We start from the raw sequence: 72,089 nt of genomic DNA, 5'->3' as shown, positions 1-72,089 counted from the left end.
CTGCCCTATAGCGATGGTAGGCTTTCCTTAACCCTACATTAGTATCCTGGGGTGTTTGAATAACCCCCCAAAAGACGTTTTTGATCACCGTCTTGAATTGGCAACACTTAGATCACTCTCGTTTCTAGTACCTTCCTGAATACGTGAGAGGAGAGACTACTGAAATGTTGACAGTCCCGTGGCAGGTCCTTTGAAAAAAAGACACATCTGTTTCCTTTGGGGTGTCTGGTCACCCCACGGTGCTAATAAACTGACGTTGTGGGAAACATGTGTGCAGCAAACTGTTTGTAAGTTGCATGTAATGCCAAGATTCTGTATCAGGTGACGGATTCGAGTGATAAGTACTGGTGATGCTGTTGCAACAAGATTATCATCTAATGTAGTTTAGAGTTACCTTATTATGTCAGTGGGTATGGAGTAAATATATTAATTTTTTTTTCCGCAATTTCATGTTTACTTATTTATCAGTTAAGTATGCACGTCTTATTTTTTTAACACATTTTTTTTTCTGTGTGTGTGGTTTAGGAAGCATGAAGAATGAATGAATATATATATATATATATATATATATATATATATATATATATATATATATATATATATATATATATATATATATATGTATATATGTATATATATATATATATATATATATATATATATATATATATATATATATATATATATATATATATATATATATATATATATATATATATATATATATATATATATATATATATATATATATATATATATATATATATATATATATATATATATATATATATATATATATATATATATATATATATATATATATATATATGTATATATATATATATATATATATATATATATATATATATATATATATATATATATATATATATATATATATATATATATATATATATATATACCAGTAAAACTACTTTTTTTGATAAGCAAATCTGACTTATTTCTGAAGGATTTTAGTAATGAAACTCTAAATGAAAAGTATTTAGGTCGTCATGTTCTTGACGATAATACTGAGGAAAGGGAAACGAGACTGTATGAAGTACTGTATACCTTTATCTAAGAAATGATCGTTACAGTTGTTGTAACCCGTAATACGGGCACACAGGGTAGACGACACACTGTTTGTATTAGTGACACTTGACTTAAAATTCTGGTACTTTAGGAGTATTTAAAGGAGTTCGTAAATGGGGTGATGAAACGGTGTCGCCTTTCTTATATGTATTTTATTCTACCTTAATACTACTTAATATTACAGAGGGTAAAAATATTGCTTAAACCAGCGACTGGCTTACTAGACTCAATGAGTCTTCAGGTTTTCTTTCACTATTGGTTACTGACGTTAACACTGGTATAATATTGAGTAAAAACTCACACAATAAAGTATCATAGAAATATAATCCTAAGTAAAACTAAGATAATAGAACACAATAGATATGTTAGATACGCTTTCCTCTATGGTACCACATTACTCCATACTCACAGTAGCAAGATGAATGTTCTACCCATGTTGTCTAGGGAAGGACAACTGAGTGTCCAGCAACGAACAGAGTGCTGGTTGATCTGAGGTCAAGCCTGAATAAATGCTTCTTATATAGGCAGACATACATACAGACATCGCGAGGGTAATACGTCAGGCGTGTGAGTCATACATCAAACTCACACCGAGCTCATACAATAATCTACCTAACCGACATGCTTAATTCACGCGGTGACGCAGCTTTGTTTTCATAACATTTTGTTCCGCGGTTGATCGTGTTTTGGCCGCGGTTGATTGTGTTTTGGCCGCGGTTGATTGTGTTTTGGCTTAGAGAGATAAGCGGGTGCGTTAATGGGCAATTGCAATTGTGTATAGGTTGGTAAATGAACAGTGTGTGTGGGGACAATCATGTCTTGGAGTCCGTGTTGTGTTTTAGCGGTCGATACCGCTGTTGTCATCGGAAAATAATGATGATGACACGAGTGGTGTCGCGGCTCGCGGGGCACCACATACCCCCCCCGTTAAAATCACGCCACGTCCTCGTGGCACGAAGCGTTCCGCCCGGCGGACGACCATGGAGGGCCAAGACGGGGATGGCGGGATCGTGGGGGAGGAGTCCAGCGAGAGACGGGACCTGAAGAGACAGAAGAAGGCTACCCCACCGGCGACGAAGACGACGCCGAGGAGGAGCAGCCACCCCCACCAAGGGAGGAAGGGGTCGAAGGCGGGGACCGGAGAGACGGATTCCTGGAGCGCGTGAAGTGCTGGAGGGAGGTCCAGCGGGGGGGCCAGAGACGATCCGGGCGACGGCGGCGGGGAGGGGAAAGGGCCAAGGGGAGTCTTGGCCAGGAGCGATGAGACCACGTCACGTCCGATGTGGAAGGGGGCGCGATGAACCGTCAGCGGGGCGTCACCGTCCATAGTAGCAGAGGCAGGGAGGCTGAAGGCGTCGGAGTGGGCACTACAGCCCATACCGAGGCTGAGGAGACCCGTCCCGTTGATGGTCTGCTTGTATAAGGAGACCGGGCTGTCCGGGCAGACCATGGTGACCACCTGGGGAGTATCGGTAGCGAAGACCCAGCCCGCAGGAGACGTGTTCGATGTGTTTAAAATGGACGCGTTGCCTTTTCATCTTGATGGCACGCCATATTTTCTGCACACCGACACGCTTTCCACTTACCTTGCGGTTTCTGAAGACCGCACTCACTATATGCTCTTGGACTCCTTGGACCGCTGTACTAAACACCACCTGCTCTATGTATGTCCCCCTGTCGCCCCTGTCTACTCGACTTCTGTCCAGCGCTGCGAGATCGCTCTCTTTCTCGATCGCCCAGACGCCCTCTCGCTGTGTTCTAAGTCTCTCCTCAGAGTCTTCCCCAGTCTTCATCCGTCTCCTGCGGGCTGGGTCTTCGCTACCGATACTCCCCAGGTGGTCACCATGGTCTGCCCTCCATCCTCTCCTCCACTTCTTGTTTTGATTCACCAACCAACACCACATCATCCGCATACATAATGTCCCATGGCAGTCATGCCTGCTGCAGTTTTAACCCTCGTTTTCACATTTCTGTACATCTCCATAATTTGTTTTATATAACTCTCTGGTACCATTTTCTTCCTCAAGCATCTCCATATTTCCTGCCTCGGAATTCGATCATAAGCTTTTTCCAGGTCAATGAATATTGCGTGTATCTCCCTCTGCTTCTCTCTCTATTTTTCCATCATCTGTCTTAGCACAACAATTGCGCTAGTCGTTCCCTTTTTAGGAATAAATCCGAACTGGCCCCTTGCTATCTCCACCACCTGTCTCAATCTTGCATCCATAATCCTCTCCCAGATCTTCATTGTGTGGGACAGAAGCTTTATTCCACGATAGTTTGCACAATCTTGCACATTCCCTTTCTCCTTGAAGATTGGAACCATTACACTTTCTCGCCACTCCTCCGGTATAACTTGCTGGTCTTCAATTTTCCTCATTAGTATCCACAAAATATCTACTCCTTCCCTTTCCAAAGCCAACCATGCCTTCACGGGGATGTTATCCGGGCCAACTGCCTTGTTCCTCTTCATTTTCTTCAGGGCCTTCTCCACTTCCACTCTCTCAATTGGCCTCGTTGGTCCCTCACATGGAACTCCATCTTCAAAATATTCACGGTGATTCTCCTCGTTTAGCAGTCCTGAAAAATACTCCTTCCACCTTTCACGCACCTCTTCCTCTTTACTCAGTACACGCCCTTCCGCATCTAGTATTTGCTTTATGTGTTGAATATCTGTTGTAGCCTTGTTTCGGCTTTTCGCCAGCCAGTATATTTTCTTCTGACCTTGGGATGTTTCCAATTCTTCGTATATGTTCTCGCAAGCTTCCGCTTTCGCCACTGCTACTTCTTTCATTGCCGCCTTCCTCGCTCGCTGGTATTCATCTTTATCCAGTTGATTCCTCGTCTGTTCCCAATTCCGCTTCGCCTCCTTCTTTTCCCTTCTTTTCCCTCAACTTTTCTTGTATGTCCTGTTTCCATCACCTTACACTGCGTGGTTTACCTGATGTTTGTCCCAGTACTTCCCGGGCTGCATTCCTCATTGTTTCCGCGTTTGTCTCAAACCACCTATTAACATCTTTTATATCACAGTCCATCCTTTCCAGCACTTTTGTCTGAAATTCTAACCGTTGCAGTCTCACCCTCACCAGTCTATGTTGTGGTGCAACGTGGTCACCGGGTATTACTCTGCAGTCTTTTACCTCCCTTATGTCTGACCGCCTATACATAATATAGTCTATCTGTGCTGCATTGTTTCCACTCTTATAGGTGATGGTATGCTCTTCCCTTTGGAGAAAATGTATTCGTGACCATGAGGTCAAACGATACAGCCAAATCTACCACTCTTTCACCATCTCTATTTCTCCTTCCATACCCATGCCCGCCATGTATTCTTTCAATGCCATTGTTGTCCTCTCCTACATGTCCATTAAGATCAGCACCCATCATCCTCTCTCCTCTGCTGGAAAACTTTCCATCACGCCCTCCAGCCTTCTCCAAAATACTTCCTTTTCTTCCTCTGTAACTCCTGTTTGTGGGGCATAAGCACTTACAATGTTTAATCCCCATGCCCTGTCCATTACCTTCATTACAATTATCCTGTCTCCTTCTCTGGTTACACTTATCACTTTTTCTTTCATATCAGGTGATAGTATAATTCCAACTCCATTTCTTCCCTCTTGATTTGATCCACTATAATACAATTTATATCCTTCAGCTAGCTCTTTCGCCTTGTTTCCCTTCCATCTCGTTTCCTGCACACACAGAACACTAATCCTTCTCATCCTCATCAACTCGACCACCTCTCTCCCTCGTCCCGTCATGGTGCCAACATTTAGTGTTCCCACTCTCATGTTTATTGGAGCTGGCTTCTTTAGCCGCGCACGCTCACCGCGCGGTAGCCCTCGCTTCATCACAGAGATCGGGCGAGGCCCCTGTGCGTCGCTTCCGGGGTACGCCCTAACCTTTGTCGAAACTCCTGCATTGAGACTCATCATGCTGGCTTTGGCAGGTGGTTTTACAGCCGGATGCCCTTCCTGATAACAACCTTCCCCATTTACCCGGGCTTGGGACCGGCACTGAGTTGAGCTGGCTTGCTCCCCCAGTGGCTGGGGAAGGAGATTTTATCACCCGGTTCTGACACAAATGATTTGTTCATAACATCCTCGCATTGCAGGATGAAGTCTCTCGCACTGTAATCCGGTTCATTGCCTGCGAAAGCTCTGACTGATGCCGTAGTCGGCAGAAGTTTAATAGTGTTAGTAGCCATTGTGAATTCTTGGTTAGTCAAGATATTACCTTTGTTATCATGCGGGAGACGAAGGAAGAGGAGGAGGAACTCTGTCATGAGTTGACCCGCTCCTTAGGACACGGGAATTGACATCCTCGGCGGGCGCTTCCGAATCCTGCAGTAACTTCTGGAACTCCTTGGCCAAAATTTCTATATCTTTATCAGGCTGACCTGCCATTTAAAAAAAGGCATTAGGAAAATATGGCTTCATGAGGAAAAATATGGGAAAAGAAAAAGTATCACCGCTAAGTGTGTGCTCACACGCCTCAGATGTTTCCAAAACCCATTAAAAAGAGGGAAAAGAACAATTAGTGAATACTTACCATGATAAAAACTTCCCACTGTGCAATAAAACACTTAAAAGAAAGGAGAAAAGAAAATGAATGATTATATATAAAATGCAAACAATGTTCACAAATCAGGAAAAATATTAAACATCCCTCTACACCTGAATAAAATTCAACAGCCTAAGGGAAACTAGATACGGCTCCACCCGGAGACACACAAAGCACGTAAAAAAAAATCACCTGAAATGTCATCAACAAGTGGTGTATTAACATAATTTGTGGTGTGTCAGCTACATGCATGTGAATACCATAAAAAAAGTGTGAAGATTGTACTCGTGGCACTCCTTTGTCCTCGGCTGGCTAGCCCTCGTCCTTGGCTGGCTGTCCCCGCGACCTTGGAGCGGCCAGAGAGACCGCCGGCAGTGCCCGGTAGCGGCTGGCAGCGGTAACTGACGGGTAAACGGCGGGAGTAACGGACTCGGGATGCGTTATCGCACGGAGAGTGGAGTTACCATCGCCTGAAACGAGAGAGAGAGGTCGCTGCATTGAAGGCTGATCGCATTGGCAATCACGGTAAGAACGTGCGCCGCCACGAGGAGCCGCAGCTAATGCCGAGAAGCTTCTCATGAAAGAGAGGTGGCAAGACCTGGCTGTCAACATCAACATCGACCTGAGAAGAATGAGGATTTCCAGGTGGAAGTGAGCGATGCCGAGTCTTGGCCCGCGGGAGGGTGGGCCCGAACTAGGATACAGTTCAACGGCGTTTGTTGAGGTCGGTGCGCGCAACACGAGAGACTAATCCCATCCAAGCTTGCTGGCCCCGGTCTGAGAGGTTGGCAAACGATTAGTCGCTCGGGTAGGTGCAGCGCGCTCCGGCCCCAAACAGCGTTCGGGAAGCTCGAGCGGGTTTGTGGAGCGAGTCCGCCGCCGGCTTGCTCAACCCTCGCTTCCTCACAGCACACTAGAGACCGTTCTCTTTGGGACCGTCCCGCACGAGGTCTCGATCCCCGCTGGCCGCGCGAGCAGAGCCAAAACGGGAAGACCGTTACGCTCGGCCCAGCCGCCGACCAGCCGTACCCCACAATCTCGCAATTCCGCGCCAGCGGGCCGCTCCCAACGGTCAGCATCGACTGTGGTCGCACTTCCAGGCAGCGGCGTTTACAAGCTCACGGCAGCTCTAGCGATTCTAGGAGCCGAGTTCTTAGCGGTTATTGGGTTGGGATGGGGTGCAAAGTCTTGTAGGGTTGCTATTTCTGGAGTACGTTGACTGTTTGCGTTGTGTGAGTATGTTTGTGGTCTTGTACATAAGTGTAAGTCTGTGTGCTTGTCTGGCGTATGTGCAGAGGTTCCATGTTTCTCAGTTGTTTGATCCGTGGTGTTGTGATTCCAGACGTTCGAGTGTAGTAGTTGTTTGTAATGAACCTAGCCGCCTTGGTGTTGATCTGTGCTCACGTATCAATGTTTCTGTGTGTGTGAGGATCGTGGAGCACGGATTGAGCTGAGCACCCCAAATTGCTCCTTTTCTCCCGAAGCTATTCATTCCTGCACATTACAGCCGAACCACATTTAACTAGACACTTGCGTAGTGTAGGTACGGTACCCGCAAAAAAGTATGCGGAAAATGAACGGGTTGTGGCATAGGGTGACCTTCCGTCGTTAGAGCTTGCCCAAGCAGGCTTAGATATCGTTATAGTATTGCTGGGCAACTATAGTCAGTCAGTCAATCAATGTCTAGCAGCCCTCCCAGTCCTGTTTCCCGCCAGTGCCGCGATTGAAGCTTGCCAGGAAAAGAAAGTTCTGCCTTTTCGTGGAGTGAGCAACATACAGGAGCTGAGCACCACAAATGGCTCCTTTTCTCCCGAAGCTATTCCGAGGGATATCTCATGACTGCGGTAGCGGTGGCTGATATTGTAGAATATTGGTGTAAAGGAATTGGTCAAACGCACACACTAAATTGGACTGTGTGGTGCCCCGCGAGCCGCGACACCACTCGTGTCATCATCATTATTTTCCGATGACAACAGCGGTATCGACCGCTAAAACACAACACGGACTCCAAGACATGATTGTCCCCACACACTGTTCATTTACCAACCTATACACAATTGCAATTGCCCATTAACGCACCCGCTTATCTCTCTAAGCCAAAACACAATCAACCGCGGCCAAAACACAATCAACCGCGGCCAAAACACGATCAACCGCGGAACAAAATGTTATGAAAACAAAGCTGCGTCACCGCGTGAATTAAGCATGTCGGTTAGGTAGATTATTGTATGAGCTCGGTGTGAGCTTGATGTATGACTCACACGCCTGACGTATTACCCTCGCGATGTCTGTATGTCTGTCTGCCTATATAAGAAGCATTTATTCAGGCTTGACCTCAGATCAACCAGCACTCTGTTCGTTGCTGGACACTCAGTTGTCCTTCCCTAGACAACATGGGTAGAACATTCATCTTTGCTACTGTGAGTATGGAGTAATGTGGTACCATAGAGGAAAGCGTATCTAACATATCTATTGTGTTCTATTATCTTAGTTTTACTTAGGATTATATTTCTATGATACTTTATTGTGTGAGTTTTTACTCAATATTATACCAGTGTTAACGTCAGTAACCAATAGTGAAAGAAAACCTGAAGACTCATTGAGTCTAGTAAGCCAGTCGCTGGTTTAAACAATATTTTACCCTCTGTAATATTAAGTAGTATTAAGGTAGAATAAAATACATATAAGAAAGGCGACACCGTTTCATCACCCCATTTACGAACTCCTTTAAATACTCCTAAAGTACCAGAATTTTAAGTCAAGTGTCACTAATACAAACAGTGTGTCGTCTACCCTGTGTGCCCGGATTACGGGTTACAACATTGGTGTCAGGTGTGGGGTGGTGAAACTTGTGGTGAAACTTGTGGTGAAACTTGTGGTAAAACTTGTGGTGAAACTTGCGATTTATATTGGTTTATATTGGTATTGTACTGGTGTATGTCCACATCCGAAAGCGAGGGAGAAGACAGTTATTCTTGGAATTACGGGAATAAGACTTTAGAGTTAAAAAATGCCAGACGAAGGCAAGAACCCTCCCCCCACCAAAGGAGATGGAAAATCGATCACCCTTGCCCATGATGATCTTGTCACGCTACTTAGCCGTCATACCTTGAATGATTTTAGTAGAGTGCAGGGACTCTTATATTTTGTGGTGGAGAAGAAAAAAATAGCAAAGCACCAAACCTCCCATGCCATAAGCTAGCAAAGAAATGGATAGAGGATATTGAAAGCCGGACACAGGCAAATTGGGACACTACCGGAAAGATTGAGTTAGCCAAACAATATGCCCTGGGAGCAGCGCGCGATCATCTCCTCGGTTGTATCACTAGATGTGGACAGGATTGGGAAAAAGTAAAGGAAGACTTCCTACGTGTGTTTCCCACAGTAAGGACCTTTTCGGTCCTCCAGAAAAATTGGGAGAGGCAAAACGGCGGAAACGAGAAAACATCCGCATCTTCCTCATCCGCCTGGAGACATTGAGAGACGAGTTGATAGCTCTCAAGCCTGACAATGCCAGTTTGCTAACTGAGATAACCGCTTTACGGCTCAGTGAGGCTTTCCCTCCGGCCCTCTTACTCATCCTAACGGAGGAAGAAAAGGGGGACCCACAGAAGGTATTAAAGAAAGGGTATGAGTATATTAAAGCTTATCCAGAGTCGAAGCTATCCGATGCCGATATCGCCAAAGAAATAAAAGTGCTGAACGTCTGTTCCACCCAGGCATCGGACCCAAACATGTCTCTGGCCCGTCCTCCACGCCCTCCAGGCCAGTCACGTTACCCGATAACCCAAAGGGAGGACGGCACGCCGCGCCACCTACACGCCCATATGGGAACGCGCCCACGCCACCCACATGTTATGCTTGTGGGTATGTAGGACACATGGCTCGCGATTGCACATATGGAAGGCAGTATAGGGGTGCCTACCACCCACCAACGGGCTCTCGGTACCCTCAGTACCAGCCCACTCGAAACAGGCGTCAGCCTGTCTCGCCTGCGCTGCCTGGCGCCCGGAGTACACGGCCGGTCCCTCACCCCATAGCTCCTGGGTCAACCCTGACCACGAGACGAACAAAAAAAAACGACCCCAGCGTAGCTGCGGCAGTCCACGGCCCTACCAACGCCCTCACGTTGAGATTGTGCGTAGGCGCTAATGCACAAAAGGAGAAGGTTTACGCAATGCTAGACACAGGAGCAGGAGCGTCCCTAATAGAAGAAGATTTATTTAGGAAGGTAGGCGGGAAGGTGATAGTTACAGAACCTCTCTTCATACAAGGGGTAGATCGGACTCCAATCCCTAATAAAGGAATAGCCGAAGTAGTAGTAGACTTTGGGCACGGAGAAATTATAGAAAAGTTTGTAGTAATATCACAAGGTATAGTGTTACCAACAGCAGTTTTCTTGGGCCTAGAATTTATGTGGAGACAAAATGTGGTAGCTGCACCACTGGCCACACCTGGGCAGTTTAGTGTAATGGTGGGCGCCTACCCAGTGGAAGTACATTCCCTGGCTGCGGACGATATGAGCCCGTACCCAGAAGATCATAAACCTACTTTAGACGAGATGGAGGAAGTACCAGTGAAAGCATACGCTATTAACGTGGCGTCCTTGCTCCCAGGCACGGCAGGGTATGTCACTCTGGAGGCAGAGATTGGCAGAGCCCAGCAAGCCTTATTTCTCCCAAGGTCCAATGATATCCCTTCTTCATTTTTATTTCCCGGGTTAGTAACCTTAACTCCTAACGTCAAACAAACCAAAGGTAAATTCATCATTCCCTATGCTAACCCAACTGAAGAAACTATTGAGATGCCAACAGGTGAAGTGATGGGACACATTTATTCTTGTCACTCAGAATACTATCAATCATCGACTAATGAATGTGTAGCGGCTGTCACAAAATCAGCTACAAAGCCGCCTGTCACCCAGTCAAGTAAGCAGATGGTACTCGATAAGCTGATAGACGAGCTATTTTTACCCTCACAACGGGAAAATTGCTGTCTGAAGGGCTTAACCCGCAAGTATCCTGATGTGTTTGCTCTAAAAAACGAGCCACTCACTATTACCCCCTATTATGTTCACACTTTAAGGCTAAAAAATGACAAGCCTATATATAAAAAGCCATACCCAATACCAGTAAAATATCATAAAGAAATAGAGATTCAGCTCAAGGACCTTGAGGCCCAGGGTATTATACGCCCTAGTGCGTCACCCTACAGCGCACCTCTAGTCCCTGTTGCTAAAAAGGATGGTGGAGTCAGACTTTGTCTCGACTTCCGCGCTCTGAACGATGAATTGATTGATGACAAACATCCCCTCCCTAACATTAACCTCATTTTGCAACAGTTAGGGGAAAGTAAAGTATTCACCTCCCTTGATTTGCGCCAGGGCTACCACCAAGTCCCATTGGCAGAGGAATCTAAACACTTGACAGCCTTCACGACACCTTATGGCCTCTATGAATTCACTACAGTCCCTTTGGATTAAAAACAGCACCTGCAGCCTATCAACGGATCATGAATCAAGTTCTCATAGGTCTGACAGGAAGAATTGTACATGTATACCTTGATGATTTGATAGTACAAGGGAAAGACATGGACCATCACCTAAAGAACCTCCATGCCGTCTTGGACAGACTGCAGAAGGCTCACCTGTCCTTAAGACTAGATAAGTGTTCCTTTTTCAAAGAGCAAGTAGATTATCTGGGTCACATTGTTAGTGCTTCTGGCTTGAAGCCTCAGCCCTCAAAGGTACAGGCGGTGCAACAACTCACTCCTCCGAAAACAGTCAAAGAACTTCAAGGTTTCCTGGGATTGGTTAACTTTTATAGGAAATTCATTAAAGACTTTGCCAAGATAGCATCCCCACTTAATAATTTACTCAAAGGGAGGAAAGTAACCAAGAATGATAAGACACATCTGGAGTGGAATGAAGAGGCATTGCATGCATTTAGCACACTAAAGAACAGTCTAACGACTGACATTGTTTTAGCCTTTCCGGATTTCCGGAAACCCTTCAATCTCACCACCGATGCGTCAGATAAGGCAATAGGTGGTGTGTTGCAACAAAAGGATGAAAATGGTAGTTTACGTCCCATAGCATATTTTAGTAGAACCCTGAATGGAGCAGAACGTAACTACTCAGCGGTAGAGAGAGAAGCTTTAGCAGTCATCTATGGCCTCAGTACTAATCGACCCCTTATCTTGGGTTATAGGATACACATCCTGTCGGACCATAGACCACTGACTTGGCTGTTAAAAAGCACAGTACCTAGCAGCAGGATTGCACGCTGGCAGACACTTCTAGGAGAATTTGACTTTAGTATTGATTATCTCCCAGGCTCCAGCAACATGGTAGCAGATTTTTTGTCAAGGATTAGGAATCAGGAGAGTGACGTGATAGAAGGCGATTTGGATGCTCGAATTATGTCTGTCACCCTTACGGGTGGACAGGACACGTCTGTCGCCTCTCCGGAGGGACATGACAAACAGGATAAGTTTCTCCATTGGAGTCTTGCTGGACTCATGGAGCACCAGGATCGCGATCCTGAACTGAGAGAATTGAAGCATGCTTTTGAACAAACCACCGGTGGTAACGTACATGAGAGATGAGAGAAAGGTTGCAGAGGAGCAATGTAACGTTAAATGCAGCTAAGAGGCACTTCAAAACTGCCTCTTAGTGAAGTGTGTAGAGAACGGCATTCTCTACCGCGATGTTTGCGATGAATACAACAAGCAGAAAAGACTGGTTATCGTTCCACCAAGCTACATTCCTAACGCGTTAGCTTTGGCGCATTCCATGCTACCTGCAGGGCATGGAGGCACTAAGGTTACGTTGGCACGCTGTCGCAAGTTTGCGTACTGGCCGGGAATGAAGGCGGACGTGGAGCAATATGTCAGATCTTGTCCTGTCTGTTGTCGGTTTAAGAAGAGGGATCCCGCCAGCTCCACTTATGAGGTATCCAGAGGTTGGCCAACCGTTTGACAGAGTCCATATGGATATTGTCGGACCTTTGTCTGTTTCAGACGAAGGCTATAGGTATGTACTGACAGTGATAGACGTCCTGTCACGCTTCTTGGTAGCAACCCCCCTTCGTACGAAGGCAGCCAAGGAAGTGGCAGCTGCGTTCTACAAGAACGTAGTCTGTGTACACAGCATCCCGTCGATTCTAGTCACGGATCAAGGAAAGGAGTTCGTCAACACTCTCTTACGAGAGTTGACTCAGTTGTTACAGATTGATCATCTAAGGACAACTCCTTATCACCCGTCTGCAAACGGTGTGATAGAAAGGCCTAATGGCACCTTAATAAATATCTTGAGAACTTTGTGCGAGGACAATCGCGGTATCTGGGACCAAATGCTTCCGGTTGCAACACACGCCTACAACACTGCCTACCATCGTGTTCTGAAAGATTCACCATTTTTCTTGCTTGTCTCTCGGGACCCACATGTTCCTTTTGAAGTGCTTGAGAATAAACTCCAACCTTGTTATGATGTTGACAGCTATAAAGCATTTACTTCTAGTGTCGCGCAGCGGACCTATAAACTATGTCAGAACAATATAGATATAGGATTGCAGGAGTCAGAAAGAATGTTTAGGAAATCCAAACCCAAACAGGTGGTAGTAGGAGATAGGTTCTACTTAAGGCATGTATGTACAAAGGGCGAACCAAAGAAGCTCCAGCCCTTGTTCAATGGACCTTTTAGGGTGCTAGAAAAAATAAGCCCTGTAGTCTTACGACTGCGTCATGTTAGAGGTGGTAAGATCAAGACAGTTCACACAAATAATGTTCAGGTCATTCACGAGGACTCTCTTGGCTTCCATGACTCTCCTAATGTCAGGCGTGCATACCCTCTCCCTGATCCTGGGTGTTGCCCTCTCCTTGTCTTCCCTTGATCCCTCCCGGGAGCAACCCATTCGTCCCGGCCTCGTCTTCTCCCCAGTCTTTAAGATGCTGTTGACAGGACGGTACTATGTTGTCCCCGTCGTCATCAAGACGGACGACATCCAACGTCCTCTCATCAACGTGGCAAATCTAACAGCGGAAGTTTCATGGTCGATTGAACATATGAATCAATCGTTCCCTACTGTTGGTCTACTCAGGCGCACTCTAGACTCTTTTCACATTGAGTTTGCGAAGTTATTCAAAGATCTTAACAGCTTTCTGTCGGCTATGAGTGGTAGAGATGGAAGCCCGTTTCGGACTCGCCAGAAGCGAGGGGCCGTGGATTTCCTTGGCTCGGTAGCAAACCTCCTTTTCGGTACGGCCACTCAGGCCCAAATAGATGTGATACACGGGAAGCTCTCCCAGCTCTACACTCTGTCCACAGAAGAGACGTCAACAACCTCCATCAGGAAGTCCTCAACGCCACAGTTCGGGACCTCCGTCATGTTCATTCTGCCATCTCCCGTCTAGAGTCCGCCTCGGCTTTGGCCTCAGCTATTATCCGTCAGTTCTCACTAAAAACCTTGCAAATTGAAGGGGAAATGCGTATTTTGGAGACTATCCTTCTCATTCCGTTGGCACTTAGTGACCTGAATCATGATACTCTGAATCTCAAGCTTGGCCTTCAGCAGCTGTCCCAAACGCAGGTTTCCCCTCTCCTCCTTCCAAATGATGTACTATTTCGTGTGCTCAGCAATGCGTCACTCCATTACCCAGGCTTACTTTTCCCTGCAGCACATGAATATGTAGCATTGTATAGAGATGTCTCTAGGGTTATTTCTAAAGGTACGCTTTCCTCAGGAACCCTTCACTTCTACTTACAAATCCCCATGAAAGGGGATCCCTCTGACGTGTTCGATGTGTTTAAAATGGACGCGTTGCCTTTTCATCTTGATGGCACGCCATATTTTCTGCACACCGACACGCTTTCCACTTACCTTGCGGTTTCTGAAGACCGCACTCACTATATGCTCTTGGACTCCTTGGACCGCTGTACTAAACACCACCTGCTCTATGTATGTCCCCCTGTCGCCCCTGTCTACTCGACTTCTGTCCAGCGCTGCGAGATCGCTCTCTTTCTCGATCGCCCAGACGCCCTCTCGCTGTGTTCTAAGTCTCTCCTCAGAGTCTTCCCCCCGGTCTTCATCCCGTCCGCTGGGGTTGTTTTCATAACCCGTTATGAAAATCCGGGCACACAGGGTAGACGACACACTGTTTGTATTAGTGACACTTGACTTAAAATTCTGGTACTTTAGGAGTATTTAAAGGAGTTCGTAAATGGGGTGATGAAACGGTGTCGCCTTTCTTATATGTATTTTATTCTACCTTAATACTACTTAATATTACAGAGGGTAAAAATATTGTTTAAACCAGCGACTGGCTTACTAGACTCAATGAGTCTTCAGGTTTTCTTTCACTATTGGTTACTGACGTTAACACTGGTATAATATTGAGTAAAAACTCACACAATAAAGTATCATAGAAATATAATCCTAAGTAAAACTAAGATAATAGAACACAATAGATATGTTAGATACGCTTTCCTCTATGGTACCACATTACTCCATACTCACAGTAGCAAAGATGAATGTTCTACCCATGTTGTCTAGGGAAGGACAACTGAGTGTCCAGCAACGAACAGAGTGCTGGTGATCTGAGGTCAAGCCTGAATAAATGCTTCTTATATAGGCAGACATACATACAGACATCGCGAGGGTAATACGTCAGGCGTGTGAGTCATACATCAAATCACGCCACGTCCTCGTGGCACGAAGCGTTGCGCCCGGCGGACGACCATGGAGGGCCAAGACGGGGATGGCGGGATCGTGGGGGAGGAGTCCAGCGAGAGACGGGACCTGAAGAGACAGAAGAAGGCCACCCCACCGGCGACGAAGACGACGCCGAGGAGGAGCAGCCACCCCCACCAAGGGAGGAAGGGGTCGAAGGCGGGGACCGGAGAGACGGATTCCTGGAGCGCGTGAAGTGCTGGAGGGAGGTCCAGCGGGGGGGCCAGAGACGATCCGGGCGACGGCGGCGGGGAGGGGAAAGGGCCAAGGGGAGTCTTGGCCAGGAGCGATGAGACAAAGTCACTTCCGATGTGGAAGGTGGCGCTATTAACCGTCAGCGGGGCGTCACCGTCCATAGGAGCAGAGGCAGGAGGCTGAAGGCGTCGGAGTGGGCACTACAGCCCATACCGAGGCTGAGGAGACCCGTCCGTTGATGGTCTGCTTGTATAAGGAGACCGGGCTGTCAGGCAGACCATGGTGACCACCTGGGGTATCGGTAGCGAAGACCCAGCCCGCAGGAGACGGGATGAAGACCGGGGAAGACTCTGAGGAGACTTAGAACACAGCGAGAGGGCGTCTGGGCGATCGAGAAAGAGAGCGATCTCGCAGCGCTGGACAGAAGTCGAGTAGACAGGGGCGACAGGGGACATACATAGAGCAGGTGGTGTTTAGTACAGCGGTCCAAGGAGTCCAAGAGCATATAGTGAGTGCGGTCTTCAGAAACCGCAAGGTAGTGGAAAGCGTGTCGGTGTGCAGAAAATATGGCGTGCCATCAAGATGAAAAGGCAACGCGTCCATTTTAAACACATCGAACACGTCAGAGGATCCTTTCATGGGGATTTGTAAGTAGAAGTGAAGGGTTCCTGAGGAAAGCGTACCTTTAGAAATAACCCTAGAGACATCTCTATACAATGCTAAATATTCATGTGCTGCAGGGAAAAGTAAGCCTGGGTAATGGCGTGACGCATTGCTGAGCACACGAAATAGTACATCATTTGGAAGGAGGAGAGGAAACCTGCGTTTGGGACAGCTGCTGAAGGCCAAGCTTGAGATTCAGAGTATCATGATTCAGGTCACTATGCCAACGGAATGAGAAGGATAGTCTCCAAAATACGCATTTCCCTTCAATTTGCAAGGTTTTAGTGAGAACTGACGGATAATAGCTGAGGCCAAAGCCGAGGCGGACTCTAGACGGGAGATGGCAGAATGAACATGACGGAGGTCCCGAACTGTGGCGTTGAGGACTTCCTGATGGAGGTTGTTGACGTCTCTCTTCTGTGGACAGAGTGTAGAGCTGGGAGAGCTTCCGTGTATCACATCTATTTGGGCCTGAGTGGCTGTACCGAAAAGGAGGTTTGCTACCGAGCCAAGGAAATCCACGGCCCCTCGCTTCTGGCGAGTCGAAACGGGCTTCCATCTCTACCACTCATAGCCGACAGAAAGCTGTTAAGATCTTTGAATAACTTCGCAAACACAATGTGAAAAGAGTCTAGAGTGCGCCTGAGTAGACCAACAGTAGGGAACGATTGATTCATATGTTCAATCGACCATGAAACTTCCGCTGTTAGATTTGCCACGTTGATGAGAGGACGTTAGATGTCGTCCGTCTTGATGACGACGGGGACACCATAGTACCGTCCTGTCAACAGCAGCTTAAAGACAGGGGAGAAGACGAGGCCGGGACGAATGGGTTGCTCCTGGAGGATCAAGGAAGACAAGGAGAGGGCAACACCCAGGATCAGGAGAGGGTATGCACGCCTGACATTAGGAGAGTCATGGAAGCCAAGAGAGTCCTCGTGAATGACCTGAACATTATTTGTGTGAACTGTCTTGATCTTACCACCTCTAACATGACGCAGTCGTAAGACTACAGGGCTTATTTTTCTAGCACCCTAAAGGTCCATTGAACAAGGGCTGGAGCTTTTGGTTCGCCCTTTGTACATACATGCCTTAAGTAGACCCGATCTCCTACTACCACCTGTTTGGGTTTGGATTTCCTAAACATTCTTTCTGACTCCTGCCATCCTATATCTATATTGGTCTGACATAGTTTATAGGTCCGCTGCGCGACACTAGAAGTAAATGCTTTATAGCTGTCAACATCATAACAAGGTTGGAGTTTATTCTCAAGCACTTCAAAAGGAACATTTGGGTCCTGAGAGAAAAGCAAGAAAATGGTGAATCTTTCAGAACACGATGGTAGGCAGTGTTGTAGGCGTGTGTTGCAACCGGAAGCATTTGGTCCCAGATACCGCGATTGTCCTCGCACAAAGTTCTCAAGATATTTATTAAGGTGCCATTAGGCCTTTCTATCACACCGTTTGCAGACGGGTGATAAGGAGTTGTCCTTAGATGATCAATCTGTAACAACTGAGTCAACTCTCGTAAGAGAGTGTTGACGAACTCCTTTCCTTGATCCGTGACTAGAATCGACGGGATGCTGTGTACACAGACTACGTTCTTGTAGAACGCAGCTGCCACTTCCTTGGCTGCCTTCGTACGAAGGGGGGTTGCTACCAAGAAGCGTGACAGGACGTCTATCACTGTCAGTACATACCTATAGCCTTCGTCTGAAACAGACAAAGGTCCGACAATATCCATATGGACTCTGTCAAACGGTTGGCCAACCTCTGGATACCTCATAAGTGGAGCTGGCGGGGATCCCTCTTCTTAAACCGACAACAGACAGGACAAGATCTGACATATTGCTCCACGTCCGCCTTCATTCCCGGCCAGTACGCAAACTTGCGACAGCGTGCCAACGTAACCTTAGTGCCTCCATGCCCTGCAGGTAGCATGGAATGCGCCAAAGCTAACGCGTTAGGAATGTAGCTTGGTGGAACGATAACCAGTCTTTTCTGCTTGTTGTATTCATCGCAAACATCGCGGTAGAGAATGCCGTTCTCTACACACACTTCACTAAGAGGCAGTTTTTGAAGTGCCTCTAGCTGCATTTAACGTTACATTGCTCCTCTCTGCAACCTTTCTCTCATCTCTCTCATGTACGTTACCACCGGTGGTTTGTTCAAAAGCATGCTTCAATTCTCTCAGTTCAGGATCGCGATCCTGGTGCTCCATGAGTCCAGCAAGACTCCAATGGAGAAACTTATCCTGTTTGTCATGTCCCTCCGGAGAGGCGACAGACGTGTCCTGTCCACCCGTAAGGGTGACAGACATAATTCGAGCATCCAAATCGCCTTCTATCACGTCACTCTCCTGATTCCTAATCCTTGACAAAAAATCTGCTACCATGTTGCTGGAGCCTGGGAGATAATCAATACTAAAGTCAAATTCTCCTAGAAGTGTCTGCCAGCGTGCAATCCTGCTGCTAGGTACTGTGCTTTTTAACAGCCAAGTCAGTGGTCTATGGTCCGACAGGATGTGTATCCTATAACCCAAGATAAGGGTTCGATTAGTACTGAGGCCATAGATGACTGCTAAACCTTCTCTCTCTACCGCTGAGTAGTTACGTTCTGCTCCATTCAGGGTTCTACTAAAATATGCTATGGGACGTAAACTACCATTTTCATCCTTTTGTTGCAACACACCACCTATTGCCTTATCTGACGCATCGGTGGTGAGATTGAAGGTTCGGAAATCCGGAAAGGCTAAAACAATGTCAGTCGTTAGACTGTTCTTTAGTGTGCTAAATGCATGCAATGCCTCTTCATTCCACTCAGATGTGTCTTATCATTCTTGGTTACTTTCCTCCCTTTGAGTAAATTATTAAGTGGGGATGCTATCTTGGCAAAGTCTTTAATGAATTTCCTATAAAGTTAACCAATCCCAGGAAACCTTGAAGTTCTTTTGACTGTTTTCGGAGGAGTGAGTTGTTGCACCGCCTGTACCTTTGAGGGCTGAGGCTTCAAGCCAGAAGCACTAACAATGTGACCCAGATAATCTACTTGCTCTTTGAAAAAGGAACACTTATCTAGTCTTAAGGACAGGTGAGCCTTCTGCAGTCTGTCCAAGACGGCATGGAGGTTCTTTAGGTGATGGTCCATGTCTTTCCCTTGTACTATCAAATCATCAAGGTATACATGTACAATTCTTCCTGTCAGACCTATGAGAACTTGATTCATGATCCGTTGATAGGCTGCAGGTGCTGTTTTTAATCCAAAGGGGACTGTAGTGAATTCATAGAGGCCATAAGGTGTCGTGAAGGCTGTCAAGTGTTTAGATTCCTCTGCCAATGGGACTTGGTGGTAGCCCTGGCGCAAATCAAGGGAGGTGAATACTTTACTTTCCCCTAACTGTTGCAAAATGAGGTTAATGTTAGGGAGGGGATGTTTGTCATCAATCAATTCATCGTTCAGAGCGCGGAAGTCGAGACAAAGTCTGACTCCACCATCCTTTTTAGCAACAGGGACTAGAGGTGCGCTGTAGGGTGACGCACTAGGGCGTATAATACCCTGGGCCTCAAGGTCCTTGAGCTGAATCTCTATTTCTTTATGATATTTTACTGGTATTGGGTATGGCTTTTTATATATAGGCTTGTCATTTTTTAGCCTTAAAGTGTGAACATAATAGGGGTAATAGTGAGTGGCTCGTTTTTAGAGCAAACACATCAGGATACTTGCAGGTTAAGCCCTTCAGACAGCAATTTTCCCGTTGTGAGGGTAAAATAGCTCGTCTATCAGCTTATCGAGTACCATCTGCTTACTTGACTGGGTGACAGGCGGCTTTGTAGCTGTTTTTGTGACAGCCGCTACACATTCATTAGTCGATGATTGATAGTATTCTGAGTGACAAGAATAAATGTGTCCCATCACTTCACCTGTTGGCATCTCAATAGTTTCTTCAGTTGGGTTAGCATAGGGACTGATGAATTTACCTTTGGTTTGTTTGACGTTAGGAGTTAAGGTTACTAACCGGGAAATAAAAATGAAGAAGGGATATCATTGGACCTTGGGAGAAATAAGGCTTGCTGGGCTCTGCCAATCTCTGCCTCCAGAGTGACATACCCTGCCGTGCCTGGGAGCAAGGACGCCACGTTAATAGCGTATGCTTTCACTGGTACTTCCTCCATCTCGTCTAAAGTAGGTTTATGATCTTCTGGGTACGGGCTCATATCGTCCGCAGCCAGGGAATGTACTTCCACTGGGTAGGCGCCCACCATTACACTAAACTGCCCAGGTGTGGCCAGTGGTGCAGCTACCACATTTTGTCTCCACATAAATTCTAGGCCCAAGAAAACTGCTGTTGGTAACACTATACCTTGTGATATTACTACAAACTTTTCTATAATTTCTCCGTGCCCAAAGTCTACTACTACTTCGGCTATTCCTTTATTAGGGATTGGAGTCCGATCTACCCCTTGTATGAAGAGAGGTTCTGTAACTATCACCTTCCCGCCTACCTTCCTAAATAAATCTTCTTCTATTAGGGACGCTCCTGCTCCTGTGTCTAGCATTGCGTAAACCTTCTCCTTTTGTGCATTAGCGCCTACGCACAATCTCAACGTGAGGGCGTTGGTAGGGCCGTGGACTGCCGCAGCTACGCTGGGGTCGTTTTTTTTTTGTTCTTCTCGTGGTCAGGGTTGACCCAGGAGCTACGGGGTGAGGGACCGGCCGTGTACTCCGGGCGCCAGGCAGCGCAAGGCGAGACAGGCTGACGCCTGTTTCGAGTGGGCTGGTACTGAGGGTACCGAGAGCCCGTTGGTGGGTGGTAGGCACCCCTATACTGCCTTCCATATGTGCAATCGCGAGCCATGTGTCCTACATACCCACAAGCATAACATGTGGGTGGCGTGGGCGCGTTCCCATATGGGCGTGTAGGTGGCGCGGCGTGCCGTCCTCCCCTTTGGGTTATCGGGTAACGTGACTGGCCTGGAGGGCGTGGAGGACGGGCTTGTGAGACATGTTTGGGTCCGGATGCCTGGGTGGAACAGACGTTCAGCACTTTTATTTCTTTGGCGATATCGGCATCGGATAGCTTCGACTCTGGATAAGCTTTAATATACTCATACCCTTTCTTTAATACCTTCTGTGGGTCCCCCTTTTCTTCCTCCGTTAGGATGAGTAAGAGGGCCGGAGGGAAAGCCTCTCTGAGCCGTAAAGCGGTTATCTCAGTTAGCAAACTGGCATTGTCAGGCTTGAGAGCGATCAACTCGTCTCTCAATGTCTCCAGGCGGATGAGGAAGATGCGGATGTTTTCTCCTGTCCGCCGTTTTGCCTCTCCCAATTCTTTCTGGAGGACCGAAAAGGTCCTTACTGTGGGAAACACACGTAGGAAGTCTTCCTTTACTTTTTCCCAATCCTGTCCACATCTAGTGATACAACCGAGGAGATGATCGCGCTGCTCCCAGGGCATATTGTTTGGCTAACTCAATCTTTCCGGTAGTGTCCCAATTTGCCTGTGTCCGGCTTTCAATATCCTCTATCCATTTCTTTGCTAGCTTATGGCATGGGAGGTTTGGTGCTTTGCTATTTTTTTCTTCTCCACCACAAAAATATAAGAGTCCCTGCACTCTACTAAAATCATTCAAGGTATGACGGCTAAGTAGCGTGACAAGATCATCATGGGCAAGGGTGATCGATTTTCCATCTCCTTTGGTGGGGAGGTTCTTGCCTTCGTCTGGCATTGTTTAACTCTAAAGTCTTATTCCCGTAATTCCAAGAATAACTGTCTTCTCCCTCGCTTTCGGATGTGGACATACACCAGTACAATACCAATATAAACCAATATAAATCGCAAGTTTCACCACAAGTTTTACCACAAGTTTCACCACAAGTTTCACCACAAGTTTCACCACCCCACCTGACACCAATGTTGTAACCCGTAATCCGGGCACACAGGGTAGACGACACACTGTTTGTATTAGTGACACTTGACTTAAAATTCTGGTACTTTAGGAGTATTTAAAGGAGTTCGTAAATGGGGTGATGAAACGGTGTCGCCTTTCTTATATGTATTTTATTCTACCTTAATACTACTTAATATTACAGAGGGTAAAAATATTGTTTAAACCAGCGACTGGCTTACTAGACTCAATGAGTCTTCAGGTTTTCTTTCACTATTGGTTACTGACGTTAACACTGGTATAATATTGAGTAAAACTCACACAATAAAGTATCATAGAAATATAATCCTAAGTAAAACTAAGATAATAGAACACAATAGATATGTTAGATACGCTTTCCTCTATGGTACCACATTACTCCATACTCACAGTAGCAAAGATGAATGTTCTACCCATGTTGTCTAGGGAAGGACAACTGAGTGTCCAGCAACGAACAGAGTGCTGGTTGATCTGAGGTCAAGCCTGAATAAATGCTTCTTATATAGGCAGACAGACATACAGACATCGCGAGGGTAATACGTCAGGCGTGTGAGTCATACATCAAACTCACACCGAGCTCATACAATAATCTACCTAACCGACATGCTTAATTCACGCGGTGACGCAGCTTTGTTTTCATAACATTTTGTTCCGCGGTTGATCGTGTTTTGGCCGCGGTTGATTGTGTTTTGGCCGCGGTTGATTGTGTTTTGGCTTAGAGAGATAAGCGGGTGCGTTAATGGGCAATTGCAATTGTGTATAGGTTGGTAAATGAACAGTGTGTGTGGGGACAATCATGTCTTGGAGTCCGTGTTGTGTTTTAGCGGTCGATACCGCTGTTGTCATCGGGAAATAATGATGATGACACGAGTGGTGTTGCGGCTCGCGGGGCACCACACAGTCCAATTTAGTGTGTGCGTTTGACCAATTCCTTTACACCAATATTCTACAATATCAGCCACCGCTACCGCAGTCATGAGATATCCCTCGGAATAGCTTCGGGAGAAAAGGAGCCATTTGTGGTGCTCAGCTCACTCCGTATGTTGCTCACTCCACGAAAAGGCAGAACTTTCTTTTCCTGGCAAGCTTCAATCGCGGCACTGGCGGGAAACAGGACTGGGAGGGCTGCTAGACATTGATTGACTGACTGACTATAGTTGCCCAGCAATACTATAACGATATCTAAGCCTGCTTGGGCAAGCTCTAACGACGGAAGGTCACTCCTATGCCATAACCCGTTCCTTTTCCGCATACTTTTTTTGCGGGTACCGTACCTACACTACGCAAGTGTCTAGTTAAATGTGGTTCGGCTGTAATGTGCAGGAATGAATAGCTTCGGGAGAAAAGGAGCAATTTGGGGTGCTCAGCTCAATCCGTGCTCCACGATCCTCACACACAGAAACATTGATACGTGAGCACAGATCAACACCAAGGCGGCTAGGTTCATTACAAACAACTACTACACTCGAACGTCTGGAATCACAACACCACGGATCAAACAACTGAGAAACATGGAACCTCTGCACATACGCCAGACAAGCACACAGACTTTTACTTATGTACAAGACCACAAACATACTCACACAACGCAAACAGTCAACGTACTCCAGAAATAGCAACCCTACAAGACTTTGCACCCCATCCCAACCCAATAACCGCTAAGAACTCGGCTCCTAGAATCGCTAGAGCTGCCGTGAGCTTGTAAACGCCGCTGCCTGGAAGTGCGACCACAGTCGATGCTGACCGTTGGGAGCGGCCCGCTGGCGCGGAATTGCGAGATTGTGGGGTACGGCTGGTCGGCGGCTGGGCCGAGCGTAACGGTCTTCCCGCTCTTGGCTCTCGCTCGCGCGGCCAGCGGGGGGATCGAGACCCTCGTGCGGGACGGTCCCAAAGAGAACGGTCTCTAGTGTGCTGTGAGGAAGCGAGGGTTGAGCAAGCTGGCGGCGGACTCGCTCCACAAACTCGCTCGAGCTTCCCGAACGCTGTTTGGGGCCGGAGCGCGCTGCACCTACCCGAGCGACTAATCGTTTGCCAACCTCTCAGACCGGGGCCAGCAAGCTTGGATGGGATTAGTCTCTCGTGTTGCGCGCACCGACCTCAACAAACGCCGTTGAACTGTATCCTAGTTCGGGCCCACCCTCCCGCGGGCCAAGACTCGGCATCGCTCACTTCCACCTGGAAATCCTCATTCTTCTCAGGTCGATGTTGATGTTGACAGCCAGGTCTTGCCCCCTCTCTTTCATGAGAAGCTTCTCGGCATTAGCTGCGGCTCCTCGTGGCGGCGCACGTTCTTACCGTGTTTGCCAATGCGATCAGCCTTCAATGCAGCGACCCCTCTCTCTCTCGCTCTCTAGGCGATGGTAACTCCACTCTCCGTGCGATAACGCATCCCGAGTCCGTTACTCCCGCCGTTTACCCGTCAGTTACCGCTGCCAGCCGCTACCGGGCACTGCCGGCGGTCTCTCTGGCCGCTCCAAGGTCGCGGGGACAGCCAGCCAAGGACGAGGGCTAGCCAGCCGAGGACAAAGGAGTGCCACGAGTACAATCTTCACACTTTTTTTTATGGTATTCACATGCATGTAGCTGACACACCACAAATTATGTTAATACACCACTTGTTGATGACATTTCAGGTGATTTTTTTTACGTGCTTTGTGTGTCTCCGGGTGGAGCCGTATCTAGTTTCCCTTAGGCTGTTGAATTTTATTCAGGTGTAGAGGGATGTTTAACCCGGTAGCTGCGGGGGTCATGTTTCTTAGGTTAGGTTAGGTTAAGTTAGGTTAAAGGCCCCTCTAAGTAAAATAATGAGAAAGAATCATCACTCACGCAAACCATTTCATAATATATATCAACGCATGTGTGATCAGTTTATGCATCATCTATTTTGGGAGGTTTGTATCATGGCAGAAATTTGGCCCATCGCTGCTACACGCGGTAAAGCCACAAATTTGGTCCGTCGCTGCTACTGGGTTAATATTTTTCCTGATTTGTGAACATTGTTTGCATTTTATATATAATCATTCATTTTCTTTTCTCCTTTCTTTTAAGTGTTTTATTGCACAGTGGGAAGTTTTTATCATGGTAAGTATTCACTAATTGTTCTTTTCCCTCTTTTTAATGGGTTTTCGAAACATCTGAGGCGTGTGAGCACACACTTAGCGGTGATACTTTTTCTTTTCCCATATTTTTCCTCATGAAGCCATATTTTCCTAATGCCTTTTTTTAAATGGCAGGTCAGCCTGATAAAGATATAGAAATTTTGGCCAAGGAGTTCCAGAAGTTACTGCAGGATTCGGAAGCGCCCGCCGAGGATGTCAATTCCCGTGTCCTAAGGAGCGGGTCAACTCATGACAGAGTTCCTCCTCCTCCTCTTCCTGCTTCTCTCCCGCATGATAACAAAGGTAATATCTTGACTAACCAAGAATTCACAATGGCTACTAACACTATTAAACTTCTGCCGACTACGGCATCAGTCAGAGCTTTCGCAGGCAATGAACCGGATTACAGTGCGAGAGACTTCATCCTGCAATGCGAGGATGTTATGAACAAATCATTTGTGTCAGAACCGGGTGATAAAATCTCCTTCCCCAGCCACTGGGGGAGCAAGCCAGCTCAACTCAGTGCCGGTCCCAAGCCCGGGTAAATGGGGAAGGTTGTTATCAGGAAGGGCATCCGGCTGTAAAACCACCTGCCAAAGCCAGCATGATGAGTCTCAATGCAGGAGTTTCGACAAAGGTTAGGGCGTACCCCGGAAGCGACGCACAGGGGCCTCGCCCGATCTCTGTGATGAAGCGAGGGCTACCGCGCGGTGAGCGTGCGCGGCTAAAGAAGCCAGCTCCAATAAACATGAGAGTGGGAACACTAAATGTTGGCACCATGACGGGACGAGGGAGAGAGGTGGTCGAGTTGATGAGGATGAGAAGGATTAGTGTTCTGTGTGTGCAGGAAACGAGATGGAAGGGAAACAAGGCGAAAGAGCTAGCTGAAGGATATAAATTGTATTATAGTGGATCAAATCAAGAGGGAAGAAATGGAGTTGGAATTATACTATCACCTGATATGAAAGAAAAAGTGATAAGTGTAACCAGAGAAGGAGACAGGATAATTGTAATGAAGGTAATGGACAGGGCATGGGGATTAAACATTGTAAGTGCTTATGCCCCACAAACAGGAGTTACAGAGGAAGAAAAGGAAGTATTTTGGAGAAGGCTGGAGGGCGTGATGGAAAGTTTTCCAGCAGAGGAGAGAGTGATGATGGGTGCTGATCTTAATGGACATGTAGGAGAGGACAACAATGGCATTGAAAGAATACATGGCGGGCATGGGTATGGAAGGAGAAATAGAGATGGTGAAAGAGTGGTAGATTTGGCTGTATCGTTTGACCTCATGGTCACGAATACATTTTTCTCCAAAAGGGAAGAGCATACCATCACCTATAAGAGTGGAAACAATGCAGCACAGATAGACTATATTATGTATAGGCGGTCAGACATAAGGGAGGTAAAAGACTGCAGAGTAATACCCGGTGACCACGTTGCACCACAACATAGACTGGTGAGGGTGAGACTGCAACGGTTAGAATTTCAGACAAAAGTGCTGGAAAGGATGGACTGTGATATAAAAGATGTTAATAGGTGGTTTGAGACAAACGCGGAAACAATGAGGAATGCAGCCGGAAGTACTGGGACAAACATCAGGTAAACCACGCAGTGTAAGGTGATGGAAACAGGACATACAAGAAAAGTTGAGGGAAAAGAAGGGAAAAGAAGGAGGCGAAGCGGAATTGGGAACAGACGAGGAATCAACTGGATAAAGATGAATACCAGCGAGCGAGGAAGGCGGCAATGAAAGAAGTAGCAGTGGCGAAAGCGGAAGCTTGCGAGAACATATACGAAGAATTGGAAACATCCCAAGGTCAGAAGAAAATATACTGGCTGGCGAAAAGCCGAAACAAGGCTACAACAGATATTCAACACATAAAGCAAATACTAGATGCGGAAGGGCGTGTACTGAGTAAAGAGGAAGAGGTGCGTGAAAGGTGGAAGGAGTATTTTTCAGGACTGCTAAACGAGGAGAATCACCGTGAATATTTTGAAGATGGAGTTCCATGTGAGGGACCAACGAGGCCAATTGAGAGAGTGGAAGTGGAGAAGGCCCTGAAGAAAATGAAGAGGAACAAGGCAGTTGGCCCGGATAACATCCCCGTGAAGGCATGGTTGGCTTTGGAAAGGGAAGGAGTAGATATTTTGTGGATACTAATGAGGAAAATTGAAGACCAGCAAGTTATACCGGAGGAGTGGCGAGAAAGTGTAATGGTTCCAATCTTCAAGGAGAAAGGGAATGTGCAAGATTGTGCAAACTATCGTGGAATAAAGCTTCTGTCCCACACAATGAAGATCTGGGAGAGGATTATGGATGCAAGATTGAGACAGGTGGTGGAGATAGCAAGGGGCCAGTTCGGATTTATTCCTAAAAAGGGAACGACTAGCGCAATTGTTGTGCTAAGACAGATGATGGAAAAATAGAGAGAGAAGCAGAGGGAGATACACGCAATATTCATTGACCTGGAAAAAGCTTATGATCGAATTCCGAGGCAGGAAATATGGAGATGCTTGAGGAAGAAAATGGTACCAGAGAGTTATATAAAACAAATTATGGAGATGTACAGAAATGTGAAAACGAGGGTTAAAACTGCAGCAGGCATGACTGCCATGGGACATTATGTATGCGGATGATGTGGTGTTGGTTGGTGAATCAAAACAAGAAGTGGAGGAGAGGATGGAGGAGTGGCGTATATCATTGGAGAGGCGGGGAATGCGAATAAGCAGAAGTAAGACGGAATATATGGTGATGACAGACCAGGATCAAGGCAGGAACAGGGATATGAGGAGCATAACATTAGATGGCCAGTCTCTGAATAGCGTGAGGGACTTCAGATATCTAGGTTCAACGGTTGCGGCAGATGGAAATGAAGAGGCGGAAGTTACAAGAAGGATACAGGCGGGATGGAATAATTGGCGTGATATGTCAGGAGTCCTCTGTGACAAGCGAATGCCAATTAAATTAAAAGGGAAAGTGTACAGAACAGTGGTGAGACCAGCTATGACATATGGCCTAGAAACTGTGCCAATGAAGAAGAGTAGTGAAAGAAAATTGGAAGTGACAGAAATGAAAATGCTGAGATGGATGAGTGGAGTGACAAGAAAGGACAGGATCAAGAATGAAGTCATAAGAGGTACAGTTAAGGTAACAAGTGTGGGTAAAAAGGTGCAGGAAGCGAGACTGAGATGGTTTGGTCATGTCATGAGGAGAAAGGAAGGGAGTTGTGAAAGACAGATAATGGACATGGAAGTGGGTGGCAGAAGGAAGAGGAACACCCAAGACGAGATGGAAGGACTGTATTGTGGCGGACGCCAGGAAGAAGAACTTGGACCTTGAAGTGGCGGAGGACAGGGTTAGATGGAGGAGACTCATCAAAAACAGCGACCCCGTATAGAAACGGGATAATAACGCTGCGGAAGAAGAAGAAGAAGATTAGGTCTAGATTAAAGCCGGGAACAGAAGCAACAGTCTCTTCGGAGGCGTGGGTTCGAATCCCACCGCTGCCACCACTTTTGTTAGCCTTTTTGTTAGCTGTTTTTTTGTGTTTTTGATTAAGGCGCGAACTGTTATCTCACGTCAGGTCCGGTGTACCGTTGCCTGCTTTCTCCAGTTGATAGAAGTCGTGAGACAACACAATAGCCTTTTAGTTAAGTGATGTGGGTTATGTGTTGGCCGAGCGGAGCCGTTGAGTTCACTTTAAGTTCACTTAATTTACTCTCTCTCTCTCTCTGGTTGATTAAATGGTTGTATTGCTTTTTAAATATATTCACAGAATAGTTACAGTATTTTGTGGACGAGTCGTAAGTCGTCCTCACACTCCGATAAGTCCTGTGCTCTCGTCCGCCGCCCGCCTGATCTGTCCGGCTTCTCCCGGGACAGGAGCGGCCAGCGGCACCATGCTTGCTGAATCAGCACCGTTCCCACGGCAGGAGCACCTCCTAAGCACAACGTAGCGTCTGTGGGTAACGTCCTCGCGCCGCTGGGCCATGGCGATACAACATCCATTCACACATTCACATGTATGTGATAATATACACATTACGCCGTTTACCCGTCAATCGAACAGTCGGTGAATACCTCGGCCAGCGCTCAGGAGACAAAGCGAAGCATTAAGGGCGAGCGACCTACCTCCGCCGATTACCCGCTGGCCTCGGCCAGCGCTCGCGAGGCCTGAGTCCGTTACTCCCGCCGTTTACCCGTCAGTGACTGCCTCGGCCAGCGCTCAAGAGGCAAAGCGAATCATTAAGGGCGAGCGACCTACCCCCGCCGATTACCCGCTGGTCTCGGCCAGAGCTCGCGAGGCCTGAGTCCGTTACTCTCGCCGTTTACCCGTCAGTTACTGCCTCGGCCAGCGCTCAAGAGGCAAAGCGAACCATTAAGGGCGATCGACCTACCCCCGCCGATTACCCGCTGGCCTCGGCCAGCGCTCGCGAGGCCTGATTCCGTTACTCCCGCCGTTTACCCGTCAGTGACTGCTTCGGCTAGCGCTCAAGAGGCAAAGGGAACCATTAACGGCGAGCGACCTACCCCCGTCGATTACCCGCTGTCCTAGGCCAGCGCTCGCGAGGCCTGAGTCCGTTACCCTCGCCGTTTACGCGTCAGTGACTGCCTCTGCAGGCGCTCAAGAGGCAAAGCGAACCATTAAGGGCGAGCGACCTACCCCCGCCGATTACTCGCTAGTCTCGGCCAGCGCTCGCGAGGCCTGAGTACGTTACTCGCACCGTTTACCCGTCAGTGACTGCATCGGCCAGTGCTCAAGAGGCAAAGCGAACCATTATGGGTGAGCGAACTACCCCCGCCGATTACCCGCTGGCCTCGACCAGCGCTCGCGAGGCCTGAGTCCGTTACTAAATCTTACTAAAACTTACTAAAACTTACTAAATCAGCTTCCTCGAGGCTGGGCGTTCTGTACCGTCTCCGCCAGTTCTTCTCCCCTGCACAGTTGCTGTCCATATACAGGGGCCTTGTCCGCCCTCGTATGGAGTATGCATCTCATGTGTGGGGGGGCTCCACTCACACAGCTCTTCTGGACAGAGTGGAGGCAAAGGCTCTTCGTCTCATCAGCTCTCCTCCTCATACTGATAGTCTTCTACCTCTTAAATTCCGCCGCAATGTTGCCTCTCTTTCTATCTTCTATCGATATTTCCACGCTGACTGCTCTTCTGAACTTGCTAACTGCATGCCTCCCCCCCTCCCGCGGCCCCGCTGCACTCGACTTTCTACTCATGCTCATCCCTATACTGTCCAAACCCCTTATGCAAGAGTTAACCAGCATCTTCACTCTTTCATCCCTCACGCTGGTAAACTCTGGAACAATCTTCCTTCATCTGTATTTCCTCCTTCCTACGACTTGAACTCTTTCAAGAGGAGGGTATCAGGACACCTCTCCTCCCGAAACTGACTTATCTTTCGGCCACCTCTTTGGATTCTTTTTAGGAGCAGCGAGTAGCGGGCTTTTTTTTATTAATGTTTACTTTTTTGTGCCCTTGAGCTGTCTCCTTTGCGGTAAAAAAAAAAAAAAAAAAAAAAAAACTCCCGCCGTTTACCCGTCAGTGACTGCCTCTGCCAGCGCTCAAGAGGCAAAGCGAACCATTATTAAGTGCGAGCGAGCTACCCCCGCTGATTACCCGCTTGCTTCGTCCAGCGCTCACGAGGCAAAACGATCCATCAGGTGCTGGCGTTTTACCCCCCCACCCCCCAGTTTACCCGCCACACGATTCATGACTGAAAGCCTCGTCCTGCGCTCAAGACGCAAAGTTTACCCGCCACACGATTCATGACTGAAAGCCTCGTCCTGCGCTCAAGACGCAAAGTTTACCCGCCACACACCAAACTGTATGTCGTATGAAGGGCCAGTGTCTCCTTGACTTGTCCCTTACTCCAGCCGTTTACCCGTCACTCGAGCAGTCGGTGACTGCCTCAGCCAGCGCTCAGTAGGCAAAGCGAACCATTACGGGCGACCGACCTACCCCATGCGATTACCCGCTGGCCGAGGCGCTCCCGAGGCCTGATCCCGTTACTCCCGCCGTTTACCCGTCAGTGACTGCTTCGGCCAGCGTCTAAGAGGCAAAGCGAACCATTAACGGCGAGCGACCTACCCCCGTCGATTACACGCTGGCCTCGGCCAGCGCTCGCGATGCCTGAATCCGTTACCCTCACCGTTTACGCGTCAGTGACTGCCTCGGCCACCGCTCAAGAGGCAAAGCGATCCATTAAGGGGGAGCGACCTACCCCCGCCGATTACTCGCTAGACTCGGCCAGCGCTCGCAAGGCCTGAGTACGTTACTCTCGCCGTTTACCCGTCAATGACTGCCTCGGCCAGCGTTGAAGAGGCAAAGCGAACCATTAAGGGCGAGCGAACTACCCTTGCCGATTACCCGCTGGCCTCGACCAGCGCTCGCAAGGCCTGAGTCCGTTACTCCCGCCGTTTACCGTCAGTGACTGCCTCGGCCAGCGCTCAAGAGGCAAAGCGAACCATTATTTAGTTCGAGCGAGCTACCCCCGCTGATAACCCGCTTGCGTTGTCCAGAGCTCTTGAGGCAATATGAGACATCAGGTGCTGGCGTTTTACCCCCCAATTTACCCGCCACACGATTCATGACTGAAAGCCTCGTCCTGCGCTGAAGACGCAAAGTTTACCCGCCACACACCTAATTGTATGTCGTTTGAAGGGCCAGTGTCTCCTTGACTTGTCCCTTACTCCAGCCGTTTACCCGTCACTCGAGCAGTCGGTGACTGCCTCAGCCAGCGCTCAGTAGGCAAAGCGAACCATTAAGGGCGACCGACCTACCCTAGGCGATTGCCCGCTGTCCTCGGCCAGCGCTCGCGAGGCATAAGTCCGTTGCTCCCGCCGTTTACCCGCCAGTGACTGCTTCTGCCAGCGCCTAAGAGGTAAAGGAATCATTAACGGCGAGCGACCTACTCCCGTCGATTACACGCTGGCCTCGGCCAGCGCTCGCGAGGCCTGAATCCGTTACCCTCGCCGTTTACGCGTCAGTGACTGCCTCGGCCACCGCTCAAGAGGCAAAGCGAACCATTAAGGGGGAGCGACCTACCCCCGCCGATTACTCGCTAGACTCGGCCTGCGCTCGCAAGGCCTGAGTACGTTACTCTCGCCGTTTACCCGTCAGTGACTGCCTCGGCCAGCGTTGAAGAGGCAAAGCGAACCATTAAGGGCGAGCGAACTACCCTCGCCGATTACCCGCTGTCCTCGTCCAGCGCTCGCAAGGCATAAGTCCGTTGCTCCCGCCGTTTACCCGCCAGTGACTGCTTCTGCCAGCGATCGAGAGAAAAAGCGAACCATTAAGGGCGAGCGACCTACCCCCGCCGATTACCCGCTGGCCTCGGCCAGCGTTCGCGATGCCTGAATTCGTAAGTTACTCCCGCCGTTTACCCGTCAGTGACTGCTTCTGCCAGCGCTCAAGAGGCAAAGCGAACCATTAAGGGCGAGCGACCTACCACCGCCGACTACCCGCTGACCTCGGCCAGCGCTCGCGAGGCCTGAGTCCGTTACTCCTGCCGTTTACCCGTCAGTTACTGCCTCGGCCAGCGCTCAAGAGGCAAAGCGAACCATTATTCAGAGAAAGCGACCTACCTCCGCCGATTACCCGCTTGCCTCGTCCAGCACTCACGAGGCAAAAAGAACCATTATTAAGTGAGAGCGAGTTACCCCCGTTGATTACCCGCTTGACTCGTCCAGCGCTCACGAGGCAAATCGAGCCATCAGTTGCTGGCGCGTTGCCCCCCCCCCCGTTTACCCGCCACACGATTCATGACTGAGGGCCTCGTCCAGCGCTGAAGACGCAAAGATTACCCACCATACACCAAATTGTATGTCGTATGAAGGGCCAGTGTCTCCTTGACTTGTCCGTTACTCCAGCCGTCTACCCGTCACTCGAGAAGTCGTTGATTGCCTCGGCCAGCGCTCAGGAGGCAAAGCGAACCATTAAGGGAGAGCGACCTACCATCGCCGATTACCCGCTGGTCTCGGCCAGCGCTCGCGAGGTCTGAGTCCGTTACTCCCGCCTTTTACCCGTCAGTTACTGCCTCGGCCAGCGCTCAAGAGGCAAAGCGAACCATTAAGGCCGAGCGACCTACTCTCGCCGTTTACCCGTCAGTTAATGCCTCGGCCAGCGCTCAAGAGGCAAAGCGAATCATTTTTAAGGGAGAGCGACATACCTCCGCCGATTACCCGTTAGTCTCGGCCAGCAGTCACGAGTGAAAACGAACCATTATTAAGTGCGAGCGAGCTACCCCCAATGATTACCCGCTTGCCTCGTCCAGCGCTCACGAGGCAAAACGAGCTATCAGGTGCTGGCGCGTTACCCCCCCGCCCCCACCCCCCCTCCCGTTTACCAGCCACACGATTCATGACTGAGGGCCTCGTCCAGCGCTGAAGACGCCACACACCAAATTGTATGTCGTATGAAGGGCCAGTGTCTCCTTGACTTGTCCGTTACTAAAGCCGTTTACCCGTCACTCGAGCAGTCGGTGACTGCATCAGACCAGCGCTCAGGAGTGAAAGCGAACCATTAAGGACGAGCGACCTACCCTCGCCGATTACCCGCTGGCCTCGGCCAGCACTCGCGAGGCCTGAGTCCGTTACTACCGCCGTTTATCCGTCAGTGACTACCTCGGCCAGCGCTCAAGAGGCAAAGCGAACCATTAAGGGCAAGCGACCTACCCCCGCCGATTACCTGTTCGCCTCGGCCAGCGCTCGCGAGGCCTGAGTCCGTTACTCCCGCCGTTTACCCGTCAGTGACTGCTTTTAGCCAGCGCTCAAGAGGCAAAGCGACACAATAAGGGCGAGCGACCTACCCCCGCCGATTACCCGCTGGCCTCGGCCAGCGCTCGCGAGGCCTGAGTACGTTACTCCCGCCGTTTACCCGTCACTTACTGCCTCGGTCATGGCTCAAGAGGCAAAACGAACCATTATTAAGTGCGAGCGAGCTGCCCCCGCTGATTAGCCGCTTGCCTCGTCCAGCGCTCACGAGGCAAAACGAGCCATCAGGTGCTGCCGCGCTACCCCCCCCCCAGGTTTACCCGCCACACGATTATGACTGAGGGCCTCGTCCAGCGCTCAAGACGCAAAGTTTACCCGCCACACACCAAATTGTATGTCGTATGAAGGGCCAGTGTCTCTTTGGTTTGTCCGTTACTCCAGCCGTTTACCCGTCAGTCGAGCAGTCGGTGACTGCCTCGGCCAGCCCTCAGGAGGCAAAGCGAACCATTAAGGGCGCGCGACCTACCACCGCTGATTAGCCGTTGGCCTCGGCCAGCGCTCGCGAGGCCTGAAACCGGTACTCCCGCCGTTTACCCGTCAGTGACTGCCTCGGCCAGCGCTCAAGAGGTAAAGCGAACCATTAAGTTCGAGCGACCTACCCCCGCCGATTATCCGTTGGCCTCGGCCAGCGCTCGCGAGGCCTGAATCCGGTACTCCCGCCGTTTACCCGTTAGTGACTGCCTCGGCCAGTGCTCAAGAGGCAAAGCGAACAGTAGTGTAAGAAGGAGACAGTGACAGGACTAAAATTTTGGACACAGTGAAAGGACTAAATAATTAGCGCCAGAAATCACGTTGAAAATTTTATACGTCGAAAATGCGCGGCCGGCCGGGCAGCCAGCCAGCCAGCCGCCGGGGGGGGGGGGACCTACCCACTACCTAACCGGGGAGTGGTAAAAAGCTTCCCAAAGTGACCATCCACCCCCCCCCTAAAAAAACCCACCCCCACCACCTTCCGGCGTGCCCACGCCACCGTGTCTCCCTCTATACCCACCCCGTGAGCGTTGGGCGGAGGCCTGTGGCAACCACCGTACCGGGGCGTCACCCTCCTGCCGGGGGATCGGTTAGGGGCGTCCTTTCGCACTGTACCGGGGCGTCACCCTCCTGCCGGGGGATCGGTTAGGGGCGTCATTTCGCACCGTACCGGGGCGTCACCCTCCTGCCGGGGGATCGGTTAGGGGCGTCCTTTCGCACCGTGTAGGGGCGTTATCCTCCTGCTGGGGATCGGTTAGCGCGAGCGGTGACTTGTTGGGCGAAGGCCTGTGGCTACCCTTCCCCCTCCCTCTCCCTCTACACCTCTCGGTATTGATTTTATTTCCAGTTTGCCAGCCTTTGTGCGCGTGTCCCCCTCTATACCCCACCCCTCGCGAGCGGTGACTTGATGGTCAGTCTGAGGCTACCATTCCTTCTCCCTCTCCCTCTACCCGCTATTGATTTTTCAGTTTGCCAGCATATGTGTGTGTGTGCGTGTGTGTGTGTGTGTGTGTGTGTGTGTGTGTGTGTGTATGTGTGTGTGTGTGTGTGTGTGTGTGTGTGTGTGTGTGTGTGTGTGTTGATTTTAATATTGACTGGAGTTATATCGATTGTCTTTTCAGTGAGGGGGTAGGAACGGGAAAAGTAGGTTTTATACATTTGTTTTATTGAAATATAGTGGAAAAACTGGTATGACAAGTTATTATATTACCTTAATCTAGTCTATTTTATTTGTTCTTTCTTAATCCAGGCTAATTTGTTCTTTCTTAATCCAGACTAAATACATGCTAAGCCTAAGGTAGAGTACCAAAACACACAATCGCCATAAAAAAAAGACATTACAAACTCACACCGTACAGGCTCAAAGAAATACAATGGAAACCCACCCACCCAACCCCCTTCTTTTCCCTCCCCCAAAACAAATCCTAATTGAAGGAGACATTACAAACTTATGTCGTACATGCCCAAAGACAGCCCATAAAAATATAATAACACAAGTACATATACAAATGAAGAAAAAAAAAACACAACACAAGTACATATATATAAAAAAATAATACACACAGAGCGAGTACATATATAAAAAAAAATGATTGTTAAGCACTAAATATAGGACTCTCATCAAGAACATTTATAATATTATTCACATCCATGCTATGAGAAAAATTCAAAGAATTGAGAGCTGAAGGAAGGACTGTACTTCAGCGGCCGCAGTTATTACACGCTGCGCTGGTGGGTCTTCAAAGACGAGTTTCTTGGTCACAGATATTTTTTTTCATTGGTTTTCCCCGACCGTACGCCGCTGCCGAGGAGAAGAGACCCGCCTCACGTTTGGCCACATGATGTTTTTTTCTCCCAGCTTTGTGGAGGCTCTTCTTCTATACAGTCTTGGGTCCCGGTGTTCTTGCTGCTTCGGCAAATTATTCTTTGTCATTCTTCGGCGCCGTTCTTGTCCCCGGTCGCGATCTTGCCGTCTCTGGTGCGTCTCCTGCTGCTGGAGCTGCCGCAACGCCTCCGCCATATGCTGCATTTTTTTTTCCAGTCGTGATTGACGCATTTCATGATATTTTTGCTGCAGACGACTTCGCCGCCGCTCTCGCGATTCAGCGCCCGACGGAGAGTCAAGACACACCATCACCGAAGCGTGTCTGTTGTTGTTGCCGTGGACTTATGAAAAGATAGAGAAACATTATTAGACAAAAAAAAAAAAATCTCTCTCTCTCTCTCTCTCTCTCTCTCTCTCTCTCTCTCTCTCTCTCTCTCTCTCTCTCTCTCTCTCTCTCTCTCTCTCTCTCTAAGAATAAAAAATACTTACTATGCGTTACGCTGGCCGGTGGGTCGTTCTTCAGATGAGACACTGGTAATGGAGGTATCACATCCTTCAGAAGTCGCAGAAGTCCCTCCCTCAGCACGCGCCGCCCCATTTTACCGACACCTCCCAACGCGCCGCGGTTGTTGTTGTTGTTGTTGCCCAATGACTCGCCCGTGATGTGTTCACCGGTAGACTTGGGAGTTTCTGGAACATCCCCCACCTCACCACCACCACCATCCGCTGAAATGACAAGAAATATATATATTTTTTTAAACACAACGAATAAGAAACACACACACACACACACACACACACACACACACACACACACACACACACACACACACACCAGCGCTTGTGCGCACAGAAAAAAAAAAACAATAGGCGGATATCTCACCTCCGTTTCTGGGATGTGATGTGTTATCCACGGCTTCAGCTTGGGATGTGTTATCCATGGCTTCAACTTCTAATGCGGCTTGACCCATTATCTGATCGTCAACATCGTCAGCATGAAGAGTTGCAGCGGCAGCGTGGGGCTGCTGCTGTTATTGTTGTTGTTGTTATTGTAAGTTCATGACGGCGAAGACTTCCTCCATGATGCTCCTCTCGTAACGTTAGGGGACTGACTAAGCTACCCGGGGGTTATTTGGGGCATATGCGCACACTACCACAAGCCTTTTCTTTTTCCGAGGCTACCCCAAGTTATAGGGGACACGCCCACACATGTATACACACACGCGCACACGTGCCCAAAACCACAAGCCATTCTTCTTCCGAACAATAGGAAAGCGTGATCAAACTCACACCCACCCGGTCACGTCGCACGAAAAAAAAAAAAAAACAGAATCCTGTTCTTAATAACTACATACAACTACACACACACGCCATAAATGAATAAGCTACATGCTACTTCTCTACGTTTTTTTACACACACACACACACACACACACACACACACACACACACACACACGCACACATTATTATCATGCAACATTTAATAAGTTAGCCACATATCTTAGAAATACAATGCTTGTAAGTCAGTCCTTGACTAGATTGACAAAATGTTTTTATACATGGGGGCATTTTAAACATTATATAAGCATATGTTAACACCTTTCTGTCATTCTTCAAAAAAATTCCTAAATCATAATTATCTTTCAAAAACTGACTAGTCCTCTCAGCCTATTTTATTACATAAGTATACGAATTGAATGCAATACACGCCACACACCAGAGTTTTGTCCGACTGTAATCTTGCGGCAAGTTTAAAAACAGGATAATCTTTATGCTTATTTAAGAAACTTCGAAAGTACTTAGAATATAATGATGGGGTCAGGGCGTATGTGTCGAAGAAATATATACACTTATCACTAACATAGAACACCACCCAGTGACCCATTTTCGAAGCTTGCGATGCACCTAACACATTAGCAATAAAGACAATGGGCTTGTCTGACTCACTCCTTAGATTTAATTTCGCTACATCGTCAGCGGGAAGACAGCCTAAGAAATATATATTATTGTGATAAAGTCTTCCTTGTAGAGCTTTCATAATTTGTTGATTATTCATTATGCTCTAGTGTCGCAAGACACGTGCCTCTCGAGTTGATTAACAACACTCCTTTGTATCCCCACAACAGATATTTACTAAATTTTCATCGAAGCCTTTTTTAAGCTGAAGACTTATGCGTAAGTTTCCACTGTGTTCAAGAGGCACTGTGCCTCGTATGTCTTCCGGTAACAAACTAAAAACAAACACTGTCCTTCCTTTCCTAAAGCTATCGTAATCAAGCAAAGTGTAATTTTCTACTCCTAAACTATCTAAAATATCATAATAAACTCGCGTACACTCGTGGGGAAAAGAAACCGTATTTTTATACATATTCATACCATTGACAGAGACTGTTAGTTCAGACAAATTAGCATTCTTGAAATACAAGCCATTTTTATTATATACACCCGAAAAGGCCCCCATGTCAGCCATAACGATATATAAACGCTCTGGAATGACATTTCCCCACGGTTGGTCACAGACAATACTTGTCTGCTGTTTGCCGAGAACCAGAGATTTATATAACGTCTTGTTAAATATTGTACGCGTTATTTTTTCTGTCTCTAATTCTTTATTTAAAAATCACTGTCACCCTGCCTGGTCAAACTCTTTCGCCTCTGCCTGTCAACATCTACCTTTCCTTCTTGCTGGAAGTATGCCTTCATACAGCCTGTACCTAAGAAGGGTGACCGCTCCAATCCCTCAAACTACCGTCCTATTGCTTTACTCTCTTGTCTATCTAAAGCTTTTGAATCAATCCTTAACCGGAAGATTCAAAAGCACCTTTCCACTTCTGACCTTCTATCTGATCGCCAGTATGGGTTCCGCAAGGGGCGTTCTACTGGTGATCTCCTAGCCTTCTTAACTGACTCTTGGTCATCCTCTCTTAGCCGTTTCGGTGAAACTTTTGCTATTGCGCTGGACATATCAAAAGCTTTTGATAGGGTTCGGCACAGATCTTTGCTTTCTAAACTACCCTCCTACGGTTTCTATCCTTCTCTCGGTACCTTTATCTCCAGTTTCCTTTCTGACCGTTCTATTTCTGCCGTGGTAGACGGTCACTGTTCTTCCCCTAAATCTATTAACAGTGGTGTCCCACAGGGTTCTGTCCTATCTCCCACTCTTTTTCTGTTGTTCATTGATGATGATCTTTCCAAAACGAACTGTCCTATCCATTCCTACGCCGATGATTCCACTCTGCATTATTCAACTTCTTTTAATAGAAGACCCACCCTTCAGGAACTTAACGACTCAAGGCTGGAGGCTACAGAACGCTTAGCCTCAGACCTTACTATTATTTCCGATTGGGGCAAGAAGAACTTGGTGTCCTTCAACGCCTCAAAAACACAGTTTCTCCACCTATCCACTCGACACAATCTTCCAAACAACTATCCCCTATTCTTTGACAACACCCAGCTATCACCTTCCTCAACACTAAACATCCTCGGTCTATCCTTAACTCAAAATCTCAACTGGAAACTTCATATCTCATCTCTTACTAAATCAGCTTCCTCGAGGCTGGGCGTTCTGTACCGTCTCCGCCAGTGCACAGTTGCTGTCCATATACAGGGGCCTTGTCCGCCCTCGTATGGAGTATGCATCTCATGTGTGGGGGGGCTCCACTCACACAGCTCTTCTGGACAGAGTGGAGGCAAAGGCTCTTCGTCTCATCAGCTCTCCTCCTCATACTGATAGTCTTCTACCTCTTAAACTCCGCCGCAATGTTGCCTCTCTTTCTATCTTCTATCGATATTTCCACGCTGACTGCTCTTCTGAACTTGCTAACTGCATGCCTCCCCCCCTCACGCGGCCCCTGCACTCGACTTTCTACTCATGCTCATCCCTATACTGTCCAAACCCCTTATGCAAGAGTTAACCAGCATCTTCACTCTTTCATCCCTCACGCTGGTAAACTCTGGAACAATCTTCCTTCATCTGTATTTCCTCCTGCCTACGACTTGAACTCTTTCAAGAGGAGGGTATCAGGACACCTCTCCTCCCGAAACTGACCTATCTTTCGGCCACCTCTTTGGATTCTTTTTAGGAGCAGCGAGTAGCGGGCTTTTTTTTTTATTAATGTTTACTTTTTGTGCCCTTGAGCTGTCTCCTTTGCTGTGAAAAAAAAAAAAAAAAAGCAATGCTGACGGATAGGGTTGAGTCTGGTGACCCAAAGTTTAGCAAAATCAATATGGGCACACAGCACTCCCATCGCCGTCAGTGTTCAAATGGGATGTCGTCGCATAAATACTGATCACAAGTAATGTCCGACATTAATGGGAAGGTGAGATGACGACCGTGATCTTTGATATCTTTTAAATGTCTCTTGTATTTGCTCCCAAGGCTAGTGAAGTATGCGGCGTCATAGGTTTCAGCTACGCCTGCTCCACCCAACCTGTTATCTTTGAGGAGGTTTATTATTTCTCCGAATGATTTGAGTTTTAACGTGGAGAAGGTGGTGAGCATTTTTAGGAATGACCAGTAATTAAAGTATGGGTTACTTTCAACCATTTAATCGCCTACATACACCTGAATTGATTTGAACATGGTATTAGCAGTGCCATTGCAGAATTCGACATTGACAGCCTCCTCGACTTTTGTTTGTCCATCAGCTTGAGTGACACTAATTTCAACTCAAGAATTAATTTAGCAAGATCGATAAATGCCCCCTTCACCCCCGGCACGCGGAACTCTAGGTACTTATCTTTTAACCGGGCGTGGCTGGAGAAATTTACAGGTAAAATGTCGACAAGAGTTTTAGACCCAATAGAGCTCTCAACCTGGCGTTGTCTGTTGATTCTAGGGAATTCGTCAACCACACTGAGCGCATAATCAGAAATCGAAACGGAGGGAGCGGCGGAGGCCATGCTGTTGTCGCTTTCGTCGCCCGCTATATACTAATGGAGACACTGGTCGCGGGAGCGGGCGACGTGTTAACTTGATAAGAGACCACTCGCTAACAAAAAATGGCAAGCCCACGCGCGCGCGCAGGTCAGAATGTTTCCACCCCCCTTTTTTTTCATGAGTGTCCACCTCACCTCCACATTACTAAATTATATCAAACACATCTCTGTTCTTTCTCTTGCAACCACTTTTCCTTTTATTATTTTTTTTATCTTCTTGTTTCGCGAAGTAACTTCTTTTTTTTCCTCCTTTAATAATTCTAGCACCTACGTCACTTAAGGCTTCAATACCTCTTTTCTTTAAAGCGCCTCTCACACTTCTTTGTCCACTGCTCACATCCTGGATAACATCTTGAGTAAACTTAATTAAGCGCTGAGGGCTTAACGGTTCTGAATAGAAAGGGCATTACACTCTTGGCTAGGTTTGCGAGCGTACTAAAAATACCGCCACCTCTTTGATGTAGTCTTGCAGGATGGGCGAAATGCACAGTTCGAATATTGCCAAAACCACCCCCCACCTGATGTGGAAAGCTACTCAAAAGACTTGAAAATTCACCCTCCGTAGGCGGAAGAAACACTGTTCGCGACGATGACTGCATGACCACTACTTTACCGTGACTCCACCTGGAGTCACTTGTTACCTAGTTTTGAAAACGAGCGCTTTTTTTCCCCGCGCGAATCGTTCTAAGGTCCTGGTGTACGTGTCTTTTGGCAGTCCATCATCAGATCTATGAGGGGACGGATGGCACTCATCGCTGTTCTGCTCATTTCTTTATAGGTAAGGACTGTGACGCCAGATGGAGTCACACTGTACGTTTTTGAAATGTAATTACCTCTGAACCTACATAGGGAAAAACATTGTTTAGAGGCCTGTATTTGTGATATACGGGACCTTAGTATCTATAACTCAGGCTAAATATGTTCAGTGTGATTTGATAGACTCCTGATATAGTTGTGCTGTCATTATACATGCATGTAAATGCTATTACTATTTTTCGTTTTGTTTTACTTTCAGGAGAAATTTGACATGGCGCATCACCGTGGACTGAGTCAAGAACGTGTACAGCAGCTGTTAGCTGAGGAGACTATAGATTTAATAGGTGATATTACATTCACTGAAGTATGTGAGCCAGCCACAGCTGACCCTCGTGCCGATGATAGCGCCCCACCACCTCAGTCTCCTTCAGCCCCCCGTGATGGCGCCTCACCACCTCAGTCACCCTCAGCCCGCCACTCCCTACCAGTGGATGTATGTGAGGATGGCCCTGACGTCGTCATTGACGTGGAAGCTTCTACAATGAAGGCACATGTGACCCCACAGAAATACCCCCTACAGTCTGTGGAGGAGAAAATAATCGAATGCAGAGAGAATACAACCCACGCAAGTTTGTCGCCAGATGCAAGCGTAATGACACCAACTGTTGTTGCAGGCCCTTCATCATCCCCTGTTGCTGGTCCCTCAGGCGTCACCACTTTACGTGGCACTGCCAAACGAAAATTACTACCTAAAATGTCAACACCGATTCCTACTAAGCGACCTCGAGTAATGACTGATGATGACTCAGATCCCGATGACATCAGCCCTATAGCAAGCATTGACTCTGATCCAGACTATGAACTAGCAACTGCGCTTGACACTGAAGATGAAACACCATCTGATTCAGACCATGAACCACCACCTGAGTTTGAAACTGAAGAAGATGAAACACCTTCAGATTCAGACTACGAACCACCACGTGCGTTCGAGACTGAAAATGAAGCACCCTACATCGCCCAAGGCCATTCAACCAGTGTCACTCAGGACCTTACGACCAGTGACAGCCAGGATAGTGGTGGTAATGTCAGCCCTGCTGCAGTGAATATCGCCCAAGTGCCTCCAAACGAACGGCGTGCTCCCGACAAAACTTACTGGTCGAGAACACCACTACGATCAACACCCCTGCAGCCTCCAACTCAGTATACGCCTGGCCCTGCAACACCATCACTCCATCAGCCAGAGCAGCAGCAACCCCACTGGATTTCTTTGATATTTTCATTGATGAAAATATGTTGAATGGAATCGTTGAATACACCAACATCATGATAGAAAATGAAAGAACAAGGTTTGCTAAAGATGACCAGACCATAAATAAGACATCACTCACTGAAATGAGAGCACTAATTGGTGTTCTTATTCAGGCAGGAGCCAAACAAGACAATCATCGCACTCTTGAGGAAATGTTCAGCAACCAGCATGGAGCACCACTGTACAGAGCTGCTATGAGTGAAAGACGCTTTAACTTTTTGTTACGTTGCATCCGCTTCGATGACACTAGTGACCCTGTGGAGCGAGAAGCAAGGAGAAAAGCAGACAAGTTTACTCTATTTAGAAGTATATTTGAGAGTTTTGTGGAACAAATGTTCTGTTTTTTAATAAATGGTTCCAATAGTATGTTCATGGAATAAATATTATGTTCTATTTTTATAATAATTGGTTGGAGTGCTGTTTTGGAGGGAAAAAAATATTGTTCTATTTATTCAGTATATTGTTGCAGTGGTATTTTGAAGGAAAAAATATTATGCTCTATTTATTTAATAAAAGGTTGCATTGGTATGTTCAAGGAAAAATTATTATGTACTATTTATATATATATACTTTTGTATTTACCAAAAAATCACACATACTGGAATTGGTCATTTTCATTTGTTCAAAGCACCACAATAAGGATGCAGAGTACAATTTGTACATAATTTTCTGGAAAGAACAACCATTCTAGTTGTAGAAAATACAATTGTCTTTATTTTTTCTCTCACATGATTCTTGATTATACACTATATGTCAAAAACACTATTTTTTTCAAAAACATTTATGTAAACAATGGAGAAAATTAAATACAACAACAACTTTCTATGTTTTTACTTTCATTGTACTCAAAAATGTCTATTTCTTCAAATCTGAACCAGTGAAGCTCAATAAAAATGTTCAATATATTTTTTATTTATTATTTTTGCAGTGGGTCCAATTTGAGTCACGGTACCATTCCTGTCAGCAAAAAATCACGCTACCGTTCTAGGGTTTAAAAAAATATAAAGCGTCATTTTTATAGTTACACAGTGGTTTGTGTCTGTCGCCCATCCCCGGCAGTTGGGGCTTTCGTGGGGAGATTCTTCGTCCCCTCTTCCTGCCCCAAGAGCATTACCTTAACGTTATTCAAATCTAGTTGGTGGGCAAAAGATCTTAGCTCCTTCAAGTAGGCCACGTTCCATTCATGATCCATCTTTCCCCTTCGTCCTACGCCGGTAGGAAAAATGACTTTTCGAATGTTTTTTTTTTCTGCTTTACATAATCACCTAGCTCACTGAGGCAACATTTAAAATTATCGCGTCTGCTTTGCTTGGTGTCCGACATTAAACCGTTCACATAATGCATATCTCTGCTGGTTTCAATAAAATATCTTGACACGTCATTATATTCTACAGAATCACCCTGACAAAATTGCGTCACCATACCCACCACAATGGGATAATTTGATTCCGCGGGTGGTTCCTTCACTACCAACGACCCCACATTCGGTCTGTCACTCCAAACGACTCTGTTCAAATTATAAAGTTGTTTCCGATTTTCAAAGAGATTAGCATAGCCATACACTTCAGCCAAGTCCTCGGCTATACCGCTAAGTTTAAAACTGCTGGCGTTGATGGTGGCTACTAAACACACAATGTCGTCAATGAACTGGCGATCGGTCATTAGCCCCTTCACAGGAATGATGTGATACTCTGACATGTTTATAGAAAAAATATATATTAATTCTCGCTCTTACGCCTAGTGTCTCCCTGTCCCGCGAGGCCATATAAGTGTCTATATCCCACCCTAAAACAAAATCCTTTTTATACGCGATAATTCTCCCACGTCATACCCGGCATCCGCGCGGGGGCGGAGAAAGAGGGCGTGGGGCGTGGCTTTGCCCGAATTGGGGCACTTCTCCTTCCTCCCCCACCACCTCCTCCTCCAAACAGTTGCTTCCTTGCCTTATTATTGCGTATAAATGAGGGATTTAAGTTTGTGTTGTGGAAAAGCATTTTAATAAATGGTATATCATCAGCTTTGAAACCTAACTTGCTGTTGACGTCACTTAAGGTTTGCAATATATCAATGACGTTAAAATTATTAATGGGACTCAAAAGATTGCCGTTTGTACCCCATGTAATTCCTGGAGTATGTTTCATGAGAGCTAAGAAAGCTTTGGCATAATCCCTTTGAGTTGCTTTCATTCTAACATCAATCCTGTTATCTATGGCAGGTTTCGAATCGATAATATTTGTGGGGAACGTCGTGCGAGGACCTATGGCCGCTATAGATGGCGGGTGGTTGTTTTGGGTTAATACATCTTGCAGCGCACGTCTCTTTATATTTTTTAATGCAGTTGACGCCTTGACCCTCGAACCCGACAACGGTTTCCGCACTCTCTTTTTTTTTTTCCTCGTCCGTCTCTCTGTTTCGTTTTATGTTACGGCTCCCCGTAGAAGACTTGAGTAAAAATTGTTCTGCTGTTGATTTCGGGATGAGACAATATTCCTTCATTTTGTTAAAAGACCAGTTATGACACTAGCTGCCAGAGGTAACAGCACAGAGAGTATAGCACCGCCCCGCTGTGTTCGCAGTAGTTTTTTTTTTTTTAGTGTACTTACCCCCTTGTTGGCGAGTTTCCTTATGTGTTTTTTATATTTGTTCAGGGATTTCACAATCTTTGTATTTCGCATAAGATTAGTTTTTAGGAAATTTAGAAACACTTCTGACAAGCAATCTATATGTTTCTTGTTCAACACCGCACTTACTTTGTTCCGCTTGTCGGGGGAGAGTTTAATAACAAAAAAACAAGATCCTTGTGAACAAAGGCGAGGGGAGGTGCTTTTTTTTTTTCTTCTTGTTGGTGAATTCGAGGTCAATAGGAAATATCTTGAGCGTCTATCCAACAGTCTTGACTCGGATCATAACCCAACCAAGATACAAAAAATTGTTTGCGACCGTTCACCACTCTCGATTTTTTTATGATGATGGGGAAATGTCCGGTAGCTGAACTTTGATAAGCTCCTCTTTGTAAAACAAGCCTTGGATGGGTTGATTGGATAAATCTTGCAAGGTATAACCCAATGGGGATTGTCGATAATCCACGCTTGCAATTTTAAATATTTCTTCTGTGTTTTGGATATGAAAGCCTCGGTTAAATTTAGAAGCTTTATCCGCGCCCACGAGTCGAACGTGGTCCCCGATGTTCAGCACACGACTGGCTTTACCTTGACGCTTTTCTCTGTTTTTATAATTATGCATTTTCTTAAACTGACGAATGATTCCTCGCGGGTCCTTCATGGCATGTACTTCGGCTGGGGTTTTTCCTAGACGTGCGTGAGGCGTGCGGTTATAGCTCTCGAGTACCTTCTGCAAGATGGAAATATACTCGAGTTTATTGTGAGCCGTCATATACCTATATATTCGACCTTTCAGAGTTCTGATAAATCGCTCAGCAAGGCTGCTTTTTATCTCTTGGGAGTAAACGCTGTACATTTTTTTGTCTTTACTTTGTAAATAGGTTTGAAGTGGACGATTATAGAACTCTTTACCTCGGTCAACACAGAGCCTAGAGACCCCACTGAAAGCAGCGTCTTCCTCTAGCAATGTCTTCATTGCCATTACCATCGACTTTGCATCTTTACGTTTAAGAGGCAGGGCTTTGGCGTACCTTGAAAATGCATCAACGCAGACTAAGATGTAATTATGACCTCCATTAAAACGGAACAATTCTTTCATGTCTGCGAAATCTGCTGCTATGATAACTCGCGGTTTGGGACGGAGAATAGCGCGTCGCTTAAACTTATGGGGTTGTATCTTATGTAATGTGTGTGTTCTGCAACCTTCCATAAACTGTTCAGCATCGCGCATAGAAACGTCGGGTTCAATGGCTCTCGCTGCTAAAATTAAAGGCCTCACTCCACTTAAGCCTCCAGGTACTTGAGGGTCTTCATAAAGTGACTTTAAAAGACGTGTCTTGGACGGGGCTAGCATATCGCTCACTCTCTCCACGAGTACACAACCTCACAGGAGCCGTCGTTCGCTATATTTGATCTCAGCGGTAGGACCTCGGGGGTAGTAATACACACATCAGCCAGCAGATAGCCGTAAGGTTTTCCCGCAACAGCTCGCTTGTAGATACTGAGAAATGCCTTGACTCTGTCACGACCATATAATTGACGACCTAGAAGTTCAATTTGACCAAGATCTCTTTGTTTAAGCAAAACGAAATGAGTGCAATTGAGGGATATGCTTCGCGCATACTTTCCCTGCATAAATAAGTTCTGAGAAATGAGTATGGAGCTAAGGCCAAGATGTCTGCCTTTAATAAAAACATTGGCGACGCTTTCATCATTGGCAGCGCGTAAAAAGTTATCGTCATATACTACTAACATAGATTTATTTTTCTGACAGAGATCAATTTCCTGTTCTGGGTCTATAATGTCCTTACTAAGTACTACTTTATTTTGCAGCTCTGGCAAGTCTTGAATGGGATGATGTGTTGCACCGCAAATAAGAACTCGATAGAATTTGTCACAATATTTCCGCACAAGTCGCGTCACTAGCTGTGTTTTCCCAGATCCTGACGCACCGGCCATAAATATCCTCCCTCCTCGCACGCGCGGAAATAAATCGATAAGGTCTTCCCCATAACACTCTTCCATAGCAAAAGTTTCGCGATGAGTGAGCGTTTTTTTTGCTGGCCCACTGATTTAAAAGAGAGGGTGGGTGGGTTTAATGCGCAAGACGATCGTTGCGGATCTATTTTCTTCAAAGTATATTTTTCGTTCATACTGATCCGTCACCACTACCGCCACTGAATCTAAAGCATTTTTCGCCAACTTTTTAAACAGAGGTCTTTGCACTGAGTAATAATTGTTACTCCCACCGTAAGGGAGAGTGGCTAAAATGTTCACAGTTTGGCTAGCAAATCGCGTGGGCTGGATTATGTCGCAATATAGGTGGAGATAGTCTACGTCGGCGTGGGGGTCTGGCGGGAAATCGGCATTTACCTGGCGAAGTGAGTAATGTGACTCCTCATCCGTGACGAATATATCATAGTAATGATTAGGAATAAATCCAAGAATAGCCGCCAATCTGGGCTTAAATAACAAACTTATTTTGCAATAATTTAGATTACCGCAGCCATCTATAGAGCGTTTGTGGTAGCATACAAAATTTTTGGTCCAACTCAGTATTCCGCGTTCTCCATCAAAATAATCATTATAATTTGTAAACCCAAACACTCCATTTAAAATAGCTTGCCAGTATGTATTAAGGTCAGCCACAATTGCGCTTATTTGCTTGCTCGTTATATTTTTCGAGGGAGACAGCGAGTACCGCAACTGTTTTCCTGAGGTGTCATTGAGGGTTTCTGTGTAAACTTCCACTATGGCTTCTTTGTCTTATCGATGGAGGGTGTATACTTCTCTAGGAATAAAAGTACCGTGTAAGGCAACCTGATAATCTCGGTCGGGGTGTACATTTAACGGTATGATTTCATTTTTAAATGAACCCGGCACGTTGTCGGGATAAAGATCGCGGCTGCCTAGGCTACTAAGGTATATTATATGTTCGTCCGCGCTCGTCATGTTTGCGATAAAGACTGAGCTTGTTATGGTTTAGGCTTTAGCTTTTAAGTAACAGATCAATGATTGCTTTTAGCGCGAGCTCTGTCGCCGTTACAGCCACTCGCGTGAGCTCCTTTGTCTGAAACCCAGCCCGGTGGTGGAGGGAATCTCCATGCCATTCTCGGGGGTGGGGAGGGCGAGGATAAAGGCGACCGTGGAGATGATGTTGACGCTGCTGGTAGCTGGCGCGATGGGAAGACATTGGTTTCTCTCCTTTTTCTTTTGTTTGATCGATTAATGTTCTCTACGTTGTATTTCCTATATCTTTTTCTCCATAGATTACACGCCACTGGTCTAGTTCCATGACTATACACGCCCTCATCACCACTTTCACTTTCACTTAAAGTATCCCCGACAACATTATGAGTAGTAGTAGTAGTAGTAGCAGTAGTAGTAGTAGTACTAGCAGTGGTAGCAGTAGTGGCGCAACTGGTAGAAGCAGCTTGAGATGTCCTCCGCATTTGACGCAGATTCTCAGGTAAATCAGGGTGGCCATAAGCTCTCGTAAAAACACGAAAAGGATTACCCGGCATGCTGACATCAGAGAGCAGATGCACTCTTTTGTTGTCTAATGCACTTAAAGTTGCCTTCTCAATGGAGGTAATGCATACCTGACCTTTCAGGGTGCGGATGCTATAGAGGCGTGCCTTATCCACCCCCACCCCTTGCAGTACCTGTCTGTATTTTCATGATTATAGTTTCTCAAACTATAGTGAGGTACGCCTTTAGCTTTTTTATATTTTGCATCCTCGCCGCTTGAGGATCATGCAATTTGATAGAGTACATCCTAGGTTTCAGGCAAAGCACTTCCTTTATATGGGCCGCGCCCACTTCTGACTTGACATACCCTGCTTGACCTTTCTTGGAAGTGTCATAGGCGGGGTGGGTGGTGGGGTTACTAAAGTTACTAAAATCCATTATGGATTTTATGAGTGGAAGCGAATAAAATTCACTAATGTCTTGGAAGTTAGAGATGCATATGGCGGCCGAATCTGTGTCGCCGACATTCTCTGCGCCAAAGGCTTTTCGAATTGTGTGGTAATAGAAGTCGTACATTTCAACCTTAGAAAGCTCCAAAATCTGGTAACCAATGTAATTTGGTTGGTCGATGCAAATGTTCTTCCTTCCTCGAACAACAAGGACTCTGTCGTTACTAAGAGGTATGAGTCTCTTGAATAATGGGTCTCGTAACCTGCGCCGTAGTGCTGACTTGGAGGTTACAATGTCTGTATTTATGCTATATTTGACTGGATCCATAAGGGTTCGACCAAATATACTATTTGAAATGACTTTATAGGCTTTCTGTAGGATTTTACTGCTGGCCTCGCGTCGTGCTTTGATGTTACCCTCCATAAACTCTTTAAGAAATGTGGATTGGGTAAACTGATAGATATCATGGATTTCTGCGATTTTACCTCCCATTCCCAAGTAAAACTGCAACATGGGTAGCGTGGTGAGGACACCATTCTGAGCGCAATGCGATCCAACAAGCTTTCGCGTCACCCTAGGGAGTTGCCATCCTGTTTTCGCCATAAATGCCTTGCTGTGTTCAGACAGGTGTTGCTCGCTATCTATGCCCATGTGATGGATGTGTAAGGGAAACTCATCCGTTGACCTAGCCACATCGGGCTCAATTGGGTGTAAGTCGCAGCGAAACCAGTACCCCACGCTTCCACTCGTCTCCACATTTGCTATGTCATGAGTTCTTAACCACTTCTTTCTTTCTTCTACCGATATTTTTTTTTTCTCTCAGGAAGCGGCCTACACATTACTGTAGGATACAGACTATTCTTATCTAAATAGACAATGTGTGTTGGGGTGTCTCTTTCGGGGTTGAAATCAGGATTAATGTGATGGTTATTTGCAACTGCCTGTGGTTGGACTACTGTAGTAAAACCTCCTCTTACATTGTCTCTTACAAGAGATACAAATCTGGATCGCTCGGCTGTTCTATTTTGGCTTCTGTTGATGTTAAGAAGCTGTCGAAAGCGTATCCGGGGAGAGACATAATGTGTTATATCTAATCCATATGTTTCATGCAACACGCTTCGCCATTTCTGTAGAATGTCAGCAAGCAACCCTACATCTACTAGAAGGTATGCGCGCATGTAGTCTTTTAAGGTTTGACAACCCAGGGCATTCCACACTGCTTGCGCGTGGCTGTACTCCTCCTCACTTACGCTGCGGCTTTTAAGCCTGCTATAAAAATCTTCAATGTCTGGAAGTGACTGACGTGCTAATTTGTCAAAATCAGCGACGAACTCGTAAGGAAAACATTGCTTTCCTGTGAGGAGGAGCTCACGCGCTGGTGCGGGGAAATGATTTATGAGCGCTCGAGTGACAGGTAGAGATTCCCCTGAGGCAATATGTTCTGCGCTGAGATGGGCCAGACTGCCTTCAAGAAAGGCTCTCGCGTCGAGAAACTTTATATTGTCCACATCTACCCTCAAAAAACGTAAGCCCGCTTTAGTGATTACGTTAGTTTTCTTCCTATGGAAACTCTGTCGGTCGGCTTCTTTCAGTATCAGGCTCATATCATAAGTCATGTGAAAGGCAAATGTAGGAAGTTGACAGCGGTTACTGACACATAATGTATTGCATCTTCTACATAATGAATCAAGATAGTTTGGGCCAGGTCTGATATGATCGTGATGGCGATGTTTGTCTTTTGTATTCTGAAATTCTTTCTTACAAATCTGACACGCCGTCTGACGTTTGAAATCAATTACCGCCTCGGGGGTTAGGACCATGCCATATGTTTTCCTTTCCTCTTTAATTTTCCTCCAGGAGGAGGCCAGGTTCTTGAGAAAGTGCGATGCTGCATCTCTCCCGCAGTAATTATGTTTGCAAACTACAGAGCCCGTTGAATCCAAGATGCAGAAGGCGTACGCCATGGCTCTGTGCTGATTGATAACGTGGCTGTTGGATTCAGAGTCGTCAAGAATAGACTCAAAATCAAAAAAGGCGGTGTGTGATGGTGGATATGTTTTACCGCTGTCAGTGAATTGCAGCACTGATTTTGAGGTGGGGAATACAAGTTTCTGCTGAATCTGACAACTGACTTCATGTTCCTCAAGGTCGGCTTTGTCAAAATATCCAGTCAAGCAGTTTTTGCAATATCTTGAGTAATGATTCAGCGTCTGGCCTTTTAAGCGCCGTTTATGACCTCTCATAAATGCTGGCATGAATTTTGCGAAATTTTTTATGAGGGCAAAATGTTGCCCATCCAGTAATAATAAAGCAACATATGTCCCACTAGCTGCACCTTTCCGGGTTACATAAATCTCGTGCCTAGTCCCACCCCAACTATTTCCGCTCTTCCGACGCTTTCTTTGGCGCCCCTCCTCCTCCTCCTCCTCCTCATCATCATCATCATCATCATCATCGTCATCATCATCATCAATGGGGGCTACTGCGTACACATAAATGGAGAGCTTATTCATCCGCTCGATTAGCGCAATACCTTCCCACGCTAGAGGGAAATCTATATCTGGCACAGTCACTAATTTCTTGCATTGTCTCAGTGTTTTTGTTTTGCGAGGATCTTTTTCCAGAAGAGCGTGAGCCGCGAGACATTGCACGAGACAGCAGCCTTCCTCGCCCGAAGGGTTAAAAATGGTGCGAGCTTCCCGGAAGCCCAATGGTTTATTGACGCGTATGCCTATCGCCGCTCGATGACCTGTTCTACCTAAGATTACTTTAAACATGCTAATTTCCAGTATCATGAAACCTGAGCCTTCTATTTCATTCAAATGTCTTTCCAAACGTTCCGCCATGTACTGAACTACGTTTTCTACAAAACGCGGTACCTCGCCTTGGGTAATGAGCTCTGATGGAAAAACCATATAAAACGGCCTAATATCCTCTTCCTCGCCCAATCTCACAAGTTTGATTCGCATTTCAGCATACGCCTGACTTGGGGGGGAAGATGATCCATATTTCTATCTCATCACGTAGTATTTTAATAAATTCTACTCTGTTGTTTCTAAGAAAGCTCTGTGGATCGCTAGCGTCATCTGGAGGTATACTAAACTCTAAATAAAGTAAATCGCCCTCAAAGGCGTATTCCCTTCTGATGACTTCTGCGCGCTGACTCTCAACATTATCTTCATCAGCGGGTGGTGTGTCACTATCAATATTGCTGTCACCAACGCCCCCTTCCTCCTCGCTGGCAGCGGGACACCCACTTCCACCCCCGCTTTGTTGGCTAACCTCATCTTTGCTTGCAACTGGACGGGCGTCTCCACTCCCAAGTTGCTGGGCGTCAGCCTCCACCCTCTTTTCCCCCTCCGCCCTTTCTCTGACAGGGGTATGTGCGCTAAACCCCCTGTCATCATCATTATCATCATCATCATCATCTTCATCATCATTAATAGCATTGTCGCTACAATCTTCGCCCTCTTCCTCCCCCACCTCCTCCTCCTCCTCCTCCTCCACCTCCTCCTCCTCTCCGTCCTCCTCCTCCTCTCCGTCCTCCTCCTCCTCTTCCTCCTCCTCTTCGTCCCATTCTCCGCCGCTGCTGATAGTAATGTTTGCGAATTTATCTAGCTCCTCCTTTCTTTTTTCATCGAAACTCAAGCAAACATCCTCCTCCTCCTCCTCCTCCTCCTCCTCCCCCTCCTCCTCGCCACTGTTGATAATAATGCCCATGAGTTTATCTATCTCTTCATCGAAACTCAAACAGTTACCGTCCATATCCTCCTCTCCTTCGCCACTGCTGTTAATAACGTCAATGAGTTTATCTACCTCCTCATTTATCTCTTTTTTGAAACTCAAACAATTATCCTTACTATCGCCATAATCTTCCATCTTCCATTATGCACAAATCACGGACGTCTCCCACACCCCTTTCAAACCTCTGCCGCCGCCGTTCGTGAGGATCGGGGTAGGGGCTAAGCAGCGCTCACGCTAGCCCAAACACACACCCATGCTTCACCGGGGGGCGTCAATGGTCGCTGGAGGAGGCACGCCCGGCATGGCGTGAAAGATAGTGGTGGCTCCCCAGCACGGGCGAAGGGCGCCTTAAGCGATCCCGGCAGGAGGGCGACGCTCGGCGCGTAGCACACCCGTTTGGTCGGTTAGACTGACTGTCGTCCAATTTTCATATATAAAATACGCGCGTGGGAAAATCGGAGGCGTGTACACGCTGCTTAAATCACACCGATAGCGCACGTTCCCCACGCCCTTTTTTCATAGACGAAACGGTTACGTATATACACCACTTTACTCACGCTCGTGTCTCCCTTCGCTTCGATTGTCGCACATGAACTGAAAAGGAGCAAGGGACGGCGTGGCGTGGTGGTCGCCGCTCGGAGGCAATAAATAAGTCGGTCACCAAGCCGAGGCCTTGCTTCCGCTGTCCTACTTTTTTTTTTTCCCGTTCTCGCCCTCACTCTTTCTCTCTCCTTATAAGTTTATAAACTATACTTTTCAGACTCATTCGTGATAAAATGAGCAACTTTTCAATAAATTTCCCTGGGTGGAGGGAGGGGGGGAATGGTAGCCACAGGCCTCCGCCCAACAAGCCGACGCTCACGTAAGGGGTGGGTATAGAGGGGAGGGGTAGGGGGGAGACATGGTGGCGTGGGGACGCCGGAAAGGCATAGGGGACCAAGCCACATGCACACCAGTTTTTTTTCCCGCCCAAACACGCATGTCGTGCTCCAAAACTCGGGCCTTAAGTCCTCCGGCAGGAGGGTGACGCACCGGCACGGTACGACAGGACGCCCCTGACCGATCCACCAGCAGGAGGGTGACGCCCCGGTACGGTGGTAGCCACAGGCCTCCGCCCAACGAGCTGACGCTCACGAAAAAGGGGTGGGTATAGAGGGAGACACGGTGGAGTGGGCACGCCGGAAGGTAGTGGGGGTGGGGTGGGGGTTGGGTGGGGTTGGGTGGGGGAGGGGTGATGGTCACTTTGGTAGCTGACCACTCCCAGTTGGGTAGTGGGTAGGTCCCCCTGCGGCTGACTGGCTGGCTGCCCGGCTGGATGCCCGGCCGCGCATTTTCGACGTATTAAATTTTCAACGTGATTTCTGGCGCTAATTTTTTAGTCCTTTCACTGTCTCCAAAATTTTAGTCCTGTCACTGTCTCCTTCTTACACTACTGCGAACCATTGGGCGAGCGAACCCCGCCGATTAACCACTAGCCTCGGAAAGCGCTCGAGAAGCCTAAGTCAGTTACTCCCGCCGTTTACCCGTCAGTGACTGCCTCGGCAAGCGCTCGAGAAGCCTAAGTCAGTTACTCCCGCCGTTTACCCGTCAGTGACTGCCTCGGCAAGCGCTCAAGAGGCAAAGCGAACCATTATTCAGGGAGAGCGACCTACCTCCGCCGATTACCCGCTTGCCTCGTCCAGCACTCACGAGGCAAAGCGAACCATTATTAAGTGCGAGCGAGATACCCCCGCTGATTACCCGCTTGACTCGTCCAGCGCTCACGAGGCAAACTAGCCCGAAGGTGCTGGCGTTCCCCCAGTTTACCCGCCACACGATTCATGACTGAGGGCCTCTTCCAGCGCTGAAGACGCAAAGTTTACTCGCCACACAACAAATTGTATGACGTATGAAGGGCCAGTGTCTCCTTGACTTGTCCGTTACTCCAGCCGTTTACCCGTCAATCGAGCAGTCGGTGGCTGCCTCGGCCAGCGCTCAGGAGGTAAAGCGAACCATTAAAGGCGGGCGACCTACCCCACGCGATTACCCGCTCTCCTCGGCCAGCGCTCGCGAGGCAAAATAGCCATAAGGTGCTGGCGTTTCACCCCCCACCCCGTTTACCGCCACGATTCATCACTGAGGGCCTCGTCCAGCGCTCAAGATGCAAAGATTACCCGCCAAACACCAAATTGTATGTTGTATGAAGGCAAGAGTTACCTTGACTTGTCCGTTACTCCAGCCGTTTACCCGTCACTTGAGCAGTCGGCCAGCGCTCAGGAGACAAAGCGACCCATTAAGGGCGAGCGACCTACCATCGCCGATTACCCGCTGGCCTCGGCTAGCGCTCGTGAGTCCTGAGTATGTTACTCCCGCCGTTTACCCGTCAGTGACTGCCTCGGCCAGCGCTCAAGAGGCAAAGCGAACCATTAAGGGCGAGAGACCTAACCATGCCTATTACCTACTGGCCTCGGCCAGCGCTCGCGAGGCGTGAATCCGTTACTCTCGCCGTTTACCCGTCAGTTACTGCCTTGACCAGCGCTCAAGAGGCAAAGCGAATCATTATTAAGGGAGAGTGAGCTACCCCCGCTGATTATCCGCTTGCCTCGTTCAGCGCTCACGAGGCAAAACGAGCCATCAGGTGCTGGCGCGTTACCCCCCCCCCCCCCGTTTACCCGCCACACGATTCATGACTGAGGGCCTCGTCCAGCGCTCAAGAAGTTTACCCGCCTCACACCAAATTGTATGTCGTATGAAGGGGCCAGTGTCTCCTTGACTTGTCCGTTACTCCAGCCTTTTGCCTGTCACTCGAGCACTCGGTGACTGACTCGGCCAGCGCTCAGGAGGCAAAGCGAACCATTAAGGGCGAGCGACCTACCCCCGCCGATTACTCGCTGGCTTCGGCCAGCGCTCGCGAGGCTTGAATGCGTTACTCCAGCCGTTTACCCGTCAGTGACTGCCTCGGCCATCGCTCAAGAGGCAAAGCGATCCATTATTAAGGGAGAACGACCTACCTCCGCCGATTACCCGCTAGCCTCGTCCAGCACTCACGACGCAAAACGAATCATTACTAAGTGCGAGCGAGCTACCCCCGCTGATTACCCGCTTGCCTCGTCCAGCGCTCACGATGCAAAACGAGCCATCATGTGCTGGCGCGTTAACCCCCGCCCTCACCCCCCTTCCCGTTTACCCGCCACACGATTCATGACTGAGGGCCTCGTCCAGCGCTCAAGACGCAAAGTTTACCCGCCAAACATCAAATTGTATGTCGTATGAAGGGCCAGTGTCTCCTTGACTTGTCCGTTACTCCAGCCGTTTAAACGTCACTCGAGCAGTCGGTGACTGCCTCGGCCAGCGCTCAGGAGGCAAAGCGAACCATTAAGGGCGAGCGACCTACCCCCGCAAATTACCCGCTGGCCTCGGCCAGCGCTCGCGAGGCCTGAGTTCGTTACTCCCGCCGTTTACCCGTCAGTTACTGCCTCGACCAGCGCTCAAGAGGCAAAGCGAACCATTAACGGCGATTGACCTACCCCCGCCTATTACCCGCTGGCCTCGGCCAGCGCTCGCGAGGCCTGAGTTCGTTACTCCCGCCGTTTACCCGTCAGTTACTGCCTCGACCAGCGCTCAAGAGGCAAAGCGAACCATTAACGGCGATCGACCTACCCCCGCCTATTACTCGCTGGCCTTGGCCAGCGCTCGCAGGGCGTGAGTCCGTTACTCTCGCCGTTTACCCGTCAGTTGCTGCCTCGGCCAGCGCTCAAGAGGTAAAGCGAACCATATAAGGGAGAGAGACCTATCTCTGCCGATTACGCGCTGCCCTCGTCCAGCACTCAAGAGGCAAAACGAACCATTATTAAGTGCGAGCGAGCTACCCCGTTGATTACCCGCTTGCCTCGTTCAGCGCTCACAAGGCAAAACGAGCCATCAGGTGCTGGCGCGTTATCCCCGTTTACCAACCACACGATTCCTGACGGAAGGCCGCCGCCAGCGCTCCAGCCCCCATGTTTACCCGACACCCACCAAATGGTATGTCTATCAAAGGGCCAGTGTCTCCTTGACATGTCCGCTACTCCAGCCGTTTACCCGTCAGTCGAGCAGTCGGTGACTGCCTCGGCCAGCGCTCAGGAGGCAAAGCGAATCATTAAGGGCGAGCGACCTACCCTCGCCAGTTACCCGTTTGCCTCGGCCAGCGCTCGCGAGGCCTGACTCAGTTACTTCCGTCGTTTACCCGTCAGTGACTGCCACGGCCAGCGCTCAAGAGGCAAAGCGAACAATTAAGGGCGAGCGACCTACCCGCGCTGATTACCCACTGGCCTCGGCAAGTGCTCGCGAAGACTGAGTCCGTTACTCCCGCCGTTTACCGGTCAGTTACTGCCTCGGCCAGCGCTTAAGAGGCAAAGCGAACCATTAGGGACGAGCGACCTACCTCCGCCGATTAACCGCTGGCCTCGGCCAGCGTTCGCGAGGCCTTAGTCCGTTACACCCGCCGTTTACCCGTCAGTGACTGCCTCGGCCAGCGCTCAGGAGGCAAAGCTATCCATTAAAGGCGAGCGACCTATCCCCGCCGATTACTCGCTGGCCTCGGCAAGCGCTCGCGAGACCTGAGTCCGTTACTCCCACCGCCTACCCGTCAGTGACTGCCTCGGCCATCGCTCAAGAGGCAATCCAGTCAAGACGCAAAGTTTACCCGCCAAACATCAAATATATGAAGGGCCAGTGTCTCCCTTGACTTGTCCGTTACTCCAGCCGTTTAAACGTCACTGGAGCAGTCGGTGACTGCCTCGGCCAGCGCTCAGAGGCAAAGCGAACCATTAAGGGCGAGCGACCTACCCCCTGCCAATTACCCGCTGGCCCTCGGCCAGCGCTCGCGAGGCCTGAGTTCGTTACTCCCGCCGTTTACCCGTCAGTTACTGCCTCGACCAGCGCTCAAGAGGCAAAGCGAACCATTAACGGTGATCGACCCACCTGCCTATTACCCGCTGGCTCGGCCAGCGCTCGCAGGGCGTGAGTCCGTTATCGCCGTTTACCCGTCAGTTACTGTGGCCAGCGCTCAGAGTCAAAGTGAAACATTAATGGAGAGCGACCTACCTCTGCCGTGATTACGCGCTGCCCTCGGTCAGCACTCAAGAGGCAAAACGAACCATTATTAAGTGCGAGCGAGCTACCCCCGCTGATTATCCGCTTGCCTCGTCCAGCGCTCACAAGGCAAAACGAGCAATCAGGTGATGGCGCGTTATACCCCCCCTGCTTTACCAACCACACGATTCATGACTGAAGGCCTCCTCCAGCGCTCCAGACACAAAGTTTACCCGCCACACACCAAATTGTATTTCGTACCAGTGTCTCCCACATGTCCGTTACCCAGCCGTTTACCCGTAGTCGAGCAGTCGGTGACTGCCTCGGCAGCGCTCAGGAGGCAAAGCGCCACGAGCGACCTACTGCCGGTTACCCGGCCGGCCAGCGCTCGCGAGGCCTGACCGTTACTGTCAGCACCCGTCAGTGACTGCCTCGGCCAGCGCTCTAGAGGCAAAGCGAACTATTGGGCGAGCGACCTACCGCGGATTACCCGTTTGCCTCGGCCAGTGCTCGCGAGGCCTGAGTCCGTTACTCCTGCCGTTTACCTGTCAGTGACTGCCATTGGCCAGCGCTCAAGAGGCAAAGCGAACATTGGGCGAGCGACCTAACGCGCTGATTACCGCTGGCCTCGGCCAGCTCGCGAAGACTGAGTCCGTTACTCCTCTGTTTACCGGTCAGTTACTGCCTCGGCCAGCGCTTAAGAGGCAAAGCAAACCATTAGGGGGCGACCCTACCCCGCCGATTAACCGCTGGCCTCGGCCAGCGTTCGCGAGGCCTTAGCAGTCCGTTACACCGCCGTTTACCCGTCGGTGACTGCCTCTCCAGCGCTCAGGAGGCAAAGCTATCCATTAAAGGCGAGCGACCTACCCTGCCGATTACGCTGGCCTCGGCAAGCGCTCGCGAGACCTGAGTCCGTTACTCCCACCGTTTACCCGTCAGTGACTGCCTCGGCCATCGCTCAAGAGGCAAAGCGAACCATTAAGGGCAAGCGACTTACCCCCGCCGATTACCCGCTGGCCTCGGCCAGCGCTCGCGAGGCCTTAGTCCGTTACTCCCGCCGTTTACCCGTCAGTTACTGCCTCGGCCAGCGGTCAAGAGGCAAAACGAACCATTATTAAGGGAGAGCGACCTACCTCCGCCGATTACCCGCTTGCCTCGTAAAGCACTCACGAGGCAAAACGAACCATTATTAAGTGCGCAAAGTTTACCATGCACACACCAAATTGTATGTCGTATGAAGGGCGAGTGTCTCCTTGACTTGTCCGTTACCCCAGACGTTTACCCGTCACTCGAGCAGTCGGTGACTGCCTCGGCCAGCGCTCAAGAGGCAAAGCGAACAATTAAGGGCGAGCGACCTACCCCCACCGATTACCCGCTGTCCTCGGCCAGCGCTCAGGAGGCAAAGCTAACCATTAAGGGCGAGCGACCTACCCCCGCCGATTACGCGCTGGCCTCGACCACCGCTCGCGAGGCTTTAGTCCGTTACTCCCGCCGTTTACCCGTCCGTGACTGCCTCGGCCAGCGCTCAGGAGGCAAAGCTAACCATTAAGGGCGAGCGACCTACCCCCGCCGATTACCTGCTGGCCTCGGCCAGCGCGCGCGAGACCTGAGTCCGTTACTCACGCCGTTTACCCATCAGTTACTGCCTCGGCCAGCGCTCAAGAGGCAAAACGAGCCATCAGGTGCTGGCCCTTTATCCCCCCCTCCCCCCCGTTTACCAGCAACACGAATCATGACACGCACCAAATTGTATGTCGTGTGAAGGGCCAGTATCTCCTTGACTTGTCCGTTACTCCAGCCGTTTACCCGTCACTCGAGCAGTCAGTGACTGCCTCGGCCAGCGCTCAGGAGGCAATGCGAACCATAAAGTGCGAGCGACCCTCGCCGATTACCCGTTGGTCTCGGCCAGCGCTCGCGAGGCCTGACTCAGTTACTCCCGTCGTTTTCCGCCAGTGACTGCCACGGCCAGCGCTCAAGGGGCAAAGCGAACAATTAAGGGCGAGCGACCTACCCCCGCCGATTACCCGCTGGCCTCGGTCAGCGCTCGCGAAGACTGAGTCCGTTACTCCCGCCGTTTACCGGTCAGTTACTGCCTCGGCCAGCGCTTGAGAGGCAAAGCGAACCATTAGGGACGAGCGACCTACCCCCGCCGATTAACCGCTTGCCTTGGCCAGCGCTCGTGAGGCCTGAGTCCGTTACTCCCTCTGTTTACCCGTCAGTTACTGCCTCGGCCAGCGCTTAAGAGGCAAAGCGAACTATTAAGGGCTAGCGACCTACCCCACCGATTACCCGCTGTCTCGGCCAGCGCTCGCGAGAACTGACTCAGTTACTCCCGACGTTTACCCTCCAGTTACTGCCACGGCCAGCGCTCAAGAGGCAAAGCGAACAATTAAGGGCGAGCGACCTACCCCCGCCGATTACCCGCTGGCCTCGGTCAGCGCTCGCGAAGACTGAGTCCGTTACTCCCGCCGTTTACCGGTCAGTTACTGCCTCGGCCAGCGCTTGAGAGGCAAAGCGAACCATTAGGGACGAGCGACCAACCCCCGCCGATTAACCGCTTGCCTTGGCCAGCGCTCGTGAGGCCTGAGTCCGTTACTCCCTCTGTTTACCCGTCAGTTACTGCCTCGGCCAGCGCTTAAGAGGCAAAGCGAACCATTAAGGGCGAGCGACCTACCCCCGCCGACTACCCACTGGCCTCTGCCAGATCTCGCGAGGCCTTAGTCCGTTACTCCTCCGTGTACCCGTCGGTGACTGCCTCGGTCAGCGCTCGGGAGACAAAGCGAACCATTAGGGACGAGCGACCAACCCCGCCGATTAACCGCCAGCGCTCGCGAGGCCGGAGTCGTTACTCCCTCCGTTTAACCGTCGTTACTGCCTCCTCCAGCGCTTAAGAGGCAAAGCGAACCATTAAGGGCGAGCGACCTACCCCGCCGATTACCCGCTGGACTCTGCCAGATCTCGCGAGGCCTTAGTCCGTTACTGCCGCCGTTTACCCTTCCGTTACTGACTCGGCCAGCGCTCAAAAGGCAAAGCGAACCATTAAGGGCGAGCGACCTACCCCCGCCGATTACCCGCTGGCCTCGGCCAGCGCTCGCGAGACCTGAGTCCGTTACTCCCGCCGTTAACCCGTCAGTTACTGCCTCGGTCACCGCTCAAGAGGCAAAGCGAGCCATCAGGTGCTGGCGCGTTACCCCCCCCCCCCGTTTACCAGCAACACGATTCATGACACACACCAAATTGTATGTCGTATGAAGAGCCAGTATCTCCTTGACTTCTCCGTTACTCCAGCCTTTTACCCGTCACTCGAGCAGTTGGTGACTGCCTCGGCCAGCGCTCATGAAGCAAAGCGAACCATTTAGGGCGAGCGACCTACCCCCGCCGATTACCCGCTGGCCTCGGCCAGCGCTCGCGAGGCCTGATTCCGTTACTCCCGCCGTTAACCCGTCAGTGACTGGCTCGGCCAACGCTCAAGAGGCAAAGCGAACCATTAAGGGAAGCGACCTACCCCCGCCGATTACCCGCTGGCCTCCGCCAGGGCTCGCGAAACCTGAGTCCATTACTCCCGCCGTTTACCCGTCAGTTACTGCCTCGGCCAGCGCTTAAGAGGCAAAGCGAACCATTAAGGGCGAGCGACCTACCCCCGCCGATTATCCGCTGGGCTCGGCCAACGCTCGCGAGGCCTTAGTCCGTTACTCCCGCTGTTTACCCGTCAGTGACTGCCTCGGCCAGCGCTCCAGAGGCAAAGCGAACCTTCAAGGGCGAGAGACCTACCCCCGCCGATTACCCGCTGGCCTCGGCCAGCGCTCGCGAGGCCTGAGTCCGTTACTCCCGCCGTTTACTCGTCCGTGACTGCCTCGGCCAGCGCTCAAGAGGCAAAACGAACCATTATTAAGTGCGAGCGAGCTACCCCCGCTGATTACCCGCTTGCCTCGTCCAGCGGTCACATGGCAAAACAAGCCATCAGGTGCTGGCGCGTTAATCCCCCCCCCCCCCTCCCCCCCGTTTACCCGCCACACGATTCATGACACACACCAAATTGTATGTCGTATGAAGGGCCAGTATCTCCTTGACTTGTCCGTTACTCCAGCCGTTTACCCGTCACTCGAGCAGTCGGTGACTGCCTCGGCCAGCGCTCAGGAGGCAAAGCGAACCACTAAGGGCGAGCGACCTACCCTCGCCGATTACCCGTTGGCCTCAGCCAGCGCTCGCGAGGCCTGACTCAGTTACTCCCGTCGTTTACCCGTCAGTGACTGCCACTGCCAGCGCTCAAGAGGCAAAGCGAACAATTAAGGGCGAGCGACCTACCCCCGCCGATTACCCACTGGCCTCGGTCAGCGCTCGCGAAGACTGAGTCCGTTACTCCCGCCGTTTACCGGTCAGTTACTGCCTCGGCTAGCGCTTAAGAGGCAAGGCGAACCATTAGGGACGAGCGAATTACCCCCGCCGATTAACCGCTGGCCTTGGCCAGCGCTCGCGAGGCATGAGTCCGTTACTCCCTCTGTTTACCAGTCAGTGACTGCCACGGCCAGCGCCAGAGGCAAAGAGAACCTTTAAGTGCGAGCGACCTACCCCGCCGATTACCCGCTGGCCTAGGCCAGCGCTTGCTAGGCCTTAGTCCGTTACTCCCGCCATTTATCCGTCAGTGACTGCTTCGGCCAGCGCTCAGGAGGCAAAGCTAACCATTAAGGGCTAGAGACCTACCCCAACGATTACCCGCTGGCCTCGGCCAGCGTTCGCGAGAGCAGAGTCCGTTACTCCCGCCGTTTACCCGTCAGTGACTGCCAGGCCATCGCTCAAGAGGCAAAGCGAACCATTAAGGGCGAGCGACCTACCCCCGCAGATTACCCGCTGGCCTCGACCAGCGTCCGTTACTCCCGCCGTTTACCCGTCAGTTGCCAGCGCTCAAGAGGCAAAGCGAGCCCTTAAGGGCGAAGCGACCTACCCCCGCCGATTACCCGCTGGCCTCGGAAGGGGCTGTTTAGTCGGCCGAGTCCAGAGGACCGCTGGACCCCGGATCCCGTTAGACGGGTCAGCCCATCAGCGATGGGCGCCGTCGCGGAGGAGGAGGTCGAGGCGGCACTGAAGGCCACCCCCAAAGCAACGGCACCGGGCCCCGACGGTCGTCTCATTAGCGACTGGCGGGGGCTCAGGCTAGCTTACCTGGGTGGTCAACGGGTGCGTCTGGCTCGGGGCTCTACCCCCCGACTGGGTAAAGGGCAGAACGATCCTACTGCCCAAAGGGCCATCTCCATCGGCACCGGGGAATCTCCGGCCCATCACAATTACTCCCCTGATAACAAGGCTCATAAACCGGATCCTAGCAAGACGGCTGGACCGGGATACGCCACTGCCCGCGCAGCAGAAGGGCTTTAAGAGGGAGGAGGGCTGCGCCGCAAACATCGCGGTCTTACGATCGGTGATTAAGTCGGCGCAGCAGACCCTCTCTAACCTGTATGTTGCGTGGGTAGATTTTAAAAAGGCGTTTGACTCAGTGGGTCACCCATCCCTGCTGGCAGCGTGCAGGAGGTGGGGTTTTCCATCTAGACTCACTGAGTACGTCTGCCAGATGTACGGAAACACTGCCACCAAAATTGACGCAGGCGACCCACTAACATCACCAGGGCGTCCTGCAGGGGACCCTCCCCTACCTGTTTAATATCTGCCTGGACTGGGCCCTGGCTGCACTCCCCAACAACATCGGGGTACAGGCAGGTACCAATAAGATCGGGTACCTCGCCTTTGCCGATGACGTGGCGCTACTGTCCTCGACCCGCTCGGGCCTGCAAGCTTCGTTAAATAAGCTTGCGGAAGCCGCGCCTTCAGGGCCTTGAAGTGGGCTTGGGCAAGTGCGCCACGTTGGGCATAACAGCCAACAAGAAAGAAAACATGGGCCCAAGATACAACCCCCGTTTACCATCTTGGGGAGGCCTATCAAGCACTGGCACCCGAGGAATTCTATAAGTACCTGGGTGTCCAGATGGGCGCCGGCGGAGGGGGAACGGCGTACCAGGCACACGAAGATCTTTTGCGGAAGCTTGATAGGCTACTGAGAGCACCGGCAAAGCCCCAGCAGAAGTTCTGGGGCTTAGTGAACATCATAATACCTCAGCTGCTCTACCCGCTGGTAAACATGGCGGCTACGGCCGGCCAGCTAGGCCGAATCGACCGGGCCATGAGGCGGTTTGCCCAGTCCTGCCTCCACCTGCCGATGGATACGCCCCTCGGGTATTTCCATGCGTCTGAGGGTCTCCGAGGACCCGGTGGTGAAGCACGCCGTGGGAGCCGGCGGGGGGACAACTCCTCCGAGCAGTCCACCACGCTCGAGGAAGACAGCTGAGAGTAGCCGGTGGTCCAGGCAGCTCTATGAGGCAGTGGATGGCTCGGGGCTACGCGGAGCCTCAGAGACCCCTGCCTCATCAAAGTGGATAAACGACGGTACCCTTCTCCTCAAAGGGGGTGACTTCTGTCGAGCGGTTAAGCTGCGCGGTAATCTGCTCGTCACGAAGGCCCGTTCTGCGAGGGGGAGGCGGGTGGATGATATAAACTGTGACCTCTGCCGCAGACACCCGGAGAGCCTGGGCCACATCATGCAGCGATGCGCTGCAGTCCAGGTTGCTCGTACACGTCGACACGACCGCGTACTTGACTATGTTGCGGGTAGGCTAGAGGATGCGGGCTTTGTTGTCAAAAAAGAACCGGCCATACCAACTGTTGCCGGGGTCCGCATCCCTGACATCGTAGCCACCGCCAAGGCCTGGGCTCGGTGGTGCTTGATGTACAGGTGGTCGCTGATGCGGCTGCAGGGGATCTGTACACAGCCCACCTTAGAAAAACCGCCTATTATGATGTTCCTGACATCAGGCGGTGGGTCCAGGCCGAAACAGGGTTCCCCCCAGTATTTTCCTCCCTTACATCAAGCTGGAGGGGGATCCTAGCCCTCCCAACCGTTAACACCTGGGAAGCACTCGGGCTCCGGAAAACGGACCTGAAGGTCTTAGTAGCCCGAGTCCTTGAAGGAGGGCTAAATGTTTATAGAGAGTTCAAAAATACAAGTGGGGGTGGTCCACCACCCGGCTAAGAAGGGCTAGCAGTCCTGAGGTCTTATTACAAGTAACAAAATTTTCTGGCTCTCATTGGTTTTGACTTTCGGCGTTGTAATTAGCTTTTATAAATATCAGGGCCTGCGCTGATCAACGTAGGCTTTGCGTTAAGTAGGCGACGTTGAGATTTTGTCCCTAATAATTAAAATTATTAAAAACTATAAATATAATAAATAAAATAAATACCAATGTTAATCTTAATTTGCTGTCACTTTAAAATATAATTAAATTATTAATAAATTTTTATACTTTCAAATTAAAATTAAATATAAAAATATTTCTTGTAGTACGTAAAATACTGGAGGAGGAGATTCGGTCCTTAGGCCCAGACGACTTTATAAGTACCTGGGTTTACGGGTGGGCGCCGCCTCGAGCGGACCGTCCCACCTGTTGGGCCAGCTCATCGCTAAGCTGGGGCGACTCAACGAGCCCCAGCCAAACCCCAGCAAAGCACTGGGGCCTGGCCAGTGTACTTTACCTCAGATGTTGTACCTCTGCTACACTCAAGGGAAAACAAGGGGGCTTTAAAAAGGATGGATGTGGAGATTCGGAAGTTCGTCCGAATCGCTCTCCATGTGCCGCATGACTTTATGGTTCTGTTGACGGTCGGGGGCTGCGAGGAGCCACTCAAACACCGGTATCCGCAGCCTTCCTGGACGGATCTGCCCTGATGAAGGGCGGGATTTATTCGAAGGCGGTGAGGCTTAGAGGAGCCTTGCTGCCTACGAAATCCCGTTCGGCTAGGGGCAGACTGGAGCCCGACGTCATGTGCGACCTCTGCTTCGGCCGAAGGGTTCATTCCCTCGGACACATATTACAGCAGTGCCCGGCCGTTGCAGGGGCTTGAACCCTACGCCACAACAACATTCTCGATGGCGCCGTCCAGGCCCTCCAGCAGTCTGGGTATCGGGCGCTAAAGGAGCACACCATCCCAACTCCAGCAGGGTTAAGATACCCAGATATTGTATGCTGGAGGGGTAATCGCTCGTGGGTAATTGACGTGCAGGTTGTCGCAGACAGCGCCGCCACGGACCTGCACGTGGCCCACGAGCGAAAAGTGTCATATTATAACGTGGCGGCAGTGACGGAAAAGGTACAAGAGTGCTCAGGGTACCCCCCCATAGTCAGTTCGCTCACGCTGTCGTGGCGGGGGGTGGTAGCCCCAGCCTCCGCGAACACGTGGAGTGCGATGGGACTCACCAAAGCCGCGTTGAAGCTCGCGGTGGTCCGGGCCCTCGAAGGCGGGGTCCGGATATACCAAGCACATAGGAACACGGCAGGTGCACCCGTGGCAAGGGGTGCGCCATAAAGGGTCGCACCCTGTGCAAAACATTGAAAGCAAATGTGATAGATAAGATACGGATTGTAAAGAAGTGAAGTGATAAGAGCGGAATGAGATGGGAAGTGCTTATGAATGTTGTACATAGCCAATAATGGCACCCTACCTTCCCCGTGTTCTCCTGCTTCGTGGGTGTAATGGTGGCGGGGTGTGAGCGCTGGTTGTTTTGGTGATGTTTTGGTGTTTGTTACTATTTATGATGACGTATGTGGTATGTGGTTGTTTAAATAAACGGCGAGGCATGGGATGACGTGGGGAGGCTTTAAGAAAGGGGAGGGGGCTACGGCCCCATCCCCTTTTATTAATATTGGTGGTCATACAATAGCCAAATGCCTCGTCATCTAATTAGTGACGCACATGAATGGATTAACGAGATTCCCACTGTCCCTATCTACTATCTAGCGAACCCACAGGCAGGGGAACGGGCCTGCGCCTAACAGCGGGGAAAGAAGACCCTGTTGAGCTTGACTCTAGTCTGATTTTGTAGAGAGACATCAGAGGTGTAGCATAAGTGGGAGGTCGTCACATCAGGGGCTCCGTGCGGCCGACAATGAAATACCACTACTCTGATCGTTTCTTTACTCGGTGAGACGGAATCGGAGCTTCCCCACGTGGGATTGCCTCCTGTTTCTAGCCTAAAGCGGCGGAAGGGAGGGCGCGCTTGGTTTCGGCCTTGCGTTAGCCTGACCGGGCGTTCGCGCCCGCCGCGATCCGCTCCGAGGACATTATCAGGTGGGGAGTTTGACTGGGGCGGTACATCTGTCAAACGATAACGCAGGTGTCCTAAGGCCAGCTCAGCGTGGACAGAAACCTCGCGTAGAGCAAAAGGGCAAATGCAGGCTTGATCCTGATTTTCAGTACGAATACGGACTGCGAAAGCAGGGCCTATCGATCCTTTTAACTCTATGAGTTTTAAGCAAGAGGTGTCAGAAAAGTTACCACAGGGATAACTGGCTTGTGGCGGCCAAGCGTTCATAGCGACGTCGCCTTTTGATCCTTCGATGTCGGCTCTTCCTATCATTGTGAAGCAGAATTCACCAAGCGTTGGATTGTTCACCCATAAAAAGGGAACGTGAGCTGGGTTTAGACCGTAACTCAGACGGGTTAGTTTTCGTCGATTTTGGGGGCGGGGGTGGGGTGGATTCTCACATGAGGTAGTGACCACTAAGAGTGTTATCTCACCCGGGCTTGTTAGTTCTCGGACTGGAGGTGAGGCTTTTTCGATGCTACTTAATTAAGCCCATGTTAAAAAAAAAAAAAAAATGTCACGTGAGTCGCAAGTGAGAAAAGGTCTCACTTTTGGAAGATAAGTCTGTCGCGGGACGGAGCAAAGGGTCCTAATGTCGCTACAGCCATAACCGCTGGATCTAATGGTCCCGTGCATAGTGGCAACACCTTGTCTCTTAAAAATATTAACACTGCCTTTTTTCGTCAATATAACCTTAGTATACAGCGTCATTTTACATTACTTCTGTAATTATCTACATTACTTTTGATTTAATTATCTAATATCAGTTTTTCGACTTTTTAAGGTAAAAAAAGTGTTTTTTGCGTGGTCTAAAGTTTAGAATCATCTAAAAATGATTTCATTTAAGTATTCTATTTATTTCTGATTTGTATTGATTTTGGAGAAAAACAAATGGACTGAAGTTACTTTGACACTGCCACATGTGTTTCTTTTTCGAATCTCGCCCTGATTCTCAGATATGTTGAAGATGACAATTAGTACTTTATATTAATACAAATTACAACATTGTACACCGTTTTTTTTTTTTTTATGAAAAGTTATTGTAACCCGAAAAACTAGATCGTTTGTGTTATCCGTTGTATTGTTTCGACCTATTCCATTTTAGCAGCAGAAGGTATTGCTTTTTTTTTTTTTTGTATAAGTACACTTAATTTCGCTTCTCTGGGCCGATATTTACTTAGATGTCTTACAGGTTGCCATGATTTTTTAGCCCCTTGAGGCAGGTGTACGTAGACTCGACAAGTGTAAATCGCTCCTAAACTTGCATCATGCTGATACATTAGTTCCGAAACTCCAAACCTCGTTTTATTTTTATTTTATAGCATGCACACATAATTTCCTCGTTCAAAAATAATGCTTTTATTTTTTGGCACGTAACGGACAGTTCCTACATTTCTTGTTCATATTTCGGCTTTCTCTTTCATCCGATAATCACTGGGCACCAATGTGATGTAATTTTGCGTTATTCATTAGATTACGTTGTCGGCTACCTTAGTTTTTAGTTTTTGCTCTGACAGGAATGTTTTAAAAATCGATTACATACGAGTCTTAACCTGGTGTATGGGAACATTAGAAGTGGCAGCTTTGGAGAAATTTCATTTCCAGGTCCGTAAAATATCGAGGAGGCAATGATAAACTAGAATTTTATAAGTGAGATAATTGACGTGATTTGGAAGGTTGTATGTCTATTTTTAATGACATGGCAGCCTTCAGAAGCTAATGTAAAATGTATAAACTGGAAAGTTTTCCTCCTCCATGCACCATGTTTAGATCCAGCAAATGTACCGTGGGGTAGATTTAGACCACCGATTCATATGTAAGAGCTGGAGTTCTACAAATAATTTCCTTAAGAATACTATACATTATGCCATTAGCTTTGCCTGTAATCTCTCTCACATGAAGATGGAGCTTGAGAGAAAAATCAATCCTGACCCCAAGATCTTTGTGGTTGCCAACATATAAAATGGGTTGCTCTCCAATTAAGTACTGCAAGAGAACAGGTGCATCTTGAAAACTTCTACAAAAGTTCATTCTGACACATTTGCAAATTGATAAAGACAAACCCCAACATCTACTTGTATTAAAGTGTAGGTTAATATGTATCTGCAGATGAAGATGGGAACTGAAATAACTTGGCATCTGCAAAGAGACAAAATTTACAATTTAAAAAAAAAAAAAAAAACATGATTGATATAAATAAGAAACAGCTAGGAACCAATCACTGAACCCTGTGGGACATCGCTCCCATCCTCAACTAGATAACTCTCACAACCATCCACAACCACTTTCATTTCCATTCCAGCCATGTAATCCCTCTCAACAACCCAGCAAACAGCCTTCAACCCCACTGCTAGCTAGCATCCTAAGTAACACAACATCAAATGCTTTTTTAATTAAGTAAAAAAATATAGCATTCACTGACGATGATGACGATTATTAGGAAGTTTGTCTTGGCGCCGCAACTTTAAGGTCATGTGGCGCCGAATAAAATATTAAATAAACTATATCTTAAAACTATACCAAAGAGTATTTAATTAAAAACAGGGTGAAATAATTAATTAAATTGTAAAGAAGGATAAAACGATAAAACAACAACAATAAAGGTCAATAAAACCTACAGGAGGATGAGGACGCCAGCCTCCTGTAGGAAGCTATACACGTCGTGCCCCGGGAGAGTCTTTTCCCCACCAGAGAGAGAGACATAAGCTCCCATATCCACCCAGATACCGAGGAGGTACTGCTCTCGCAAGTCCCCCAGACTAGGGCACTCGACCAGCAAGTCCCGGACAGTCAGGAGTACCAAACAGTCATCACAGTAGGGCTGAACTCCCGGGATACGAGGAAGCCATGTGTTTATCGAGTATGACCCACTCTAAGGCGCGTCAGAGCAGTCTCCTCCTTACGATTCCTAATATGAGAATATGACTAGGGACGCACAGCCTTGGGCGTTACTTCCCCCATCTTTGTCGTGGCAATTACAGCCGCCCACCTGTGTTACCACACACTCCTGAGTGCAGACCGCACGGTGTGATGCAAATCGAAGTGGAAGAGCGCACTATGAGGAGGACGAGAAGCAGCCCGTGCCACCCCATCGTCCTCCTCATTACCACGCACAGAGACGTGGGCAAGTACCCAGCAGAAGGTCACTTGATGCCCACGCCGTTTTGCTAAAACTAACCAGCTAAAAAATATATAAAATGATAGGGCGGGTGCTCCTAACTCTTCTATTGCAATCAGGGCTGCCTGTGAGTCAGAGTATATTGTATAAGTATCAACAGGTTGAGAAAAAATGACGCGAATTGCTAAAAGAACTGCAGATAGCTCTGCGGTAAAAAATTGAGGCAATAGCTGGAGCCGTCCGTGTATACTGGTACAGAGGTGGGTGACTAGCTGAGTGAGTCAGGAAAAGCTGTCGAGCAGTTGCCGTCGAGATGCTTGCCTTGTTAAAGTTAAAATATCGGCAGAAATGTGTGTTAGGAAATACCAACGGTGTGATGTGGGGTACCTGATATACTGCTATTGGGATATACTGCTATTGGGAAGTATGGTAGTGACACGTCGTCCCCAATGGTATTCCGGACACGGAACCCAAAGGGGCGAGGTAGGAGAGGTTTGTTTCTGTATATTGTATCTAAATTGGTGTATATGGCAAATTTGTATGCACGGTTGTTAGGTTGGCGTTGTAGTCTGTACCAGTACTTAATTAGTAGTCCGTCTCTATGTAAGTCCAAGGGTGGCACTCCCGCGTCAACTAAAAGACTTGATATGGGGGATGGTCTACATGCGCCTGTTGACAATCGGATTGCAGCGTGTTGGACTGCGTCACGTGTGCGGAGGCGGCGGTTGATGCAGATGTGTATACTTTGCAGCCGTAGGACAGTCTCGACTCGATGAGTGCCTGGTAGAGCCGTAGGAGTATGTGCGGTCAGAGCCCCAAGAAGTGCATGAAAGGACACGAAAGAGATCGAGCGATCTCATGCACTTAGTCTTTAAGGCTTTTATGTGTGGGAGCCAAGTGAGGCGCCTGTCGAAGATAGGTCCCCAAAACCTGTGTTCTTTTACGACAGGTAGACGTGAACCGCACATGATGACATCAGGGCCTGGATGGTGGCCTCTCTGGCGACAGAAGTGCATAATAACCGACTTGGAAGGTGAAAATCGGAAGCCATGCATCTCCCATCTGGATATCCTGTCGATGGCATGTTGCAATCTTCG

The sequence above is a fragment of the Eriocheir sinensis genome, unplaced genomic scaffold (assembly GCF_024679095.1).
Source record: "Eriocheir sinensis breed Jianghai 21 unplaced genomic scaffold, ASM2467909v1 Scaffold10, whole genome shotgun sequence".
Classification (NCBI taxonomy): domain Eukaryota; kingdom Metazoa; phylum Arthropoda; class Malacostraca; order Decapoda; family Varunidae; genus Eriocheir; species Eriocheir sinensis.
Note: the sequence above shows the minus strand (reverse complement) of the source record.